This window comes from Dendropsophus ebraccatus, chromosome 7 (assembly GCF_027789765.1).
Source record: "Dendropsophus ebraccatus isolate aDenEbr1 chromosome 7, aDenEbr1.pat, whole genome shotgun sequence".
NCBI classification, from domain to species: Eukaryota; Metazoa; Chordata; class Amphibia; order Anura; family Hylidae; genus Dendropsophus; species Dendropsophus ebraccatus.
This window is the reverse complement of record NC_091460.1, coordinates 69,370,775-69,422,563: the sequence shown is the minus strand read 5'-3', so window position 1 is coordinate 69,422,563 and position 51,789 is coordinate 69,370,775. Positions and strand designations below refer to the sequence as shown.

Below are 51,789 nucleotides of genomic sequence, written 5' to 3'. Positions count from 1 at the left end.
TAAAGAAATAAAGACAAGACACAAGTTTACAAATTTTTTTATTCAAATAAAAACACCCCCACACCCCTCATTGACCATTTTATTAAAAAAAACATTAAAAAAACGCTGGTCATCGACGTAGTCCACGGAATCCGACGTAATCCCCAGGATACCGATATCTGAAAAACAAAAAGGGAGAAACACACAAAAAACACACAAACAGGAGCACAACACCCATCATTGTGAGCGGTGTTGTGCTCCTTACAGTATGCAGCATCTTTACAGATCGCTGCTTACAGTCTGACCCCCAAGGGGTTAAGGGAGGATGTATTGCATCCCCCTTAACCCCCTGGGGGCCAGACTGATGTCAGACTGCACCCATCCCAGCAAGGAAGGGGTTAAGTGACCCCCCCTTCCTTGCTGGGAGGGGTGCAGTGCCGGGGAGGGGGTGGGGAGAGCTTTATACTCACCCCGATGTGTCCTCTTCGCTGGTCCGCAGCACAATGAAGTCACTGTACTGCGGACCGGCTCATTATATGTGCGCTCAGCCGAACAGCCAATCAGCTGAGCGCACATATAATTCTAAATGTTTCTTCTAATAATGCTATTGTCATAACATAATTAGAAGAAACATTTGATGTTTTCATTAAAGTAAAGTGATGATTAGTACAGAATGCTCTATTGCCGGCATATGAATTACCGGCTTATGGAGTTTCCTGTACTAATTAATATTTAATTAAGAAAACAAATTTTCGTTTAAATAAATTCAGTTTCGTTGGTCAATAATTTAATTCTAACGAATCCATCATTGTGCAATTAAATATACTGTCAAAAAATAAATATATATATAAATATACATTTATTTATATATATATTTATTTTAACAGTATATTTAATTGCAAAATGATGGAATCGTTTACATTTAATTATTGAACAATAAAAGGGACTTTATTAGACAGAAAATGTATTTTATTAATTCAATATATTAACCATGAGACACATCGGCTATAGTGCAGAGGATCGCAAACCCCGGTAATAGCGATTCATGTAAACTGTGTTCCCTGCTTTCCCAGATGCATCCAGAGGTGTTTCCATCACTTTCTTAACATTTTATTTGTTATTTTTAGTTGAACCAGATTTCCAAGTAAATGACCGTATGTTTTGAGCCGCATGTCTATTTTTTCCCACGGCCGGAGTTTCACCCGCACATTTACAGCCGCATAAAAAATACAGCCGCACAGTTACAGCGTGTGAACCCGGCCTTAGGGTGGGTTCATACTGAGGAATTCTCGCGGATAATGTCAGCGGAATTCCGCTGTCTGTCCGCGCGCATGGCCGCTCGTCTTTCCGCTGGCTCCATAGACACCATTCTATGGGCCGGTGTATTCCGCTATCTGCCGAAAGAAGTGACATGTCACTTCTTTCGGCGGATAGCGGAATACGCTGCAGAGTTTATCCGCGAGAATTCCTCAATGTAAACCCACCCTAATGGTGAATACTTTCCTCCAGCCCCTGTATGCTCATTATACCCCTAGATTAATTCTTTAAAGGGGTAGTGCGGCGCTAAAAAATTATTCACAGAATAACACACATTACAAAGTTACACAACTTTGTAATGTATGTTATGTCTGTGAATCGCCCCCTTCCCGTGTCCCACCACCCCCGCCCGTGTACCCAGAAGTGTTGGTGCATTATACATTACCTGATCTGTGTCGCGCATGTCCTCCATCTTGTGCCAAACGTCATCTTCGGCCGGCCGAGTTATGCTCAGCCAATCTCGGCTGATGACGGCTGGGCCAGACGCTATTTACCTCAGGGTTTCAGGCCTGTAAGTCATATTTCTGTGGGGTCCGGTATACCGGCGTTTTCCACTAATTGCTAATTAGCAGTTTCAGAGCATTTGTGGCGTTCCCTATGCTCCCTGAGCACCCTCTCGGCCACCCTTGCCTGTCTCCTCCCGGCCCGCCCACTATGCATATTCATATATGCATAGCTAGGCTGCTTGTAACGACACATGTGCAGGGAGCAGCCTGTTACAAGCAGCCTAGCTATAAATATACATAGTGGGGCGGGGCGGGCCGGGAGGAGGCAGGCAAAAGGCGACTGTGCTGGTGCTCCAGGAGCATGGGGGATGCCCCAAATGCTCTCAAACCACTTATTAGCATATTAGCAATTAGCAGAAAACGCTGTTATACCGGACCGCACAGAAATATTACTTACAGCCCTGGAACCCTGAGGTAAATAGTGACTGGCTCATATCAGCAGGTTCACTGGCCCGAACCTGCTGATAGTGCCACTTAAGGGTGCGTTCACACCTACAGGATCCGCAGCAGATCTGCAGCAGATTTGATGGTGCGGATTTGATGCTGTGTTCAGTTATTTAAATGATATCTGCTGCGGATCCGCAGCAGAAAATCAGCTGCGGATCCAGTAAGTGTGAACGTACCCTTAAGGTGCTTATAGTGCGCAGTCAGGGTTGTTGCTGATTTAGCTCCATACCTATCCAATCGCTGAAAGAACTGTGCCACAGTTTATAGTTGCACAGTCCTCTCCCTTCTGCCAGGCACCAGTCTGTGTGACCAGCACAGTAAAGGAGGCTGGATGCAATCACCTGAAATCCAGCTGGTGACTCCATAAGTAGGTTGAAGCCCGCTGAAAAACCTTTATATTACTGCTATTGTTGTGTCTGAGCTTGGCAATGTTTGGAAGCCTTGTAGATAATAAATGGAGTTGTGATTGTGAAATGCGCGCTGCCTGTCCATTAATTCAGGAGGCAATTTTCCTCTGTTCATAGGATCAGTGAGGGTCCTAGTGGGCAGATCCCATGCATAGGGCATAACTTTAAAACGTGTCTGCTTTTTTCCAGAAGTAGCGCCACTCATGTTTTCAGATTAGATGTGGGTTTTGCAACTCAGTTTTGTTGAAGTGAATGGAGTTTAATTGCAGTACCTCGCACAACCTTAGGACAGGGGTGGTGCTGTTTTACTAGAATGTAGTTATGTTTTTTCTAATCCAGATTTTTTGATTTTCTTGTTTGTTCACTATACCAGAGCTTGAACTCTCTCTCCCTCGTTCTTCATAAAATGTATAAATAGCATAAAAGACGTAAAAGAATTTTTCGATACGACTATATGTGAAAGTTATAAAAAAATTCATTCCATCAGTTGCATAGTTTTGGAAATTTATTTAATGTCCATTTGCATTGTGCAACAAAAAGTCACCTTATTTTCAAATGCCGTCGCATCAACATATAGTGTATTAACAGGACAAGGTTCAGTTAGGTTAACTCATGGTTACTTACATAATCAACCATCTAAGGCTGCAAACACACAGGGTGGATGCGCAGCGAATTTCTCGGGACGTCCACCTGGGAACCCCCAAAGCAAGCCGTATCGCGGAGCAGGTAATGTGTATGCTCTCGTCGGCGGGAGTTAACATGGCAGTCTCCTGACATTAGCGGATTTGGCAGCAAATTCACAGCGAGAAATCCGCTGCAGATCCGCGCTGTGTGTTTGCAGCCTAAACCTAATAAAACTGCAGTTTTCTGCACATTCAGTGTAAAAAAAACAAACAAATAGAATTGCCAAATTGTAGAATCATTAGTAACATGAAAAGTATTACTGGTAGTTGAATAAAAAATAACTACATTGAATGATGTAACTCTCTATTCTCTCTAGCTGGTGTGGTATTGGGTGGACTGCAGGATGACTGTATATAGTTTTACTTAGCAGCCTACATTAAAAGTATCCACACCCATTTGTCATCTTTGTGATATGAACAACAATTTGCAATATAAACAACTAAAGCAATATTCATTTTTTCATTAATGAAGGATCTGTCTTTTGATATATTGGATCTGCTCCATAGATTTCATGTGAAAATGCGTAGATGTCACTTTCTAGGCTATTGCCACAGGCAACTGATTGGGATTTGTATTCGGACAATCTATGAATTTTATTGGATGCCACTTTTGGGCTATGTTCTCACAATGTCTTTTTATGCAAAATAGCACAAATTAATTTTGGGTAAATAAGGCTAACCCATTGTGATTACTGGTTTAAAGGGGTTATATGTCCACCCCAGTCCTGTGGTGGTTGAACACAGAAGCTCTGGCAGGCGATCTGCGTTGAACTGCCTAGGCAGTACTGCTAGCATCATCATGTTATTTTATGAAATTAGGGCCTCTCTTTAAAAAAAATTCAAAGGGTTGAGAACCTCTTTAAGAAGTGATCTGCATCTTTTTTTAAAATCTTTATTAGAAAAAAATAAACTATTAAAGGCTATGTTTCCACTAAGGGATTGTAATGCAAAATAAAGGCCACCTATTGATAATTATGGAAGCAAATAATGTCCACGATCATTAGATTTTTTTTCCCCCCTCAAGTAGCAATTTTTCGATCGTGATCCAAGGATATATATTGAAGAATGTAAAAATAATAGTACAAAAATCACAACACACTTAAATATGCATTTGTTTTAAGTAGGAGAAATCCCTATGAAAATCTATGCCACACAAACTGGGTAAAAAAATGCCAACCTTGGAGCATGTTGTGTTTTTGAAAAACTGCCACTGAGCCAAAAGACACACAAGTGAGGAAAAACGCCATGAAGAAAAAAATAACATAGAATATATTTTATATTTTCCTCATTGATTCTTGGAAAACATGGCTGCAGGTTTTTTTTTTTACACAACAAAAGTGCGTAGCCAAGCTAAACGTCTCTGAAGATGTTTACTATTATTGTTTTATGAAGGGCAGATGTCAGCTGTATATATATATATATATATATATATATATATATATATATATATATATAAAATTATTATTATTATTATTATTATTATTTTTTTGTATTCCCTTGACTGCTTGGCATTGCACAAAGCGTAGGAAACAACCATTTCATTCTTTTGATAATGTTGTTTTGATGCTTTTCTATAACCTACATGAAGCAGGCTGTTAATGTGAGAAACACATTCTGCAAGTGCAGGAGAAAAAATATGCCTAGTTCTTACATAAAGGTAAAAGTGCAGTGCGTTCCATATGCGTGAAATGATCTGTCTAAGCTATATGCTATAAAAACAGGTTTTAAAAAGCATTTTTATGTCTTCTTTCAAATGATGTAGCCATATCCATTACCCATTTTCAGTGTAATGTTGAGCTGACTTCTTGGGCGAGGTTTTCATTTTTCACATAGTTGACAAACCTCCCAATCTCTTACCATTTGAAAGTCTATCTGTATCTATAAGTCCAAAGCTTATCTATTAAAATAAGTTGGTTTAAGCCCTTGGATAGACTGTGACGGCGTCATATCCTTCTGGTGGTCTCATGCGTGCTCGTGCGTGGGCTTCACAGTACAGCTGGCCCTCCACAAAGAAGTACCCTTTCTGTTTCAGGTTCACGTTGCAATCCGCACAGACAAAGCAGTCGGGGTGGCGGAACTTGTCCCGAGCTTTCACCACCGTGCCCCTAATGCGAGAAGAAAAAGGTATGTTTAAATGTTCTTTCTAGACCCAATTCACTTCCACCTTCCATTTAAGCGCTGATCGGCACTCGTTTGCAGTACCTATACATAGCATAAAAAATTGAGAGGCCGAGCCGCATGAACGATCCCTGCATCATTCATGTGGCCATTTCAGTACACTGCTATCTGCTACACATCCCCTGCTTATACAGAAAGATGTGCGGCTGGTAAACAATGATTTTTACACCTGCTTAAAAGATACAATCAGCCAACAAACAGGCGTTTTCCCCCTTCTTGGCTGATCACTGGCGGGCCCATAATTATCCTCTGAATGAGCGTTCTAGCAATATTTAGCCAGCGTAAAAGGGCTCTTAGGCAGGATGCTATCTATATCAATAGATAAATTGGTAATTTGCCTCATTCTGTGTATCCAAATGACCATTCAGATCAGTGGCACACATGTACACACATATACAGTTCAGTTGGGATGAACATATTGATGTGAATGGTAACAATGTGAACAACTTAAAGCCAATGCTTTAGGAATTTAAGGGAGCCTGAAGGCCCTATTACACACAGAGATTATCTGACAGATCATTGAAGCCAAAGCCGGGAATAGATGTGAAAAGAGGAAAAATCTCAGTCTTTCCTTTATGACCTGTTCTCTGTTTACTTACACTATTCCATTCCCACATCTGTCACACATGGGAACTTTCTGCACAGCAGATCCTGCCGTCTGAGGCTTGTTAACTGGAGCTCTTACACTTCTTGTGCCTACAGGGCGCTCTGTAACAACAAGAATATTATTGTGAGTTTTCATAAGTATTAAAGGGGTAGTGCGGCGGTAAATAATTATTCACAGAATAACACACATTACAAAGTTATACAACTTTGTAATGTATGTTATGTCTGTGAATGGCCCCCTTCCCCGTGTCCCACCACCCCCACCCGTGTACCCGGAAGTGTGGTGCGCTATACATACCTGTCACGTGCCAACTCGTCTCCGATCTTCAGTCAGCGATGTCGTCTTCGGCCGAATCCCTCCGTCCGTCCTGAGTGACGGCCGCCCTCTGCCGCGTCATCGGCTGCTCAGCTGCGATTGGCTGAGCATAACTGTGCTCAGCCAATCGAGGCTGAGCAGCCGATGACGTGGCCGCGTCATCAGCTGCTCAGCCGCGATTGGCTGAGCCAAACTGTGCTCAGCCAATCGCGGCTGAGCATCTGATGACGCTGAAGAGGGCGGCCGGCACTCAGGACGCTCGGAGGGATTCGGCCCGGCCGTCCGAAGACGACATCGCTGACTGAAGATCGGACACAAGTCGGCACGTGACAGGTATGTATAGCGCACCACACTTCCGGGTACACGGGTGGGGGTGGTGGGACACGGGGAAGGGGGCCATTCACAGACATAACATACATTACAAAGTTGTATAACTTTGTAATGTGTGTTATTCTGTGAATAATTGTTTACCGCCGCACTACCCCTTTAAGCGACCTAGATGTTAAGAAAATGTTATTTTTTATAGAAATGAAAAGCTATTTTTTTTTTTACCAAACATGGATTATTATAAGAACACTAATGAGCAATGTAATGTTTTTCAAGGCTTATCTGCAGTGCTCAGTAATATTGGGACACCCATAGAGAATGAATGGAGAATGTGTGCTGCATTTATCCAGGGATAGAGTTTTCCCAATACTCATAATTGATGGGGGTCTAAGTGGTCAGACTCCCACTTATTACTCACACTAACACCTGTGGATAGGGGTTCATTTTGGAGATTGGGTACCTTTTTAATTCATGAAAATAAAATTGTCCATCCGATAGCCATCATGGTAAATAACTGGAACCAAGAGTGGGGATGGGGGCGCTTGATTTTGATCCCCTTAAAGGGGTTTTCCGGGAAAAACAGACATTTGCTTTAGGGCTGGTGGTGGTGTAAAAATAATATTATGCTCACCTCCTTAAAGAAGAAATCCGGGCATTTTTAAAATGTTCCACCCAAAAGGGACATGGGGAACATAACAAACTCAAATTACCCCTCCCTGTGCCTCTCCAGCTCTGGATCATCACTATGAGACCCCCACCGGGCCTCAAGATCTCCTACAGAGCCGACATCATGATCCGATTGACGGACTGCCCACTCAGCCAGTCAGTGACTGGGGCGGGATGCCGCTGCAGTTACTGATTGGCTGAGCGCGCAATTCATCAGCCTTCTGGAGGGGGTTCCAGAGTCTGTCAACCAGTGCTTTGTGGGCCATCTGGAAGGGAAGGGGTTAAGAGAAAAGACAGACTCAGCGCATCTCACATTTTCTAATGTCTTTAGCAGAAAGCAGCAAAACTGAGGAAAGGAGACAGATAAGGTAATGACTTGTATGGAATGAATTATTAGTCTTTCGGACGGGGGGTGATTTAACATATATTTTACTTAACCGGATAACCCTTTTAAGTCTGCTGCAGCTCCCATGATAATGCTCCCTGCAGTCAGGGGTGTCCTGCCTCAGTCAGGGATTGGCTGAGCCAGGCTTGGCAGCTGATGGGATTTTGGCGTAGAATATTTGTTATTTTTATACCACCCCAAGAAATGGGACAAATCTTTGTTTTGCCCATACAATCCCTTTAACTTGGTCACCTACAAAAAATGCTCCTGCATGACTGTAAAATAGTTTTCTCTAATACATATGTGGATACCAACCTGAATCATCATCAACCATGTCCTGCAGCACTCTGAAAGAACCAGACTGCCGGGGTCTACTTTCCTGTTCTGTGTCATCATGAAGGAGCCTGTATACATCTGACTGTGGCACAGAGGGAGGTATGGGATCACTGAAAAAGAGTACATTTGTCACTGATACAGTGCTGCTTTACATGTCATTGATCCATAACTTATCATAGCTTCTCATCTGCCACAATCTCTTACCAAATGGTTACTATAAGACTTGGGGAAACCTAAATGAGAACTTCTCTTTATACTTTCTACTCACCATAATTGCTATCCTACTGACGCCACTGGTATCACTGAGCTCCAATCAATGGCTGAGATGGGACAGGGCTATGGTTGCTGATTGGCTTCATGGCTCATACCACATGCTCCAAACTCAGAAGTGCTGTGCAGCAGGGGCTGGAGCTCTGGGATAGTGGCAGCAGCAGGAATGTGAGTATTAAAGTTTGTGATTTACTTCTATTAAAAAATGTCAAGTCTTTAAGTACTTATCAGCTGCCATATGTCCTGCAGAAAGTGGTGTATTTTTTCCAGTCTGCAGAGCAGGGGAGGTTTTCTATTGGATTTGTGTAGGGACCCATGTGTATCAGATACCGGCACGAGGTACATGGGGCAGTATGGCTTGATCAATTCATACACAAAATTCTGATGTGTTTTTTATTTAGCCTAGGGGCACTAGTATCAGCCATAGGTGTGAGGTGCAGCACTCTGTCTCTTCCCTGAACCGCATTTCTATTGCTACTGCTCTGGACAGTTTTTAACGTGGCAGAAGAGAGCACTGTGTCAGACTGGAAAGAATAAACCACTTCCTGAAGGATATACAGCAGCTGATAAGTTCTGTAATACTTGAGATTTTTTAATCCAAATAAATTTTAAATCTTGATTTTTTTTTTGCTGAACTACACCTTTAGGCTAGGTTCAGACTATGTAAGTGTGCGGCTGTATTTGTGGCTGTAATTGTGCGGCGGTATTTTTGGTGGTTCATGCGTACGCTGGAAAGTATAGGATATACGGCTGCACAGTGCACACTATTTATGAATCTACGGCCCTATCGTAAACGGACCCGTAAAAAATGAACAAGACCATTGTTTGCGGCTGGAAATGCGGCCGTGGATTGACAGGCGGTCCGTACGGAGTACTTCAAAAATAGCCGGCAATGATGCCGAATGCCGATGCCTCTAATAGTTAATATATTAAATTAATAAAACACATTTTCTTTGTAATAAAGTCCCTTTCGTTGTTCAATAATTTAATTCTAACGAATCCATCATTTTGCAATTAAATATACTGTTAAAATAAATATATATGTAAATAAATGTATATTTATATATATATTTATTTTTTGACAGTATATTTAATTGCACAATGATGGATTCGTTAGAATTAAATTATTAAACAACTAAACTGATTTTATTTCAACGAAAATGTGTTTTATTAATTAAATATTAATTAATACAGGAAGCTCCATAAGCCGTTAATTCATATTGCCGGCAAAAGAGCTTTCTGTACTAATCATCACTTTACTTTAATTAAAACATCAAATGTTTCTTCTAATTATGTTATCACAATAGCATTATTAGAAGAAACATTTAGAATTATATGTGCGCTCAGCTGATTGGCTGATCGGCTGAGCGCACATGTAATTAGCCAGTCCGCAGTACAGTGACTTCATTGTGCTGCGGACCAGCGAAGAGGACACATCGGGGTGAGTATAGAGCTCTCCCCACCCCCTCCCCAGCACTGCACCCCTCCCAGCAAGGAAGGGGGGTCACTTAACCCCTTCCTTGCTGGGATGGGTGCAGTCTGACATCAGTCTGGCCCCCAAGGGGTTAAGGGGGATGCAATACATCCTCCCTTAACCCCTTGGGGGCCAGACTGTAAGCAGCGATCTGTAAAGATGCTGCATACTGTAAGGTGCACAACACCGCTCACAATGATGGGTGTTGTGCTCCTGTTTGTGTGTTTTTTGTGTGTTTCTCCCTTTTTGTTTTTCAGATATCGGTATCCTGTGGATTACGTCGGATTCGGTGGACTACGTCGATGACCAGCGGTTGTTTGTTGTTTTTTTTTTTTTATAAAATGGTCAATGAGGGGTGTGGGGGTGTTTTTATTTGAATAAAAAATTTTTTTTAACTTGTGTCTTGTCTTTATTTCTTTACTTTATAGACTTAGTAGTGGAAGACGTCTAATAACTAAGTTGGGGCCTAGTGTTAGCCGGTATAAAATGGCTAACACTAACCCCCTATTATTACCCCAGTACCCAATGCCACCAGGGGTACTGGGAAGAGCCGGGTGCCAGTGGTCCCGGAGCGTCAAAATTGGCACTCCTGGACCGGGTGGCAGCAGGCTGGTAAGATTTAGGCCCCAACTGAGTAATGGATTCCGTCTATTAGACGGCTTCCACTACTAAGTCTATAAAGTAAAGAAATAAAGACAAGACACAAGTTAAAACATTTTTTTATTCAAATAAAAACACCCCCACACCCCTCATTGACCATTTTATATAAAAAAAAAAACCAAACAACCGCTGGTCATCGAGGGTAAGTCCACGGAATCCGACATAATCCCCAGGATACCGATATCTGAAAAACAAAAAGGGAGAAACACAAAAAACACACAAACAGGAGCACAACACCCATCATTGTGAGCGGTGTTGTGCTCCTTACAGTATGCAGCATCTTTACAGATCGCTGCTTACAGTCTGGCCCCCAGGGGGTTAAGGGAGGATGTATTGCATCCCCCTTAACCCCTTGGGGGCCAGACTGATGTCAGGCTGCACCCATCCCAGCAAGGAAGGGGTTGAGTGACCCCCCCTTCCTTGCTGGGAGGGGTGCAGTGCTGGGGAGGGGGTGGGGAGAGCTCTATACTCAGCCCGATGTTGTCTCTTCGCTGGTCCGCAGCACAATGAAGTCACTGTGCTGCGGACCCACTAATTATATGTGCGCTCAGCCAATCAGCTGAGCGCACATATAATTCTAAATGATTCTTCTAATAATGCTATTGTGATAACATAATTAGAAGAAACATTTGATGTTTTAATTAAAGTAAAGTGATGATTAGTACAGAAAGCTCTATTGCTGGCAATATGAATTAACGGCTTACTGGAGCTTCCTGTATTAATTAATATTTAATTAAAAAAACACATTTTCGTTGAAATAAAATCAGTTTCGTTGTTCAATAATTTAATTCTAACGAATCCATTATTGTGCAATTAAATATACTGTCAAAAAATAAATATATATATATATATATATATAATATATATTTATTTATATATATTTATTATAACAGTATATTTAATTGCACAAAGATGGATTCGTTAGAATTAAATTATTGAACAACGAAAGGGACTTTATTACAAAGAAAATGTGTTTTATTAATTTAATATATTAACTATTAGAGGCATCGGCATTCGGCATCATTGCCGGCTATTTTTGAAGTACTCCGTACGGACCGCCTGTCAATCCACGGCCGCATTTCCAGCCACAAACAATGGTCTTGTTCATTTTTTACGGGTCCGTTTACGATAGGGCCGTAGATTCATACATAGTGTGCACTGTGCAGCCGTATATCGTATACTTTCCAGCGTACGCATGAACCACCAAAAATACCGCCGCACAATTACAGCCGCAAATACAGCCGCACAGTTACATAGTCTGAACCTAGCCTAAAGGTGTAGTTCAGCAAAAAAAAAACATAGCAAATATTCATCCACACATTTTTGCCTAATTTACATTTACCCTAATACCCCATTACCTGTTACATGTTTGAGTACATGAATAATTCCTCTATAATTGAGTAATATCCAAAAATTGTTAGTCTGCATACTATGTACCTCATCTGAGGTTTCTCCCCTAAGATGGTGGAGACTTGCCCCTGTAGACTTTCCATAATATTGTCATCAGAATAAAGTTGCATCGGTGTATTAAACTGTGCATGGACAATCTTCACACCAGGAAGCTCCATTTCCAGGGGAATGTTAGGTGCAATTCTAGAGGCGGCTTTCAGTTCAACAGGATCTATAGTGCTAACAGTGCTCACTGAAGAGGGGGTGCTGCGTCCACTGCAAAGGTCAAAGCCTGAAGGAGTGCTGCTTCCACTGTGTTACCCAGCCAGTGACATAGCAGGATTGAAAAAGTGAAATAAGAAGGGCAAAGATATTAGAAAATGTGTAGTGATAGGATTTGTGGTGTACTTATGTGTTCCTAAAGGGGTACTCTGGAGAAAAAAATCATCTGATGTATGTCCTGCAGGAAGGGGTATAGTCCTTCCAGTCTGACAGTGCTCTAGCTGCCACCTTTGTCTGTGACAGGAAGTTTCCAGATCAGTAGAAATCCCTATAGAAAACCTCTACTGCTATGGACAGTTCCTGGAGCATACAGAGGTGGCAGCAGAGAGCACTGTGTCAAACTGGAAAGAATTTACCACTTCATGCAGGACATGCAGCAGCTGATAAGTACTGGAAGACTTAAGATTTTTAAATAGAAGTAATTTACAAATCTATAACTTTCTGACACCATTTTATATGAAATTTTTTTTTTCTCCGTGGTACCTCTTTAACATTTGTTAGTGTAAGCAAGTGGAATAGATGAGGTAAGGCATGCAGACGGCATGTAAACTAATGCTACGGCTTCATGCAAAAAACTATTCTGTGTGGTGTTAAAATTATCCAATAGGGGTTTCCATACCAGGTTTTTGCACACTCCATTTGCTGCCATATGAAAAACAAATGGCATGGTCCATTGGATGCCATATGGACTCCAAGTCAATTTAGAATAAAGAGATTAAATATGTGTTCATGGACGGGTGACAAACATATAAGTATGGAAGAGAACTCCTGAAACATGCTATGACGCTTGTCACATGGTCATGTCTATAAGGTCCACGGCTAAGTGACGTTTATATTAGTACTGTTATTTGTTAGCTTTAACAACCATTATTATTTCTCACTGATGATTTTCAGGTACACACGAAGATCAAATGCACCACAACTACACTTTGTAAGGCCAAATCATGCAAGAGTCATTGTCATTAAAGGGAACCAATCACTTTCCTGAGGGGGTGGGACTTGGCCCCAGTACCTTTCAGTTGCTGGGTTTGCCCAGTAGACTCTGGTGGGGCATAAATTTCAAAATATCGATATTTAATCCTCCGGCCCGGAGGCCAGTAGCTAGGCATTGGGTCGAAGCCACTCACGATATCTTGCTGCCATCAGCCTGCTTCCCAGCCACTCATGCTTGATTGGAAGCCCGAGCATTGGGCTTTGTATAAAAGCGATACTGTATATATCAAACCCTCCCCCCCCCAAAAAAAAAAAAAAAAAAATCACTGGCACCCTCTATCTGATAAGAGTAATGGCCCTATTCCACGGAACGATTATCGTTCGTTTTCGGACGATATCGACCGCTACGGACGATAATCGTTCCGTGGAATAGAGTGCAACGATCAGCCGACATCGTTCATGTCGGCTGATCGTTGCAGTCGCTTGTTTTTCAACATGTTGAAAAACAAGCGACTGATATAGCAGCGATCTGCTGCCGTCGCTCCGTTGAATAGGAGCATCGGCAGCAGATGCTGCTATATCCTATGGGCTGCCCGGACGATCTAGCGATCCCCCGGGCAGCCCCCCCACAGCTCCCCGCCGCCCCCTCCCGCACTCACCCGCTCGCTGGAGCCGCGTTGAATAGCGGCGGCAGCGAGCGGCGAACGAGGAGCAAACGAGCGCTGACAGCGCTCGTTTGCTCCTCCAACGACCCGTGGAATACGGGCTTTAGTCTTTCCTGTTCGTGTCTTTGGAAATGTTGCCTTGGTTAGGGCAAAAAATCAATGAGATATGGTTTAGACAAGCGATGAATAGAAGAATATCTGGGGCGTTCCTAATGACAAGGAGGGTGGGGGGAGGGAAGAAAGTGGTGTCACAGGCCTAGAGCACGGACACTCTAGGCCCCAGGAAAAAAATGGAAGTGGATCCCACAGCTCTGATAAAATGTAGAAAATTTATTGGAACATGAATCAAAGTAACAAAATGATTAAAATCACGTCGACGCGTTTCGGGTACAACCCTTAATCATGGCATGTCAACTTGCCATATTTCAATAAATTTTCTACATTTTATCGGAGCTGTGGGATCCACTTCCATTTTTTTCCTATTACTTTGCCTACACAGCCCAAGTATACTTCCACGTGCTCCTTTCTGGTACGCTGATGGTGCAGGAGAGACCAGCACTATGGGGGTGAGCTGACCATCCTGCTCAGTTGTGAATGAACTCTAGGCCACACCACATTAACTCAGCTGCTGCAGATTAAAATACAATTTTTACCCTAACCAAGGCAACGGGAGCATTTACAAGACATAACCAGAAAGGACATACTCTCATCAAACGGACAGTACCAATGGTTTGGAGGGGTGGGTTGGTAATACAGTATCACTTTACGTTCCCAGCACTCTGGCTGTCAATCAAGTGTTAGTGGCTGGGAAGAGGGCAGAGGCGTTATGACTACATGCTGCTGTTGCTCCACCGGGATGAAGGATTGAAGATCTTTTTTTTAAAATCGCTGCCGCTCCTGAGCCTGAGGAACTCATCTTTGGAGAGCTGTGCTTTGCAGCTAAAGGTACTGGGGCCAAGTCACACGCCCTGAGGGAGGTGATTATTTCCCCTTTAGAAATAACCTTTGACATTTTATCAGCCATGTCAAAAGTTATTAATCGCAGGGAATGTCACTGCGCAAACCCGCTGTGATCAACAGATATAGCCGAGGAGAGAGAGCGCAACACTCCCTGGCCACTCGCTAATTCCTAGACTATAATAAAACTGTAATGGGAGTGTATCGCTCTGCTGCCGTGCTCTCTCCACATCAGAATGGGTCTCAGCAGTGATACCCCCTGCAATCAATAACTTTTAATGTGTCAAAAGTTATTTTTGACATATTTAAACACATTTAAGTGTTTTGATACCTATATTGGCATTTTTGTATGTTTGCTGTATTTGCATCAGTTTGATTTTATGCTAACACTGAGCTGTAAATTTGTTTTAATGTGGAATATCAACATCTATATTAGTATTGTATATAAGTTTACAGATTTTTAGGTGTATACATTACACTGTGTTGTTTATAGATGTACTGTACTGTATATTTGAACGTGTGCTTCACCTGTTATTAGTCAGAATAATCTGTAAGCTCACTCAGATGTTACTATGAATGTAATACCCTTTAGTAACATGCACACAACACAAATAATCCAAATGATTATAACCTGCTCCTGCCTGGAAGTATGAAAGGCTTAGGCCTGACATTGTGCTTGTGCTCAAAGTATCCCAAATCCTGTAGGATAAAAATACTTGGTCAAATTTAAATGTGAGACATACTTTTTAATACATATAAAGGTAACCTTTACTATGGAGGCAACAAGGGAGGTTGTGGGAAGGGGCACTGCTGCATTGTAGCAGCACAACCTCAGTTCAGAAAGAATTACATGACATGATCAGATCCACGGGGGAGAAGAACAGTGGTGTAGGTCATTTTACCTAACAAAACAGCAAATCTGATTCTATCAACTCTACTTTGTGAGTAAACCCCTTTAGAGAAACACTTCTAGATTTTCTAACAATTTGTGATACTATTAGACCGTGTAGGAATGCACCAGGTTTTTCACAGTGACTCATGCTGTGTGATAAATATGGCGCATCTTTACCCTCTTTTGTCAACATCGCCCGGGTGACCCATTAATGTCAGTGGTGGTCCGCTGCCACCGCTTCTGTTGCATGAGCAGCAGACCGTCGCTGTTGTGATTGTGATTTTTCAGCATGACCACGATCAGCTGGCATTGCGCATGTCAGCTGATCATGGTCATTTAACACGTGCTATTACACCAAACCATTATCGGCGGGTAATCGGCCATGTACGGCCGATAATCATTTAGTGTAATAGGGCTTTAAGAGACTGCCAAAATTTAACACACCCAATCATTTGTTTCTCTGGGGTTTAATAACTGCTTTAGATATCTGGCAGATGCTTACTCCCTTCCTTACTAGCAGTAAGCTCTCTAAGTATGGGTGCATTTGCATTGAATATCTAAATAACATTATAATAAAAATACAATTTGTAAAATAGAATACAAAACAGGTGAGAGAAATAAAGATGATATGGAAGGGTAGATAGTCAAAGAACATTTATTATAAAGGGTTACAGTTTGTTTTCTACTTAGCACAGCAAGGTTTGTGCATGCATACCTATATTTTACTTACATTTCATCTGCATTAGGAATAAGACCTCTCATCTGTCCATGGAAGGCATCTTTAATGTTGCCAGATGAGTATAGCCCAATTGGAGTATTATAGGAAGAACTCACTACCTGCTTTTTGTCACCAATACTTGCACCCGCTACAAATGGTTGTGCTCTTCTGTTATGAGCTGTACCGATAGGCTTGAACTCCTGCGTACATTAGGATAAAACACAGCAAACCGCGGTTCATGCAGGTTAAACACACACAAGCAAGACCAGCACTGCTTATATTCCACACACTGCATGCTCAGAACATCCTGTTTAAGGTTCTACATATGTAAATTGCGGAACCACATTTGTCCACATTTTATCTGTTACTCCCATCTGAAGAAGTTATGTCCATTCCTCATCAGTAGGGGGCAACCTCTGGGACCCCACACAGATCCCAAGAACAGGGACAAAATCCCCCCTAGAATGAATGAAGCACAAAGCACACGCACAGACGGTGCTCTGTTCATTCTCTATAGGAGCAGCAAACATTATGTAATTCAGCAATGTGTTGGTATTACTGAAGACCAGCTCAAGCTCTACCTGTGACCCTGAAAGGGGGAGAGACCTAAAAAGAAAACTACAAATACTGCCTGACCGCAACAAAATATTCCTCACCTGCAAGTAACTATAAAGTTTGGTTAAGGTTGCTTAGCTCATCGACTAAGGCATTGTTCCACCCCGCAAAAACTACAGCCGTTGTTGCCATCGGTAGGTAAAACAACTTATATGCCTATACTGTTTGTCTTCCACATGAATCTGATCACTTCCTGGTTTTCCCTTTGAACTGTGCCCCTGCCATTACTAGAAAAAAGGGCACACACTTTCCCACAATCCCCTGGCTAGCATTACCAGTAGAGACAAGCAATATGCAGTTTAACCAAGCATGCCTGACCGGCTCAGGGGATGCCCTGAGATGGTCATAACCGAGGGCAACAGGGTAAAACAGCAGGCACATAAGGAATTAGTAAGTATGTATAATATCTCTCAAACAGCACATAAATGTTCAGAAATTGCACATTTCAAATTTTTATATTTAAAAACAACTTTAAAAACTACTTCATTGGCAGTGCTGCTGAGATTTATTATTTTAGAACTGCATTTCCATTTTAGTTGAGGTATCCATTCCCTTTATACTAAAATCGGCTGAACCCGTTACTTGCGGTGGGTTCTCCTGACATCATATGTCATTTGAAAGTCAGGAGGCCTTCATACACCTTGGGGTTGGTATTGATGGATTTTTACTCTTCAACCCTTTTGCTTTCAGATGGATAAGTTGATCTCTGTCTGTTGCTTACACTAACACTCCATAGAGATCACAGGAACAATTCTCTTACAAACTGCTAACACTGTAAGACAGCTGTTAGGTCTGGGAGACACCTGGTACCTCCCAAATATCTGTAATTCCAGAATGTAGAAAAATGCTTTTATTATAAAGTAAGAAGAGTCAATAAAGCTGAGGTGCTGGAGCACTTCCTCTCTTCCCTCTCCTATACCTGACCCTGCGTGGGACTCTAGAAGTCAATCAAACAGGGAGGAGGAAGAGAGGAGACATTCCAGCGTGCAACTTTTTAGGAGCTTGGAAAAGCCTCTTTGACTCCTTGTACAAGAGAGCAAAAGCATTTCTCTACATTCTGGAAGCGGAGCTGGATATATGAAAGGTACTGTGGGTCTCATTGACCTAACAGCTATATAGCAGAGTCAGCAGCTTGGCACATATACTGCAGCTGACAGATTCCCTTTAAACAGTTCTAGACTTTAATGTGTATAGGAAGGCTTGGAGAGACAACTGACGGACAGTTATTGGTGGCAAGAAGGCAAAAAATAAAAATATAAATAAAACACATCTTACCTGTGGTTCAGCTTCAAGATTTATTTTATACGGATCATCACAAACTTGTGGAGACCACATCCTAGTTTCAGCTCTAAGGAGAAATAAACATTTAAAAAAAGTATACATATCAGTGCATTAACCCTTTATTACCTGTTTATTGTAACAATCAACTTGAGTGGGTGTTTTAGAAAATTTGGTAGGAGCTGTAGCTGGCTTCAGTGGCCTCAGAGTACTTCTACAGCAGACGACTGCTGAGGACAGTGACTGACTGCAACATTGGCACTACACATATGTGTGTGTGTGTATTTTGTGGTGTTTCCAGCTGTTAAAAATTTTCTATATTTTCTTTTTAATTTTATTAATGATTTTTCTGAATAGTTTATCAAATTTTTTAACTAGTTTAATTTGCCATGTGATAATAGTCCTTAAAGGGGAACTCTGGATAAGGAAAACCTGTTTTCTATTAAAAGTTATATAGATGTGTCTATATAGTGTATTACCATATCTGTGCGGTTCTGCCACACTGGTAGCTGATAGAAATCCAGGAAGTGAAGAAAAATGGTCTCTGTTCCAATTCACATTGTCTCCTGCTCCTTCTGCTCTCCCACCTTAGGAGACAGTGATTACATGACTCTGTCTTACATTGTGTGTGTTTGCTAGGCACAGGTTGATGATGCAAACAGGGGGCAGGGTGTGATGTCACAGGAGGCTTGGCTGTATCCCCCAATCACCTGAGTGATCCACCATCTCTGACCAGCCAGAAGCAGGTGTTGCACTGATTTCTCTGATTGTGCAGAAGTGTGCAGTGAAATTAGGGCTGTGTTCACACATGTTGGAGTTGCAGTACTGCAGCGTCTTCACAAAAATGATGCAGTAACACAAGTAAATAATGCTAAACGGCAGAGAGGATCAGAGTCGGCACTGCCAATCCCGCCTGGAAAAAACGAGGCACAAACAGTATATCCCATGTAAGACAATATTTGATAAACTCCTTATTGCGGGGCCCAACTTCAAGGATAAACGATGCTTGATCATAATATGTGTGTGGAAATGAAAAGAAAAATCAAAAAGTTCTTTACTTTATTCCAATATCGGCATTACAGGTAGAGAATACAGTGTGCTGTGTGGGTGGGAACACAATGAAATGATAAAGTACTGCAAAAATAATTTAGTAACACAATGAAACTGCAATGTGTGAACACAGCCTAGATGTTCTGCAGTAGATTTGGGTGGGGAATTTGCAGGGTGCAGGACTGTGATGAACAGCTGAGGGAAAGCATTGCATTCTGGAACCGGTACTGCATTCTGGGAACTGCTCAGCCAGAAAGTACAGAAACACAATACAGAACAAAACCTCCCAAAACAAATAGATTTTTGGTAGTTTCAAAACTGGGATAGATAGGTAAGTAATGCTATATGCTTCTGCAGAGGTTTCATTTTTTTTAACCTCTACCTGGAGTTCCCCTTTAACTTCAGTCAGACACCTTAGGCCTTGTTCAATCTAAGTATTTTTGAACACAGATCGATGTTGAGGAATCCTGCATCAGGTAACTTGGGTGCAGATTGGCCCCATTAAATGTATTGTAGTCAACGCCGTATTTACCACTAGGCACCCGTGGTCCGGTGCCTAGGGCAGCAACTTGCTGGGGGGGGGGCAGCACCAGGGAGCAGGAGGAAAAAATTCCTTTTTTTTTTATTTTTTATTTTTTTAGTCTCCCACCTCCTTGTTAAACTTGCCAGTAAATGTGGTGTCTTTTTGAGGGGGGTAGTTGGGAAGTATGATCAGGTCTGGTATGGCTGTGACGCCTGGAGCTATTTCCTACCAATCCTGTGTTGAGAATTCCTTCAGACAATATGCGGACGGCTCTAATCATTAATTCAATGTGGAAATTTATGTTTTAACCCTTAGAGGACCGAGCCAATTTCAATTTTTGCGTTTAAGTTTTTTCCTCCTTGTGCTTAAAAGACCATAGCACTTGCACTTTTTCACATAGAAACCCACATAAATTAATAGTTTGGGCGATTACGCACGCGGCGATATAAAACTTTATTTATTTATTTATTTTTATTTATAACATGGAAAAAGGCGGGTGATTCAAACTTTTATTAGGGGAGTTTTTTTTTTTATTAATAATAATAAAATATTTTTTTGACACTTATACTAGAAGCCCCCCTAGAAGTGTAATGTACTTATAATGACTGTGATTATTAATAGCGTGGGTGCAGCTAGGGAGATTACCATAAGGGTCATGTATTTAACACGGCTGATGTTCTAGGTTAAGCTTACAGCATTGCTCTTAAGAAAACTTCTCACTGTTCTCAGTGGCCTCACATTAGTAACCGACACCCGTATGTCCTGTAACAAGAAGGAAATGTATACCTGTCAATCTTTAGGCAGAGCTGGTCAGTTGCAGCTTTAATTCTGTCCTGCGCTTCAGCATGCGTCATGTTATCAGTGCTGTATCCATCAATGGCAAGTATTACATCTCCAGGGCACAAATTAGCCACAGAGGATTTGCTTCCTGGTGTTATCTGAAATAAACATAGGATGTAAGTTATTGTATGAAAGGACATTAAAAAGAAATTTGACCCTCTGTTTCATCTATGTAAGACATACACAATGGTCATTGCTTTGTTATTCACTTTGCATAAGCAGCAAAACTGCAATACTGTATATACTTAGCACAATATTATAGCAGTAAAGACAAAAACAGGGTATGGTAAACTGATCACATCAAGCAATGGGTTACATGAATAAATTGCAAATTATCCTGGAGCTTTTACCTACAAAAATATTTATCATTGTGTTCAGCTCTTCCTGCTCAATAACTGCATTGTCAAAGTGACAGATTCTCTTTAAGGCCGGATTCACACACTGTTAGACACCGACCTGGCCGTGTCACAGAACAGCTGGTGTCTGTGAAGATCATCCCGGCCAGTACTGCAGTACCGGATGGATGATCTTCACTTCTATTGAATTGGGATGCAGGTACATCTGTGTGCGCCCACATGCCAATTCACCATTGCACACAATGGATAGTGCGGCCGGAGCTGCACTTTCCATTGTGTGAACAGTCAGTGATGTGCGGCCGCTATTCAATGAATAGCGGACATACAAAACTGACATGTCAGTTTTTACTGCAGCCGCTATGGATCCCGGACGGAGTGTATACTATGCAGGCGTGATTCAATCTGATGGCAGTGCAACACTAAATTTCTATTAACCACGCGCGTTGTGCCCATGATTAATAGAACTTTTATGTTCTGGGAACTTAGCCTAAGGGTGCATTTACACAGCAAATCCGCAGCAGCTTTGATGGCGCAGATTTGATGGTCTGTTCAGTTATTTAGTCAAATCTGCTGCGGATCCTGTACATGTGAAGCTAGCCTAAGGGTGCCTTAACATGTAGCAGATCGCAGCGGATTTGCAACGAGATCCGTTGTGATCCTCGGTCCCGTAAGTTCCTATGTGAATACATAGGAGTATATAAATCACCCCCCCCCCCTTTACACTGCCAGTCCATACATCACCCGTCCTCACTCTGGCTTGCTGCACGGGCTCCCGGCTCCCTGCTCAGCCAATCAGTGTGTTGCCCAGTCGCAGCCACTGATTGGCTGAGCGGGAGAGCAGGAAGCCAGGAGCCCATGTAGAAAGTCAGATTTAGGACAGGTAATGTATGTGCAGGCAGCGTGTGGGTTAAGGGAGTGGGTGATATATATTCTCGCAGCAGTCTGAAAGATCCACTGCAAGTATGTATTCAGATAAGAACTGAAGATACCTTGGATCGCAACAGATCTCGCTGCAAAACTCACGTGTGACGGCACCCTAAAAGTAAATCTGGTTAAGATTACTTATTGTTATATTTCACGTTGGATCATTCTAACTTAAAGGGATCCAACCAGCATGATTGTGCTGATATGGTTCCCAGCTGCACAGTATAGTTCTACTGTGCAGCTCCGCGTGGCTACCAGCTGTGTCTGCAACGGTAGCTTTACATTGGGGAAAAATAAGTTTCATTCTGGCGCGTGAGGCCGGGAGAGGGCCTCAACTAGTTATCTGGGTGGGGAGCTGCCCATGACTAGACCGGTTAATAGCCTATCTGTCGATCATCCCCGCAGAGCATGCTGACCCGCCCGGAAGACTAGTTGCACCCCTCTCCCGGCCTTGCGCATGGGAGTAAAACTCATTTTTCCCACGATGTAAAGCTACCACTGCAGAAACAATTATGCTGATTGGTTCCCTTTAAAGATGATTGGATAGCGAGTGTCATTTCTAGGATTCAATGAGCAGACCTGTAAAATCCTTAGGTAGGTCTAGGAGCCAGCTCCAAACGGAAGGATTTGTTGAGGGTTAAGTACTCCTGGTTTTGCACTCAGTTCCACTGAAGTGAATGGAGCTGAATTACAATACCAATGGCTAAAGCTGACCTATGTGCACGTTCTAATATATACTTTCCATATGGCGCCAAGCATAGTTTTTTTTAAAATTCTCGGATCAGTTCTCTATCTCTAGTTTCATGCTTTTCCATTTGGAAAGGATTATACCATCCATCACAGCAACCTTGAGGAGAAGACACAACCGTCATTCCATATCTTGGTGACAGGTTCATCAAGACAAGGTCACAAGGACTACTCTACTTTCATCTTAAGGATTCAGTATAACAGTACACTGCATACTCTTATGCATTCTCCTACATCAGGACAGCTTCAGAGAATAGAGTTATTTTCTTAACCCAGTTGAATACAAGAACTATGTACATAACTTCTCAAGTGGAAGAGTAGAATCTTCATGAGATAGCTTTTGCTGTAGCCTAAAAAAGTCTACTGAACCGCCGTTAGCAAAGGCATGAGCCCCACCAAAGAGTGGAGTCTAAGGGGCTGCTGGTCTTCCCCAGAGCTGGGCGCAAGGTGGTTTGGATCTGCTGCAGCAGGTGACCCCCAGGTCGCTACCCCTGGCTTGGCTTGCTAGAAGTAGTGGCACAGTGGAGCTGGAGACACGCAGGCGGGAAAGCAGGCAGGTACCAGGAGTCACAGGCAGGACAGCTGGGTTGCACTGCAAAGGTTTCAAGAGGGAGGTTATTGCAGGAACAGGCATTTATATGGGAGTACATTAGTGCAAGATCCAATTAAGGGCACACTGCCCCTTTAAATTCCACGGAGCCGGTACACCCGCCCTAGGAGGCCGAGACCCGCGCCGGGCAGAGAAACGAGCGCTGAATGGGTAAGGTGCTTTGAGGGACCGAAGGAGATGTGGCGCCAGGCCCCAGCACGTCGTCCTCATAGCTCAAGGAACCGAGGGAGCATGTGCAGCCCAGAGCATGGGTCACTGCCTCAGCCTTGACAATACATCGACAAGTGATTTAGTTTACTTTATTGTTGGATGTGTGTCATCAAATATAATATGGCAGTTATTAGATTTAATACCATAAGCATAGTACTCACCTTCACCCACAACTATGTTTATGTCAGTGAGCCACTCCATAATGGAAAAAATATTTTAGCGATGACATTTTAGTAGTTTTATGCTGTCATGTGCTTGGGATCATTGAAATTGATCAATATTAATGCGGACCAGTTTTTCTCTCTTTCCCCTATATGTCTATACACACATACGCATGGCTGTAATTGCCCTATGGGATGATTAGGAGTATTTCCACTTTTTGTCAGCTGAAAGTCCATCTAAGAAGTTGCAAAATCAACAGTCAGTTTTAGTGTGTGCCTCCAAATGGAATAACATAAACTCAGTGGTAAATCTATTGTACCACAGCTTAATTACAATGTACTGCATCATCATAGGGCAAAGAAGCAGGTAAAAAAAAATTGGGCAGTATACTGTATAGTCATTGTTAGGCTACACAGTATTTCGCTCAGTATTTCCATCAGTATTTTTTCATCCAAAACCAGGAGTGGGTTGAAAACACAGGAACTATGCAAATCTTTCCAATATAGTTTTTCTCTTTTTTGGTTCCACTCCTGATTTTTTCTACAAATACTGGCCAAAAGACTGGCAGAAATACTGTCCAAAGCACAGACTCTTTGGAAAATGAAAGGTGGAATCTGATTGGTTGCTAGGGGCAGCTGAGCCAGTTTCACTTTACACAATGTTTGACAAATCTCCCCCTATGTGTAAAATTAGCCTAAAACAGGACAAAAGGGAATCCTATTACTGTAGCATTATGTCCACAATAGAGCAGACACACTATGCATTATTTTCTTATGTTGCAAACATAATTGTTCTACACACTAAAACGAGAATGTTTGTTTTCCTGATGACCTCTCTTTGGTCATCAGGAAAACAAACATTCTCGTTTTAGTGTGTAGAACAATTATAGGGTAAAGGCCTCAAGCTACATAGCAGAAAAAAGCAATAGAGCAGAATAGGTAGGAAGATAATGGAAAAGAAGAAATCAGTAGTAAGAAAAAAGGAAGATATCTTGTAGGGTGGAAAGACTTAAAGGGGAACTCCAGGTAGAGGTTAAAAAAAATTAAAACTTCTGCAGAAGCATAAAGCATTACTTACCTATCTATTCCAGTTTTGAAACTATGAAAAATCCATTTGTTTTGGGGAGTTTTGTTCTGTTTTGTGTTTCTGCACTTCCTGGTCAAGCAGTTGTACACAGTACTACAGATTCCACAATGCAATGCTTACCCTCAGCTGTTCATCACAGTCCCCCACCCTGCCTTTTCCCCGCCCAAATCTGTTGCAGAACATCTAGGCTGTGTTCACACATTGCAGTTTCATTGTGTTACTGAATTATTTGCAGTACTTTATCATTTCATTGTTGTCCCACCAACCCACACAGCACGCTGTATTCTCTACCTGTAACACTGATAATGGAATAAAGTACAGAACTTTTAGATTTTTTTTCTTTTCATTTCCATGCACATATTATGATGAAGCATCTTTTATCTTTGCATCATTTACTTGTGTCACTGCAGAATTTTTGTGAATACGCTGCAGTATTGCATGACACTCCAATTTGTGTGAACACAGCCCAAATTTCACTGCACACTTCTGCACAATCAGCGAAATCAGTGCAACACCTGTTTCTGGCTGGTCAGAGACAGTGAATCACTCAGCCAGCCAAGCCTCCTGAGACATCACGCCTGGCCCCCTGTCTGCATCATCAGCCTGATCTCAGCAAACACACACAATGTGAGACAGAGGCATGGAATATTTGTCTCCTAAGGTGGAAGAGCAGAAGGAGCAGGAGACAATGTGAATTGGCACAGAGGCAATTTTTCTTTACTTTCTGGATTTCAAACAGCTACAAGTGTGGCAGAACCGTACAGATATGGTAGTGCATTATATAGATACATCTATATAACTTTTAATTAGGGATGGTCCGAAACTGCAGAGGTTCGGGTTGGTATGAACCCGAACGCTCAGCATCAGACTCCCGCTGTCTGCCCGCTCCGTGCAGCGGGTGGATACAGCAGGAGGACCCTCTGGAAAACTGGGATACAGCCTATGGCTATGGCTGTATCCCAGTTTTCCAGAGGGTCCTCCTGCTGTATCCACCCGCTGCACGGAGCGGGCAGACAGCGGGAATCATTACCGAGAGTTCGGGTTTGTACTCGGTTCAGACCATCCCTACTTTTAATGTACTTTTATGTACTTTTAATAGAGTTCCCCTTTAAGCCGGATTTACAGCCTAAGGGCCCTATTCCACCGGACGATTATTGTTTGCATAATCGTTAATGATTAACGATCTCAAACGACCGCTATTGCGAAAGACCTGAAAACATTCACTCATTTCCATGGAACGATAATCGTTACTTATGATCGTAATTACGATCGTTTTTTCTTCGCTATTTATTCGCTATTGCGTTCGTATCTATTGCGAACAACCGAATGATGTCTTATTCAATGTGAACGATTTGCGAACGGGCAACGATAAAAATAGGTCCAGGGCTTATAAAGCGATCAACGATTTCTCGTTCGGTCGTTAATCGTTAACTGCATTTCAACCGAACGATTATCGTTTAGATTAGAACGATTTAACGATAATCTGAACAATAATCGTCCGGTGGAATAGGGCCCTAAGTATTGTAAGTGTTTTGGTCTAAAGCACAGAAACAGGTGTAAATCTTGTTAGTTCAATTCCTGGTTTTATCTAGAAATACTGGTCTTAAAGGGGTTATCTAGCGCTACAAAAACATGGCCACTTTTCCCTCTACTGTTGTCTCCAGTTCAATTTGCAATTTTCAGTTTGCAATTAAAGGGGTTATCCAGCGTGGGGGCACTTTTTTGGGGGGACCGGGGAGGAGGTGGCTGAAATAAAAGACGTTAACTTACCTCCCCGGTTCCAGCGGCGGGTCCTGCATCTCGGTGCTCCGGTCCCTGGTTCCCGGCCGCTTCCTGGTGTGTGATGCCGCCCGAGACGCTACGTCTCAGGGCCGCTCAGCCACTCAGTGAAGGATGCGGGATCCGAGCGGACTTCAAACGGATCCCGCCTCCTTCACTGAGTGGCTGATCGGCCCTGAGACATAGCGTCTCAAGCGGTGTCAGACACCAGGAAGTGGCCGGACACTGGAGCGCCGTGATGCGGGACCCGCCGCTGGAACCGGCGAGGTAAGTGGACGTCTTTTATTTCAGCCACCTCCTCCCCGGTCCCCCCAAAAAAGTGCCCCAACGCTGGATAACCCCTTTAAGCTCCATTTACTTCAATGGAACTGAGTTTCAAAACCCCACCCAAACTGGAGACAACAGTAGGGTGCTTGCCCCACTGCCCTACAGAAAGGCTCTCAGAGGCACCTTTTGGTGAAACATGCCTCTCCGATTAACGTGAAGACATCTTGCCAAGCTGACAGACTTTAAGAGACATATGAATGGACTGAGAGAAGCATGAAGGTTCTTTTAACAATTTGGCCTTATTCACACGTCCCGTAAAGTTGTCTGCAATTTTGGATCCGTAATCACAGTTCAATTTAGAGCACGTTGATTTATATTGGGCTATTCACATGGTCTGTGTTAATTTTAATCTGTAATCCGTTCCATAAAAAAAAGGACGTCCAAGTGCAGATTGTGATTACGGTACAGATTACCAATAGAAGTCTATGAGATCCATATTTTTTACGGATCAAATCTATGCAAACTAGTACTATTTACATTTTACAGAAACGGATGCAATTACGGATGTAAATACGGATGATTTTCCACAGATCACAGAGGAAAAATAGTGGGGGGTTTTGTGGCCAAGAAAAATCACTGAACGTGTTAATGAGGCTTTAGCAGTGACAAAGCTGTCAGGAGATGTTGGGAGCTATAATAATGTGAGGCCACGCATACACAGTGAAAAGGATCTGGATGGCCCAGACAAACCACCATAATAAGTGGATCATTTAATCTACCAACAAGCACGAGCATCTCTCACAGTTTCTGTGTTCACCACCCAGACACAAGTGACTCCTACATAAAGGGCCTTTTGCACAGATCAATTATCATGCAAAAAAATCAATAATTCAAATTAATCAAAAAAATCTAACAATCTAATCTAAGCTATATAATAATATAGCTATATAATAAGCTATTATCTTCTTGTATAAATGCAGCACCGATCAAACTATGAACAAAAATTTGTTGGTATGTCATGTATGACATCTTTTCAGCTGACCTCAAAATCATTGTTAATTATTCTTAAGTCTTCCAGTGTAAACACTCATCATTAATAGTTTATAAATACGTACGCAATTATGATCATTCATGGTATATAAACTGTTACGATCTTATCTTCCACTTATCTTCTTGTCTAAATAGTTCTTCTTGTCTAAATCGTTTGAACTACAGATATAGGAAAACTATAGTGGCGGGTCGGTTCGGGCAAGTCTTCGGAAACCTTATGTATGTTGAATGTATAAGTTATGGTTAATTTGAACAATTCAATGGTCTCTTCCTATTTTTTGTACTTAGTGATTTATATATGGGGGTATGTTATTATGAGGAAAAAAAAGTTGAATAAAGATTATTTATTGTTTGAAAGAAAAAAATAATCGCTTGTCGTTCGCTAAACGAGCACTTAAGAAATTTATCTGTAGGTTTAACCCCCTCCCGCCGCTGCACTGTAAATTAACAATGGAGGATGACACAGTACAGAAGCTGCGCCTGTGTCATCTGCGACGGGTCCGGGCTATCAGTGATAGCCAGGGACCCGACGCAACTGTCAGTGGTGCTGACATTTAACCCTATAGATACTGCGGTCTGCACGACCACAGCATCTATTGGTCTTTAGACACAGAATTCTCCCTTTACAGAGTGAGAATTCTCTGTCTGATAACCATCACATCGCAGAGCCCTGATGGTAGGCATGGACACCAGAAGCCTCAGGCTTCTGGCGTCTTGGCTACAGGGGCCGGCAGGGGAGGGAGGGAAGGCCGGCATGCGGCCGCAAGCTCTGCCCCCTGCCCTTTCTCCCCTGCTGCTGTTACAGGCTTCTTACAGCGGCAGGGGACAGAGAAGAGAGGGCAGAGCTAGCGATTTCAGCTTATGGGATCATAATGATCATTAGGATCCTATAATGACCTTGGCATTGAGATATGAAAGGGTTAAAATTACCCTTACACACCCCCTGTCTTAGCAGAAGGAAATTTGGTGTCACAGTGCACATTATGCCCTGCCATGGTAAGCTACATTTTATAATAAATTCATTTGTTTGTGTAATGTGCTAACAATTTGCTAACAAATATAAGAATATTTTGTGTGTGTGTTTTTTTTGTTCATCTTGAGGGTTTAGGATTAGTAACACTTCTATGGAGCATGTCAAAGGCCTAACTAAGAAATCTAAGGGTAGCGGATATTTTGGTTTTGTCGTTATCAGCATTGGAGGGCTTGCGCGCCTCCGCTCTCCGTGCCTCTCCGCTCAAAGTGTGAACGGGCCTAACAGCCCAAAAAACATGTTGGGAGCATAGCCTTAAGCTGACCTCACACCTGAATTTCTGTTTCATAGGAGTGCTGGATGTATTACCTGACTGACACCAGCAGTGATCATGGGACCACCTTTGTTTATAACAAAGTAGGCCGTATTGGTGTTTGTTATTTAGGGAAAGAGAATAAAGCTCTATTCTGATTTATTTGGCCCATAGGTACAATAGAGTATGGCCTTATTCACACGTTCCGTAATTTACAGATCCGTATTTCCGTATCCGAGCACATTGAAGTCTGTTGGGCTATTCACACGATCAGTAGCAGAAATGGATGAAAATCAATCCGTAAAAAGGACATGTCCTAGTGCGGACTCGGTGCGGACCCATTTTTTTTTGCGGATCCTCTCATTGAAATCAATTGGTTACGGATTGTTTACGGATTGTAACATGTTGGCATCCGTATTTCCGCAAAAAAATACGGATGAAGTGCATTGAAAAGCAATGAGTAGTAAAAAAATGGAATTACGGAAATACGGATGGAATAAGGATGGAATACGGATGTCCAATCCGCAATTTTTCACGGGTTGTTTCAGGACCAGAAAAAAATACTGAACGTGTGCATAAGGCCTATGTTGCAGAGGCTCCACCACGGATATGGACAGAGCCACACTTGTGTACAAGTTACATCATGGGGTGTCATAGAAATGACATGCAGCTCTTGTCAGCTGTTTAGCAGGTGGCACATGGAAAGATGACCTCCTTATGCTCTCTGAATACATACAGATCTATGATAACATCACCTCATTCCTCCCACAAGGGCATCCCACTTAGAACTGTCTACTTGATCTGCTCGGAGGCAAGCCCTGTTTGTGAAATGCTATCTGCATACTGAAAGGTGTAAACAGATCTAGATTTCTGAGTTCTAAGTTTAACTACTGGCTAGAGGAGACCCCTCAGACCTCTATTACTCCTCGTCCACACTAGAAAGTATTGGGGGAGAAAAAAAACACAAAAGTTTGCCAATTTGCAGCAACAGCCGTGATTACTACGTAGCTTACATGGTGCTGCCTTAAATAGAATCCTGTCTAGATTGTATACACATGGTATACATACTCCGGCCGGGATTCTTAACGGCACTGCGAGAAACTGACATTGCTCACAACGGAGCGTGCAGCTATTGTCACTGCTCATAATGGAGCATGCGGCCCCTGTCAGTGCTCACAATGGAATATGCGGCTCCGGCCGCACGCTCCATTGTGAGCGGTGGGTGGGGAATTCTGATGCAGGCGCACACGGATGCGCCCACATCAGAATTTAGCAGCGCTAAAGATCATCTGGCTGGTACTGCAGTACCGCCTGGGACGATCTTCTCAGACACCGGCCGGGTCACGGAACAGACGGTGTCTTACAAAATGTGAACATAGCCTTACAGTTTATATAATAGGCCGAAGCTGCAGAGAAATCTCCCAGAATTCTGTGCTGCCTCAGTATCTGCTAAAATCTGCTGCTGTCTATTCCAGGAAGAGTGTGTTTACACTAAGCACTGTGCCATCCTCTTTTATAAGTACTGTAACTCTCCCATGACATTATACAAACTCAGATAAACTGTTAGTGTTGGATCTGTCAAAGAGTTTGTTAGAGGGCAACATTTTTCATTGTGCTCTGTGTGTTTTTGCTGTGTGTACTATATATAAAGTTAGGAGAATGTCTGAACACATCATTTTTGTATTTTTATAGTGTTTTGGGGGTCAGCGGTATCACTGTCAAGACTGTGACCTTTTAAGGCATGTTCTCTATACGGTTTTTAATTTAGGTCCCATAATTTTTCTAAACAGAGACATTCCTATATGTCTGTACAAAGTTTTCCTCCCTTGCATCTATGAGCCATGTTGTCACCAAAGATGGCCTGTAGCATTGTATTTCAAGACCATTAAAAATACCTGAACTTTAACAACTTTACACACCTCTCTAAATATAAAAACTTTTCTCATCATTTTGAATTATACTTGACTTGCTTCAGTTTGTAGTGTATCCTAATACAAAGAAACCATTCCATACATTTGTACTCTCAACAAATACAGTTAATCTTACAGGGCTGGTCAAATATTTTTGCAAATACATTCATTTAGCAAATTCTCCTGAGAGACTGCTGTTTTGCTCCCATAGTTGACAGCTAGTTGGCTAGGTTACAGACCACCACTCCACTCTAAAAGATTGCTCTGGCTGGGATATATATATATGTATATATATATATATCATTTACCAAAATGTGCCCCTTGTGTACACATAGGAAAAGGTGCAGATTTGAGCTTTTTCTATGGTGTATGCCCCCCCCCCCCCTGTAAGCCCCACTCATCTGATGGTTAGGGAGTGGGAGGGCAAGGTGAGGAGGAGGTGTGGTATGATTTATCATGCCTGATTTATCCTGTTTGCAGGCATAAATGATGGCACAAATCTACACCTGCTCCCAAGAGGTGAACGCCTGTTAATAAATCTGGCCTGGGAAATGGGGACGGGCTTTATTTAATTTATTTAAAAAATTTCCCCTATATTTCTATACATCTACATTATAGCACTATACAGTGGTGCCTTGGATTACGAGCATAATTCGTTCTGGGAGTTTGCTTGTAATCCAAATCCACTCTTAAACCAAAGCAAATTTTCCCATAAGAAATCACTGATATGCAGACAATTGGTTCCACACCCCAAAAATAATGATTTTATATTTTGAATAACATGTAAGACAAATGAAACAAACATTTATAAACAGCTGAATATGTGATATTATAGGTTACTGTGCAGTATAGCAATCAGCATGTGGAGTAAAATGTATAATAAGTGCATAAACCTGAAACACAGCAGCAGTTTGTAGATACAGGGTGGAACTGCAGATCCCTATAATGCAGTAGCCTAGTACAACATGCTAGAATAGAGAAGCAGGACTGCTGTCAGAGATCTGTGTGGTCACATGACAGCAAAGAAGAAGGGGTGTGTGCTCAGCATGGACTCATCAGGGCGGACAGAGACTGCAGGGAGCATGAAGGACTGAGCAGTACAGATGTGGGTACATACATGTAGCACTCTGTCCGGGGAGAGAGGGGTTACAGCTATGAAGAGATTACCTCCACAGTCCTGTCCCCTGATGTAAGCCCCAGCCTGAAGTGGATCTGCTATGCTTTGGAAGGTGAGGGAGACTTCCTGGATCAGAGTACAGTGCTGTATACCCCGCTTTATAGACCATGTCCCTCCCCAACTCGCGCTCCCACCTAGTACAGGGAGCTCTTAAACCAAAACAATGCTCTTAAACCAAGTCACAATTTTGAAAAACTGTGAGCTCTTAAACCAAAACGCTCTTAAACCAAGTTACTCTTAAACCAAGGTACTACTGTATATACCAGCCAGCCCATTGCTTTTATAGCAGAGCAGTGGTCAGTAGCAACGAGTTATGAACAAGGGAATGAGCAGCATATTAAAAGAAGGACTCTAACCGGCTGATATTTCCCTATTTTGCTGGGGGCACTGAGGATAAAGATACGTCTCTTACCTTCATCCTCAGTGCAGTTCCTTTGTAGTCTGAATTGTAATCCTTTGTTTTACCACACCCAGAGCATAGATCTGGCCCACCCTCATCTGGCCACTACACTGATAATTATTAGGAGGGGTAAGCCAGCCCCGCCCCCAGTGCTTCAAACTGCCTTACTGGTCGCAGGATTTCTACAAGGGAACGTCGCAGAGCATGCGCAATAGGGAGCTGTCAGCAGGTTAGATTTGTCTAACCTGCTGATAGTTTCCCTTTAACTGTATTAGTTGGTATTAGAATAACCCTTTAACCCCTTAAGGACCGCGGGCGTATATTTACGCCCTGCGGTCGTTAAGGGAGTTCAGAGTGGGGCCACGCGGCGACCCTGATCTGACCCGCCGCGGTCCCGGGTGCCGCATGTAGCCCCGGGCCGTGGCTATTAGCAGGCACCGTCCAATCGCCATGCCCGCTAATCAGGTAATCAGATGCAGCTGTCAAAGTTGACAGCTGCATCCGATTACCTTATGCAGCCGTTCCCTGGTGTCTAGTGGGGTGGATCGCTCCTCTGGGAGCGATCCATACGTCCGGCTGGGGCCGGGGTCTGTGCCGTAATGGCGCTGATGCCGGCTCGGCACTCGGTTGTTTCCAGCTGCAGCAGCCGGTAGCAATCAAGTGCCTATCTCATTATTCTATGCTGTATATCTATATAGCATAGATCTCAATAAGAGATCAGTGTGCTTATACTAGAAGTCCCCCAGGGGACTTAAATCCAGAAAAATTGTAATAAAAGTGATCAAAAAGTTGCATATGCGCAATCAAGGTACCAATAGAAAGTACATATTAGGGATGCACGATGCACCGAGATATCGATACTACTATCGATATTTCGGGCAAAAAAACGGTTCGATACCAGGATTTCCTGGTATCGAAACTTTAAGTTAAGCTGAGAACACGGTGGGCGGCTAGCTGAGCGCCGGCCGTGTTCTCTATGTGCCTCCCCCTGCCCCCTGCAGTCTCCTCCTCTGCTCTCCCTCCCTCCGCTCCCATTGGCGCCAATTTCAAATAGCCGGCACTTAGCTATTGCTAGTGCCGGCTATTTAAGTATATAGATGCGCATCTGAGCCCTCCTGAGCCCGCTCCATATACAGCGGGGGTCGGCTACTGTGTGTAACAGACCCCCGCTGCTGGTGTCTCTCTGATAACAGAGTCCGGCTCCGCCAGACTCTGTTATCAGAGAGATGATTTATGCAGAGGAGCCGGAGCTGCACGGAGGAGAGCGGCTGGAGAGGGAGAGCGGGAGAGGAGGACGGAGGAGAAGGCTGGAGGGAGAGCGGGAGGTCCGGGAGAGAGGACGGAGGAGAGGGAGAGCGGGATGTCCGGGAGAGGAGCCGGAGCTGTACAGAGGAGAGCGGCTGGAGAGGGAGAGCGGGAGGTCACGGAGAGAGGAGGACGGAGAAGGCTGGAGGTGGGGAGGATGAAGAGGGAGAGCGGGGGTCTGTGAGATCCGGGAGAGGAGGCCGGGGGAAGTGCAGCACATGTGAGGATCCAGCCGGCTGGCAGGTGGGGGAGGTGGCCGGGGCTGAGAGGAGCAGATAAGATCGGCTGTAGTGTGTGGGATCCTGTGTAACCTCCTCTTCTCTTCCTCCGCAATCTTGGTAACTGAGCTGTAGTAGTGATGGGTGGTGCAGCAGAGCTGTCTTAGTGGTGGGTGGTGCAGGAGGGCTGTCTTAGTGATAGCTGATGTAGCAGAGCTGTCTTAGTGATGGGTGGTGCAGCAGAGCTGTCTTAGTGATGGGTGGTGCAGGAGAGCTGTCTTAGTGATAGCTGATGTAGCAGAGCTGTCTCAGTGATGGGTGGTGCAGCTGAGCTGTCTTAGTGATGGGTGGTGCAGCTGAGCTGTCTTAGTGATGGGTGGTGCAGCAGAGCTGTCTTAGTGATAGCTGATGTAGCAGAGCTGTCTTAGTGATGGGTGGTGCAGCAGAGCTGTCTTAGTGGTGGGTGGTGCAGGAGAGCTGTCTTAATGATGGGTGGTGCAGCAGAGCTGTCTTAGTGATGGGTGGTGCAGCAGAGCTGTCTTAGTGATAGCTGATGTAGCAGAGCTGTCTTAGTGATAGCTGATGTAGCAGAGCTGTCTTAGTGATAGCTGATGTAGCAGAGCTGTCTTAGTGTTATCTGATGTAGCAGAGCTGTCTTAGTGATATCTGATGTAGCAGAGCTGTCTTAGTGTTATCTGATGCAGCAGAGCTGTCTTAGTGATATCTGATGCAGCAGAGCTGTCTTAGTGTTATCTGATGCAGCAGAGCTGTCTTAGTGTTATCTGATGCAGCAGAGCTGTCTTAGTGTTATCTGATGCAGCAGAGCTGTCTTAGTGTTATCTGATGCAGCAGAGCTGTCTTAGTGTTATCTGATGTAGCAGAGCTGTCTTAGTGATAGCTGATGCTGCAGAGCTGTCTAAGTGATAGCTGATGCAGCAGAGCTGTCTTAGTGATAGCTGATGTAGCAGAGCTGTCTTAGTGATAGCTGATGTAGCAGAGCTGTCTTAGTGATAGCTGATGTAGCAGAGCTGTCTTAGTGATAGCTGATGTAGCAGAGCTGTCTTAGTGATAGCTGATGTAGCAGAGCTGTCTTAGTGATAGCTGATGTAGCAGAGCTGTCTTAGTGATAGCTGATGTAGCAGAGCTGTCTTACTGATAGCTGATGTAGCAGAGCTGTCTTAGTGATAGCTGATGTAGCAGAGCTGTCTTAGTGATAGCTGATGTAGCAGAGCTGTCTTAGTGATAGCTGATGTAGCAGAGCTGTCTTAGTGATAGCTGATGCAGCAGAGCTGTCTTAGTGATAGCTGATGCAGCAGAGCTGTCTTAGTGATAGCTGATGCAGCAGAGCTGTCTTAGTGATATCGGATGTAGCAGAGCTGTCTTAGTGATAGCTGATGCAGCAGAGCTGTCTTAGTGATAGCTGATGCAGCAGAGCTGTCTTAGTGATAGCTGATGCAGCAGAGCTGTCTTAGTGATAGCTGATGCAGCAGAGCTGTCTTAGACAGATATCACTAACTTTATTTTTAACACAATAAAATAAAAATAGTCCAAAAATTGGTATCACTGTAATAGTGCAGGGGTATTATATTTCTACCACTGTATTTTTTTTTTTTTTATACTTTACTAAGTATCGAACTGGTATTGAGTATCGAAATAAAAAAGTTAGTATCGGTATCGAACTCAAAATTGTGGTATCGTGACATCACTAGTACATATAATGGCGCATAAAATGACACCTTAGACAGCCCCATAGACCAAAGGATAAAATCGCTATAAGCCTGGGAATGGAGCGATTTTAAGGGGCATATTTTTGTTAACAATGGTTTAAATTTTTTACAAGCCATCACATAAAAAAAAAAGTTATACATTTTACAAATCGTTGTAATCGTAACGACTTGAGAAATATATATGACAAGTCAGTTTTACCTCAGGGCAAAAGGCGTAAAAACAAATACCCCCCAAATAAACAAAATGTGTTTATTTTTCAATTTCACCACACATTTATTTATTTTTTGTTTTTTTGCAGTGTACTGTATGAAAAAATTCAGCCTGTCATTGCGAAGTACAATTAGTGGCGCAAAAAATAAGGGCTCATGTGGGTTTCTGGGTGAAAAATTGCAAGTGCTATGGCCTTTTAAGCACAAGGAGGAAAAAACGAAAACGCAAAAAACAAAATTGGCCCGGTCCTTAACCTCTTAAGGACGCATGACGTACCCGTACGTCATGCGCCCGTAAGAGGTGTTCAGAGCCGAGCCACGCGGCGACCCCGCTCTGGACCGCCGCGGTTCCGGGTGCCCCTTGTAGCCGCAGGGTATTAGATATACAGTAATCAGATGCAGCTGTCAAACATGCATCTACGTTACTGCTGCCGGCCGGGGACCGCTCCAAGATGGCGCCGTCCCCGACTCGGCACTCGTTTGTTTTCGGCTGCAGCAGCCGAAAGCAAACGACTGCCGATCTCATTGATCTTTGCTGTACAACTATACAGCAAAGATCTCAATGAGAGATCAAAGTGTATATACTAGAAGTCCCCCAGGGGGGCTTCTAGTATAAGTGTAAAAAAAAAAAAAAAAGTATTGTTATAAGTAAAAAGCCTCCTCCCCTAATAAAAGTCTGAATCACCCCCCTTTTCCCAGGTTTTAAATAAAAGTAAATAAATAAATAAACATGTTTGCTATTGCCGCGTGCGTAATCGCCCAAACTATTAATTAATCACATTACTGATCTTGCTCGGTAAACGGCGTCAGCGCAAAAAAATCCCAAAGTGCAAAATTGCGCATTTTTGGTTGCATCATATCCAGAAAAAATTTAATAAAAAGCAATCAAAAAGTCGTATATGCGCCATCAAGGTGCTTATAGAAAGTAAACATCATGGCGCAAAAAATGACACCTCATACAGCCCCATAGACCAAAGGATAAAAGCGCTATAAGCCTGGGAATAGAGCGATTTTAAGGAACGTATATTTGTTAACAATTGTTTGAATTTTTTACCGGCCATCAGATAAAAGAAAAGTTTTACATGTCATATATAATTTTAATCGTAACGACTTGAGGAACATGCATAACAAGTCAGTTTTACCCCAGGGCGAATGGCGTAAAAACACATTCCCCCCAAATAAAAGAAATGCATTTTTTTTTAAATTTCACCACACTTTGAATTTGTTTCTGGTTTTTCAGTATACTTTATGCAAAAATTCAGCCTGTCATTGCAAAGTACAATTACTGACGCAAAAAATAAGGGCTCATGTGGGTTTCTAGGTGGAAAAATGCAAGTGCTATGGCCTTTTAAACACAAGGAGGAAAAACCGAAAACGCAAAAACAAAAATTGGCCCCGTCCTTAAAGGGTTAAGGGGTTAAATAGAAGAACTTTGTAATTGTGACATAAATTAACCTGATGGATGTGTCAGTGATTGATCTGTCAGTCATATTTATGTTATTTCAGTATTGTGGTGTCAATAATAATAAGAATATAGGGTGTAGCTACAGCATAATGTGAAAGAACCTTTATAAGAACACAAGCCTGTACTTATTGTACACAAGTGGTGATGAAGGAAGTGATAAAGTTTCACCACTAGATGTCGCTGTTGTAGATGTATGTGCTTAGATGCTGCACAGCTGAAGTATGTAAAGGTTTATTGTTTGTGTGTCAAATGGATCTGTGAACCTATGGGAATCTTTTCTTCTCTCCTATCATCTCTCTCTTTACTTCTTCTATTGCACTCTTTACCCACTCACAGCGCACCTTAGATACGCTGAGGAAGGAAGTCACGTGGGGAACAGGAAGAGTGGTTCAGTCTAAGTAAGGTTCCTGTGTGAGTAGGAAGCAAGATAAAACACAGCTCACAGTTTCTTCTAAGTTTACTCTACACATCACTATGCAGTGTTAAACTCCTACAGGAGAAGACAAGTCAGAGATCATCTCAACCCGCGCCGTGGACTAGGAGAGTCACAGTGCAGGACAGTATCCACAGACAGCAGTAAGCTAGGAACTGATCCGGATAGAGGAAAGTTGTTAAGAGCCTAGGAACTCTTTCTCACAACGCGGATGTCAGCAGGAAATCCTCAGCATTCCGCTAATCCCAGGTAACAGGGTCTGGGGCCTTGTATCACCCTCATAGGACGGGTCACCCGACATTGGCGGGCATTAGCTGGTGCGAAGACCCAAAGGTCAAAACACCGGCACAAGTATTCTCTTCTTCTAAAGTATTCTTCTACCTTGTCCTCCAACATCCCGGCAGAGTACAGTATTACTTTGGTTGGGACTCTCACGACCTCTCTGCTACTCTGATTCTTCGTATCTCTCAACACGCTACTCAGCACGACTGTACCCTTCACTGTATTCCTATCACAGATCTAGTTGCTGTATTATCAAGTGTTTTATCAAGTGCTTATCAGAGGAAATATCAAGTGTATCGTACCCTGTCAAGGGAAAGCTGTATAACTTGCTGCACACAAGTACTTTCCAAGTAAGAACGAGATTACTTATCGTAAAGAGACTCTGTGATTCTTCGCCTCACACCGACACAGTGTACACTATAGCCTTGAGACATTTCCCCTTTCTGTGGGTGGCAGTTCCGATAGTCTAGGAGGGTCACTACACCACTCGGGCCCACCGTGATATCCCAAGGGACCCTGTAGCAGCCCGGCAGGACACTGTCCACGGGGGAACAAGGTACAACTGGCCCTTTAAAATAAAAACAGGTGTGCCACCATACCTGTGTCCAAGCGGCACTGGCGTCACGTCATAAAATCACTGGGCCTGGCTGTATCTCGGCCAACCACCATAGATCTGGTGTCACACCCTTACCATCTAGCAAGTGACCGGCCGCTCCTCCGACACAACAACCCAGGGGCATACCACACATGTATGAATCATAATTCTAAGAAAAATTAATGTCCACTGTCTTTTCTTAAAGGGGTATTCTCATTTCAGGTTGTTATCCCATATCCTAACAAGTTGATCGCTGGGGGTTCAACTACTGGGCATCCTACAGTTCTCAAAAGCACAAACTCATAAGTTTTTGGGCATAACATATAGAACGAGTGGAGCTAAGGCCTTGATGGTCATGCAGGTATGCTGTGGGCTCCGTTCGCTGTGGGGAGATTATGCCTTGGTTCTTGGGATCAGTTGGGGAACAGTTAGTCCTGCATGTTTTCTAACATCAGACATTCCACTGATGAGTAATAAATGTTTACAGATTAAATACCCCTCTTGGGTACATTCACACATACCGAGTTTGCAGCGGATTTCCTGCAGCGAGTTATACAGCGAAATCTGCTAAAAGAAGTTTCCCAGGACTGGATCCAGCTTTTCCCAGCACCCGGGGAGGAGCGTCAGTGAGTTAAATGGAAGCAGGCTAATCAGTGGATTGCAGAGATAACAGAGCACTTCACTTCATATTACTGTTAATTCACTTGCCTCTATACAGTATATTTTTTCTTTGAAAGGACTACCCCAATTATGTATTAGGGTGCCTTCACACCTACCGACTCGCAGCGTTAATAATGCTGCAAGTCGGCTAGGTCCTGGCAGATCACTGTCAGTACATACACGCAGCGGTCTGAACGACCGCTGCGTGTATGTAAATCTGCCGGCTGCTTAACCCCTTCTGATGCCGGCCGGCCGCCTCCCGCTCAGCTCTGTATACATTACCTCCTCGCTCCACGGGGTCCCGGCGTCCTGCTCTCCCGCCCGGCCAATCAGTGGCTGCTGCAGGGCAAAACACTGATTGGCCGGGCGTGAGAGCAGGACGCCGGGACCCCGTGGAGCGAGGAGGTAATGTATACAGAGCTGAGCGGGAGGCGGCCGGCCGGGATCAGAAGGGGTTAAGCAGCCGGCAGATTTACATACACGCAGCGGTCGTTCAGACCGCTGCGTTTATGTACTGACAGTGATCTGCCAGGACCTAGCCGACTTGCAGCGTTATTAAAGGACAACTCCCGCGCTAAGGAAAAAAAAACAAAAACCAATCAGAAACCTAGCTTTTATACTTATCATCCCTCCTGAGCTGTCACTGTTTGAATTTCCCTCCGTCTGTGTACCTTCTGATTTCTAGTCTTGTTCTTCATTTCTTCCTTGCTTCCTGGTTTCAGCTTCCCATGATGCACTTTGGCTGCTGTGACAAGCCAGCCCCCTGCTGTGACACAGCAAGTGCCTGCCCCTCCATTCACTACAACTCCCATCATACACTAAACATGACCCCCTCTCTGGCTCTCTTCAGTCAGGCTGCTATATACACACACTGAAGCTGCACACACATCACCTCACTGTAGTGTACATTCTGCAGGATTAGGTCAGGGCAGCAGGGGAGACATGCCGGGAGTGAGGAGAAAGATAAGCAAGTGACATCACTCACTCACTGAGTCCACTCGGCAGCAGGAGGGAGTATGGGGGAGGGGGTCCTGTAGCTGGTTATGTGTCGGGAGTCAGTCACGAGTCATTATTGAGTTGCAGAATGACAGATGGCTTACAGTTGCTCAGCCAATGGGAGCTGAGCAAGCCTAGTCACCTGACCAGGCAGGGGAGGGGGAGGCTGGTGTGACAGGAGCTAGAGCAGCCCTCCTGCTGATGACACATGTCACTAGAAGGAGCTGAGAGAGCAGCCTGGTGACGACAGTAATTAGGTATGAAGGAGTTTCTTACACTTCCTGGTGGGGGATGAGGGGGGAAAAGACAGGGAAGGAGGACAGACAGGTGATTGAAGTATATTACAGTGTTATATAACTTTGTAATGTGCTTCAATTACTGGGAAAAAGTTTTTCATGGGAGTTGTCCTTTAACGCTGCGAGTCGGTAGGTGTGAAGGCACCCTTAAACAGAATACAGCACCTTAAAGGGATACACCCACCTTAGACATTTCACATATCCACTATTCTAGCATATGCTGTTGCAGTTCTGTGACCCGCATAGGTCCCTTGATTCCTAACTAGCCTGTCAGACTCCAGCCACTGCATCCTGAATCTCATCATTCATGTCTACAAGAATTGTGGAAACAGCAGCGCCCAGACGGGACAGGTGTCAGAGGACATCCATTCTCAAGATAGATGTGAGTCTCAGGAGTAGGTATAGATCAATGATCTACATCCACAGTTTTTCTACTAGGCCATGTTCACAAAACATACTTTTAATGAAAAGAACAGCTGTTGTTCTCAATTAAAACAACGGCTGTTCTTTTCATAATGATAATAATGAAATTTCCATTGAAGTCAATGCCAACAATGACTGTTGTTTCACACGACCATCAAAGTAACGTTATAAAAATGTTCATGAGATAATGAAATAATGTTCATGTCATTTATTTCCGGCCATTGTCCATAGACTTAAATGCTGTTTTTATTCAAAACAACTGCTGTTGTTTTGAGTTCCAAATAACAGCCGTTGTTTATACGTTGTGTGAACATAGCCTTATACTGATATGAAATCTGTAACAGCACATGTGGTTTTTAGTATAGTATAGCTCCTCACACCGAGGCCCAGGTGTACTTCTAACCTCTCTACCCCTGTAGTTATTTTATAGTTTACAGATCAGTAGAGTATAGTATAGCATAGCTCCTCTCACAGAGGCCCAGGTGTACCTGTAACCTCTCTACCCCTGTAGATATGTTATGATGTACAGATCAGTATAGTATAGCCTCTCACACTGAGGCCCAGGTGTACCTGTAACCTCTCTACCCCTGTAGATATGTTATGGTGTACAGACCAGTATAGTATAGCCTCTCACACTGAGGCCCAGGTGTACCTGTAACCTCTCTACCCCTGTAGATATGTTATGGTGTACAGATCAGTATAGTATTCGCCTCTCACACAGAGGCCCAGGTGTACCTGTAACCTCTCTACCCCTGTAGTTATGTTATGGTGTACAGACCAGTATAGTATAGCCTCTCACACTGAGGCCCAGGTGTACCTGTAACCTCTCTACCCCTGTAGTTATGTTATGGTGTACAGACCAGTATAGTATAGCTCCTCACACAGAGGCCCAGGTGTACCTGTAACCTCCCTGTAGTTATGTCACAGTTTACAGACCAGCAACAATACCAGTTTGTTTTACAGTGTTATATATTGTTAGTTGTCATTTTACTTACCCTAGAGATCACCAGAGGCTGGTTAAAGTCTATGCCTCCAGTTAACCTGAATCCCCAAGGAGCAGGTCCGGGTAGGACCACATTTTGTGGCATTTGTCTTTTCCGGTGAGCTTTAGAGTTGTGAAGAAAAAATACAGTGAAGGAAAAAGTCTCAGATCCAGAATCCTAAGGTTAGAGCTTCTTTAGGCAGCAGCTGAAACAGCCCAACTCCCTGATGCCTAATGATCTGCTCTTTATCCTTTTCCTCAGCCTGACGTCACAGCCTGGAGCGGAGACCTAGAGAGAAGAGAGTATGAGGGGAGGAGAATGAACAGAGGGGGAAGAAAGACAGCGAGGGATGTGTTATGGAGCTGGCATTCCTAAACCTTAGGACACTTCAGTCATTGCAGCTCCAGTATGTTAACTCTTTAATGAGTCTTACATTCATTCATGTACACTTCACGCTCGCAGGGCACTTACATAATTTTAACAATGAAGTCATATTTTCAGTTTTGCCAGAACCTGTCTGATTCTACATCTGGTAATGCTTTGGATTGTCCTGTGCTTCATGGGTACAACTGCTTTAGTTTACTGTACATTTTCCCATCAGTCATTTTCAGCAGATTCTTCCTGAGTTCACATGGCTACATCATTGAGTATTTACAGAGACAAGTCAAAAGATTGGATCAGTCGGGGTCTGAATGTTCAAACCACAGACTGATCGGTAGAATAAGTCGGGAGAAGTCCCTGCTTCTCTACGTTCCTCTCCCTGCCCTGTGTCCATCCTGAATGACCCCGTAGACTTACATTATGCAGCCGTCCAGGCCACATAACACAGAGCTGGGAGAGAAAGAACTGCGCTCTAAACACTCAGACCTCGACTTATCAAAATTTTTGACGTGTCACTGTGACATGTCAAAACTTTTTTCGAATGACAGGTACACTTTAACCCTTTTTTATATTACAAACATCAGTAGTAAGGTAGATGTGTAGATTGTTGGGGGCTGTTGGCCTTTTGTAGTTGTTCTTCAATCACAGAAGATACATTGTACAGTTATTGTTCAGTACGCTGTGTACATGACACTGTGTTACAGTGTCATATAAGATCATTTGTTCTCATGGCCGACCACTAGAGAAGTCCCTGTGACTATTTTTGTCAGTCCAGAAGAATGTGGTAATGTACCAATAGACCTTCACCACCTATTCTTCCAATCTCTCCCATATAAGTACATGCTTGGCCAACCATTTGTGTTTTCAGTTGGGAGCAGGGAATAACCTGCTGTTAAGCAGACAGCTTCATTCATTGTGTGGTGACAGTGACTGGCTGCGTTCACAGTTTATTGAGGGCCCCACAGCTCAGGAGAACAGCTGGTTGGTGGGGTGCCAGGTGTCAGTACCTCCCCCATCAGATATTGATGGCTTATGCTAAGGTTGGCCCATCATAAGCTTTCGCCAGGTCACCCCTTTTTAGGCTATGCTCACACACATTTATGCATGTTACATTCATTTTATGGCCATCAAAGTGACAAGCTGTTTACAGATAGAAAATTGCTATTTTACTCAATACTTCCAGCCTTTAAAAAAGACTGCAAATTTACATGCAAAAATTGCCAAATGTTTTCAGCCATGGTGTCACGGTGTGGTGAAGAAAGCAGCTACAGTATGTTTTTTTAAACTCTGGATAACCCCTTTTAGTGTACCTATTACTCCAGGTGTATAAAGTATTTACAGCAGTTTCCCCTTTTTCTTTGTACTCTTGTATTGTCAGCAATTTCCTGAGCTCAGCTCCAGAATGGCCAGACACTAGCTTGTACAATGTACTCCCATACATAAAAGCACTGTTCCTCCCAGCCCACAGTTCTGTCTGCTTCTAATAAAGTAGTACCTGGGTGAGCTCTCTATGTTCTCCCTGCCTAAATACTGTGATCAATCATTCTCTGCTACATGAGACTATGAGATCTAGTAACCTATCTGCTCCCCTGGCCACACACACCAATACAGCAGCAGCATTGTGTTTAGCTTAGATTTTACATTGAAATGAGTGTTCTGGTGTACAGCCCAAGCACTATTGCATTATAGTTGCCTTTAATCAGAGTAATTGTCAAGTATAATTCCTGCATACACTACTGGTAAACTAAGTATGGTGAATTTTGTTAATAAAGTAATATCTTTGAGTTGAATATACATTAGATCACCTATAAAAGTAAGGATATATTAAGGGAATTCAGAGCACAACATCTAAAACAACATCATGAAGATACGTAAATACCAGAGCAGCCTGGCCCCCAATAACAGCTGTGGTCCAGGGCCAGTGATTCTCAGGGTAGTCAATGGCAATTGGTTCAGGAGGCTTTCAGGAATAATCCTACTAGCAATGAGGACATAGGTGGCACTGACATTGGTAAGGTAATGGAAGGTAAAGTAAAAGTAAGGTTCAGGGAAGAAACAGAGTGCTGCACCTCACACCTATGGCTGATACTAGTGCCGCTTGGCTAAATAAAAAACACATCAGAATTTTGTGTATGAATTGATCAAGCCATACTGCCCCATGTACCTCGTGCCGGTATCTGATACACATGGGTCCCTACACTAAGTCCACACCGTGCCAGTCAGTGGCCACCAACCCCGCAGGCGTGCGCAGCCAGGGAACGGGGGCCATGGGACGGCCCTGCGACCCCCATGCCACAGGACCAGACCCAAAAACACCACACCAGAACACGGCCAGCACCGCCGGCGGGGAAGGTCGCCCCCAAGCAGCACAAGTCTGGATAAGGTATTACACTCACCATAGCTGCAGCAAACAGAATGGGAAAAAAACAGGAGGGATTAAAACCATGTGCACTCAGGTGTCTCCTGCTAATTGCGGTCATGTGGGTCTCACCAGGAGGAGTGCAAAACACGGAGAAAAGAGAGAAACAAAATGCGGTTCAGGGAAGAAACAGAGTGCTGCACCTCACACCTATGGCTGATACTAGTGCCGCTTGGCTAAATAAAAAACACATCAGAATTTTGTGTATGAATTGATCAAGCCATACTGCCCCATGTACCTCGTGCCGGTATCTGATACACATGGGTCCCTACACTAAGTCCACACCGTGCCAGTCAGTGGCCACCAACCCCGCAGGCGTGCACAGCCAGGGAACGGGGGCCATGGGACGGCCCTGCGACCCCCATGCCACAGGACCAGACCCAAAAACACCACACCAGAACACGGCCAGCACCGCCGGCGGGGAAGGTCGCCCCCAAGCAGCACAAGTCTGGATAAGGTATTACACTCACCATAGCTGCAGCAAACAGAATGGGAAAAAAACAGGAGGGATTAAAACCATGTGCACTCAGGTGTCTCCTGCTAATTGCGGTCATGTGGGTCTCACCAGGAGGAGTGCAAAACACGGAGAAAAGAGAGAAACAAAATGCGGTTCAGGGAAGAAACAGAGTGCTGCACCTCACACCTATGGCTGATACTAGTGCCACTTGGCTAAATAAAAAACACATCAGAATTTTGTGTATGAATTGATCAAGCCATACTGCCCCATGTACCTCGTGCCGGTATCTGATACACATGGGTCCCTACACTAAGTCCACACCGTGCCAGTCAGTGGCCACCAACCCCGCAGGCGTGCACAGCCAGGGAACGGGGGCCATGGGACGGCCCTGCGACCCCCATGCCACAGGACCAGACCCAAAAACACCACACCAGAACACGGCCAGCACCGCCGGCGGGGAAGGTCGCCCCCAAGCAGCACAAGTCTGGATAAGGTATTACACTAACCATAGCTGCAGCAAACAGAATGGGAAAAAAACAGGAGGGATTAAAACCATGTGCACTCAGGTGTCTCCTGCTAATTGCGGTCATGTGGGTCTCACCAGGAGGAGTGCAAAACACGGAGAAAAGAGAGAAACAAAATGCGGTTCAGGGAAGAAACAGAGTGCTGCACCTCACACCTATGGCTGATACTAGTGCCGCTTGGCTAAATAAAAAACACATCAGAATTTTGTGTATGAATTGATCAAGCCATACTGCCCCATGTACCTCGTGACCCACATGACCGCAATTAGCAGGAGACACCTGAGTGCACATGGTTTTAATCCCTCCTGTCTTTTCCCATTCTGTCTGCAGCAGCTATGGTGAGCGCAATACCTCATCCAGACTTGTGCTGTTTGGGGGCGACCTTCTCCGCCGGCGGTGCTGGCCGGGTTCTGGTGTGGTGTTTTTGGGTCTGGTCCTGTGGCATGGGGGTCGCAGGGCCGTCCCATGGCCCCCGTTCCCTGACTGTGCGCGCCTGCGGGGTTGGTGGCCACTGACTGGCACGGTGTGGACTTAGTGTAGGGACCCATGTGTATCAGATACCTGCACGATGGTACATGGGGCAGTATGGCTTGATCAATTCATACACAAAATTCTGATGTGTTTTTTATTTAGCCTAGGGGCACTAGTGTCAGCCATAGGTGTGAGGTGCAGCGCTCTTTTTCTTCCGTGAACCGCATTTTATTTCTCTCTTTTCCCAGTGTTTTGCACTCCTCCTGGTGAGACCCACATGACCGCAATTAGCAGGAGACACCTGAGTGCACATGGTTTTAATCCCTCCTGTCTTTTCCCATTCTGTCTGCAGCAGCTATGGTGAGCGCAATACCTCATCCAGACTTGTGCTGTTTGGGGGCGACCTTCTCCGCCGGCGGTGCTGGCCGGGTTCTGGTGTGGTGTTTTTGGGTCTGGTCCTGTGGCATGGGGGTCGCAGGGCCGTCCCATGGCCCCCGTTCCCTGACTGTGCGCGCCTGCGGGGTTGGTGGCCACTGACTGGCACGGTGTGGACTTAGTGTAGGGACCCATGTGTATCAGATACCTGCACGATGGTACATGGGGCAGTATGGCTTGATCAATTCATACACAAAATTCTGATGTGTTTTTTATTTAGCCTAGGGGCACTAGTGTCAGCCATAGGTGTGAGGTGCAGCGCTCTTTTTCTTCCGTGAACCGCATTTTATTTCTCTCTTTTCCCAGTGTTTTGCACTCCTCCTGGTGAGACCCACATGACCGCAATTAGCAGGAGACACCTGAGTGCACATGGTTTTAATCCCTCCTGTCTTTTCCCATTCTGTCTGCAGCAGCTATGGTGAGCGCAATACCTCATCCAGACTTGTGCTGTTTGGGGGCGACCTTCTCCGCCGGCGGTGCTGGCCGGGTTCTGGTGTGGTGTTTTTGGGTCTGGTCCTGTGGCATGGGGGTCGCAGGGCCGTCCCATGGCCCCCGTTCCCTGACTGTGCGCGCCTGCGGGGTTGGTGGCCACTGACTGGCACGGTGTGGACTTAGTGTAGGGACCCATGTGTATCAGATACCTGCACGATGGTACATGGGGCAGTATGGCTTGATCAATTCATACACAAAATTCTGATGTGTTTTTTATTTAGCCTAGGGGCACTAGTGTCAGCCATAGGTGTGAGGTGCAGCGCTCTTTTTCTTCCGTGAACCGCATTTTATTTCTCTCTTTTCCCAGTGTTTTGCACTCCTCCTGGTGAGACCCACATGACCGCAATTAGCAGGAGACACCTGAGTGCACATGGTTTTAATCCCTCCTGTCTTTTCCCATTCTGTCTGCAGCAGCTATGGTGAGCGCAATACCTCATCCAGACTTGTGCTGTTTGGGGGCGACCTTCTCCGCCGGCGGTGCTGGCCGGGTTCTGGTGTGGTGTTTTTGGGTCTGGTCCTGTGGCATGGGGGTCGCAGGGCCGTCCCATGGCCCCCGTTCCCTGACTGTGCGCGCCTGCGGGGTTGGTGGCCACTGACTGGCACGGTGTGGACTTAGTGTAGGGACCCATGTGTATCAGATACCTGCACGATGGTACATGGGGCAGTATGGCTTGATCAATTCATACACAAAATTCTGATGTGTTTTTTATTTAGCCTAGGGGCACTAGTGTCAGCCATAGGTGTGAGGTGCAGCGCTCTTTTTCTTCCGTGAACCGTAAAGTAAAAGTAATGTTCACACATAGCCGCTGCCGCTCCTATTACACAGCACAGCGGCATCTGATCGTTGCCATTGTTGCTGTTTGTCTGTTGCCTTTTATTACACAAAACGATTATGGGCCATAATGGTTGATAATCAGCCAAATACGTCCGTAATCGCTTCTGCTTCGTGTAATAGGGCCTTTTCACAGAACGCTTTCTTATTATTTAAGGTTGTTATGCGATTGTTTACTCTATCTAATCCCAACAAATGAAGGAACGATGTGGCAATACACTGGACAATTATTGAACAATTAGCAAACAAATGCAAAATAACAGTGAAGGAATACAGCAAACAAATGTGAAATTACAGCGAACGATTTAGGATGTGTTCACATGTACAGGATCTGCAGCAGATTTGATGGCGCAGATTTGAAGTTGCAGATTCAAATCGGGGCCATAAAATCTGCTGTGGATCTGCTGCAGATCCTGTATGTGTGAACGCACCCTAAGCCTATGTTCACACTACGTTTAAACAATGGCCGTGATTAATACTGAACTTACATTGTGCTGTCCTCTATGAAATCCCGGTTGGAGTGTGTACACACTCCGGCCGGGATCCCTAACGGCGCAGCAAAAAAATGGTATGTCAGATTTCTGCTGCCGCTATTCAATGAATAGTGGCCGCAGAGAACCTGTCAGTTCACACAATGGAGCGTGTGGCTCCGGCCACACGCTCCATTGTGTGCAGCTGCAGATTCGGATGTGTGCGCCCGTTGCCGTATTCAATAGCAGTGAACAGGAAGGATAATCAAATCCGCTGCGATATGGTATGTGTGAAGCTACGCTAACAAAGATTTAGTATCAGCACCAAATGAATGGTGATCGATTTCTAGTCATTTGATTGTTGCCTGTATCCACACAAAACGATTATTGTTTAAATTCGAACAATATAACAATAATTTGCACAATATTCGTCCTTTGTAATAGGGCCCTTGCTCAGTTTAATCTATATATATTTATAAGCACATTAGGACCTTGAATGTCATCCTTTACCTTCCTAGTAGTACTAAAAGAACTACTATATGCCTTTCTGTGAGCCAATTTAGTATTATGGTGCTGTGATGTTGTGAGCTCAGGAGTTGTGCCTGTACCATCACTTGTATGTTATGTGGCTGACACCCATCAACAACAGTGGGGACTGGAGATAACTCCAGATAACTTCTGTCTATTTGGCCCCTTAAATAAGTAGCAGCAATGCAGTAGCAGCTGTATAAGTAGTCTGACAGAAGGAAGGGACTGTAGCAGTATCCTGCAGAATAAAGCAGAAAAACGTATACCAGATGGTGAGCAGAGCTAGAATGTAAACAAATACATGATGTTGGATTTAACTTTTTTATTACACCCCATAAAAAGAAATCAATAAGTACTCAAACACGATCCCGTATAAAACGACATGGGGTCATATCAGTGGAAAAAATTAAAAAAAAGTTACAGCTTTTAAAATGCGGAGATGAAACAATTACTGTGGCACTACTAACTTAGGCTGGGCCTTAAAGAGTTAAAGGCCTTTTTGACATGTCTGCCTGGATAGATGCAGAATAATCACTGATCATCCTGCTCCATTCATGCTTCAAAGAACTCACTGAAGCAGACTAATGAAAGCAGTTATGGCATGAGGAGAACTAAGTACTGTATATCTCAACCTGTAGTCTGAGAATCAGCTATGGTAAATGTCCTGCTTTCAGCTGATACTTACCGAGTATTAATGTCATATTCAACATTAAAAAGATGGTCTCATAGTTACGAAGGCAGTCATATTTGGGCTATGTTTACACTATGTAAAAGTACAGCCATTGTTGCCATCGGCATTGAGAAAAGTTATCTACATTAGGGTCCGTTTACACTACGGGTCAATTCTTTGAACGGAGAGACGCAAGCCCTCCCATTCAAACAGATAGCAGGCAAGATTCTACATGCGATTCCGTAGTGTGAACGGGCCCTTACAGAGGAGTAAGTGAAGATGAGTTTGCTTAGTCCATTATAACCTATGGAGGGGGGAGGGGCCGAGGGGGATGAGTGAGCAGGTAGAGGAGACAAACAGCCCTGCAGCTTGGAGACTGTCTGGATTCAGAGATCAGAAAGCTCAGTGCTGGTCTGGGAACTTGGTGAGATAAGATAGCAGGATTATATGCTGTGCAGGAATGCCTTTTCTCCTCTTCATGCTAACCCTCCCCTCGACCTCTCCCCCTCCATAGACCATAATGGATACAGCAAACCTGCTTCTTCTGAAGTGAGGGGGGGAGGATGCAAAACACCTTTTTGAATACAGGAGGAAACTCTTGCTTAAAGAGGACCTGTCACCCCCCGTGCCGAGGTGACAGGCTCCTGACCCCCTGCTAGATCCCCCTATACTTACCTAATCGTGCCGGGTCCCGCTTCCTGATGCGGTCGTGTCACGGAGATTTCAGCTCCCGAAGCCCGGCGAGCGCGCACACAGGAGAGTCCGACACTCATAGAGAATGAATGGGGAGTCCGATGTTCCGTCATTCTCTATGGGCATCGGACTCTCCTGTCAGCGCGCGCGCCGTGCTTCGGGAGCTGAAATCTCTGTGACCCGACCGCATCAGAAAGCGGGACCGGGCGCGATTAGGTAAGTATAGGGCGCTCTAACGGGGGGTTGGGAGCCTGTCACCCCAGCACGGGGGGTGACAGGTATCCTTTAATAAATCCTATTCCAGGGTTTTTTAAAATTGCTTATACTATTGATTTCGGCAAAGTGACATTTAGATGACAGTTACACTATATAGTGGCATATAAAAATGGTTACAAGAACAGAGACCTATGCCATTTTTGGCAAAGTGTTTCATGGATGGATCTAATGTGTGTTAAAAAGATCAGTCCAATGAAATAATCCAATGTGCTGTTCGCAGTTTGGCTTGGAAAGACACAGCTCATGTTGGACACTTGGCTTCTATGCACAAGCTGTCAGGAGCTGGTACGCTCGGCTCCTGGCACTGCCGACGACGGCACTAGCAACCGGGCCGTCTGGTTTCTAGGGGTGTGCCGGCAGCGTCCCCAGTCTCTCTTGACGCGGCCTGGGCCCACGCTGTTACACTAGTTTAAATTGTACTGGCTGGCGGACGGCAATGCCAGTCAGCTTTGTATTGTCGCTGGGGGCTAGAGTCTTTGCCCCAATGACGTTCTGGGGCTGGGACTCTAGTCTTCATAAGACTACTACCCCCATCATGATTAGTTGCCTGCGATAGAGCCTTACTTGTGAGTGCCTAAGCTAGCAATTTCTTTTCTGGTTATTCTCCTGGTTAACTGATCCTTGGCTTGACTTCTTGACTACCTATCTGCTTCCTGACTTAGTACTGTGGAGACCGTTTGTTACGACCCGGCAAGTGGACTCTCCATTTATTGTGTTTGTATTGTCTTGTCTCTGTCTTACACCCTATATAGCAATCAGTCTACAGGTTGGGGCCGGCCTGTTAAGGAGCTGGTCACTCTAAAAGGCAGGGACAGTTTAGCAGGTGCAAGTGACAGGGCTTCACTTTGTCTTGTGTCTTTGAGTCCCTTCCTAACACAAGCCCTATTG

At 44.1% G+C, this 51,789-nt stretch overlaps 1 protein-coding gene across 2 annotated transcripts; it reads right to left on the bottom strand.

The window, feature by feature from the left end:
* Positions 1-3,148: 3,148 nt before the first annotated feature.
* On the bottom strand, positions 3,149-42,521 carry PDLIM3 (PDZ and LIM domain 3). Of its 2 annotated transcripts, XM_069977718.1 has the most exons (8): positions 42,266-42,521; positions 20,646-20,797; positions 18,284-18,356; positions 15,415-15,482; positions 11,995-12,258; positions 8,133-8,263; positions 6,117-6,225; positions 3,149-5,444 (listed from the first exon to the last, which is right to left on the bottom strand). In XM_069977718.1, the coding sequence occupies exons 1-8, from the start codon at positions 42,356-42,358 to the stop codon at positions 5,255-5,257; spliced, it is 1,080 nt and encodes a 359-aa protein (XP_069833819.1). In that variant the 5' UTR covers positions 42,359-42,521; the 3' UTR covers positions 3,149-5,254. The 2 variants fall into 2 exon arrangements, with proteins under 2 accessions (XP_069833819.1, XP_069833820.1); XM_069977719.1 differs by lacking the exons at positions 11,995-12,258; positions 15,415-15,482 and adding an exon at positions 16,406-16,593 and having other exon boundaries at positions 42,266-42,509.
* Positions 42,522-51,789: the final 9,268 nt, after the last annotated feature.

Coding starts and splice junctions, on each gene's coding strand:
- PDLIM3 (XM_069977718.1), bottom strand. CDS start 42,358: ATGCCACAAAATGTGGTCCTACCCGGACCTGCTCCTTGGGGATTCAGG. Junction 15,483..18,283: donor ATCTTGAAGCTGAACCACAG/GTAAGATGTGTT, acceptor TTTATCCTACAG/GATTTGGGATACTTTGAGCA. Junction 5,445..6,116: donor AGATGTGGGAATGGAATAGT/GTAAGTAAACAG, acceptor TTCTCGCATTAG/GGGCACGGTGGTGAAAGCTC.